General features: G+C 32.0%; 5 protein-coding genes across 6 annotated transcripts; 2 read left to right on the top strand and 3 right to left on the bottom strand.

Moving 5' to 3' along the window:
- The first annotated feature begins 1,032 nt into the window (after positions 1–1,032).
- LOC112286741 (putative E3 ubiquitin-protein ligase LUL2) lies at positions 1,033–4,454 on the top strand. Of its 2 annotated transcripts, none has more exons than XM_024528948.2 (4): positions 1,033–1,449; positions 1,752–2,230; positions 2,548–3,073; positions 3,583–4,454. In XM_024528948.2, the coding sequence occupies exons 1-4, from the start codon at positions 1,048–1,050 to the stop codon at positions 3,835–3,837; spliced, it is 1,662 nt and encodes a 553-aa protein (XP_024384716.1). In that variant the 5' UTR covers positions 1,033–1,047; the 3' UTR covers positions 3,838–4,454. The 2 variants fall into 2 exon arrangements, with proteins under 2 accessions (XP_024384716.1, XP_024384717.1); XM_024528949.3 differs by having other exon boundaries at positions 1,259–1,449; positions 1,763–2,230.
- Positions 4,455–7,605: 3,151 nt separating this feature from the next.
- LOC141045762 (tubulin alpha-1 chain-like) lies at positions 7,606–10,256 on the bottom strand. Its single transcript, XM_073536207.1, has 5 exons — positions 10,029–10,256; positions 9,506–9,740; positions 8,988–9,358; positions 8,428–8,765; positions 7,606–8,160 (listed from the first exon to the last, which is right to left on the bottom strand). Exons 1-5 carry the CDS (start codon positions 10,119–10,121, stop codon positions 7,842–7,844), a joined length of 1,356 nt encoding a protein of 451 aa, XP_073392308.1. The 5' UTR covers positions 10,122–10,256; the 3' UTR covers positions 7,606–7,841.
- An 822-nt stretch (positions 10,257–11,078) lies between these two features.
- Positions 11,079–13,510, bottom strand: LOC112286472 (6-phosphogluconate dehydrogenase, decarboxylating 1). Its single transcript, XM_024528384.3, has 2 exons — positions 13,153–13,510; positions 11,079–12,897 (listed from the first exon to the last, which is right to left on the bottom strand). Exon 2 carries the CDS (start codon positions 12,853–12,855, stop codon positions 11,353–11,355), a length of 1,503 nt encoding a protein of 500 aa, XP_024384152.1. The 5' UTR covers positions 12,856–12,897; positions 13,153–13,510; the 3' UTR covers positions 11,079–11,352.
- A 757-nt stretch (positions 13,511–14,267) lies between these two features.
- LOC112286473 (uracil phosphoribosyltransferase) lies at positions 14,268–18,125 on the bottom strand. Its single transcript, XM_024528385.3, has 12 exons — positions 17,859–18,125; positions 17,180–17,323; positions 16,735–16,813; positions 16,375–16,433; positions 16,173–16,250; positions 15,917–15,998; positions 15,567–15,615; positions 15,355–15,416; positions 15,008–15,075; positions 14,830–14,885; positions 14,647–14,694; positions 14,268–14,511 (listed from the first exon to the last, which is right to left on the bottom strand). The coding sequence occupies exons 1-12, from the start codon at positions 17,970–17,972 to the stop codon at positions 14,457–14,459; spliced, it is 894 nt and encodes a 297-aa protein (XP_024384153.1). The 5' UTR covers positions 17,973–18,125; the 3' UTR covers positions 14,268–14,456.
- Positions 18,126–34,514: 16,389 nt separating this feature from the next.
- Positions 34,515–36,202, top strand: LOC112287032 (uncharacterized). The gene is made up of 4 exons (XM_024529632.3): positions 34,515–34,804; positions 34,957–35,013; positions 35,235–35,334; positions 35,880–36,202. Exons 1-4 carry the CDS (start codon positions 34,664–34,666, stop codon positions 36,011–36,013), a joined length of 432 nt encoding a protein of 143 aa, XP_024385400.1. The 5' UTR covers positions 34,515–34,663; the 3' UTR covers positions 36,014–36,202.
- The last annotated feature ends 24,746 nt before the right edge of the window (positions 36,203–60,948 follow it).

Genomic DNA, 60,948 nt, shown 5'->3' with positions numbered 1-60,948 from the left:
AGTAACTATTTTTAGGATTGTTATTTATTTATTTTAATCCTTACTAAATGAATGATTAAAGAAATCATTAAATTAGCATGTACATAACAAAATATATAACAATAGAGTTGTAACTTGCATTTATTGAGTTGTACCATGTAAAAATACATAAATTATTGAATTGGTATTGAGTATCATTACATTTATATTTGTATATATATATTCTTACATTTATTATTGTAATTTTAATTTCTTCAATAGTTTAGAACAAAGGTGGATGTGGTTGGAAACTATAGAAAGTACTATACTATGTGAACTTACTTTTTCCAATCTTACAAATCACCTTGCAATATCTAAAAAGTCATGGAATAGTGTGACTAGCATTGGATCTCATTATTAAGAAGTTTCATGTTGTGGGTTGGAAGTACTTGCACAAAAGTGTTTTGAATTTGAATTGTTGACAAATAAGCCTATTAAAGGGATATTCCACTTTTATCACCACCATTACATCTAAAATGCCTTTAGAGTTACCAAGTAAACCCTAGGATCATGATGGAACGAGTATCAAATAAAATTAGGTCACAAAATAAACCAATTGTCATGTTAGAACATTTGGACACAAATGAAATACCCACATCCATCTTTTAGCAAACTACTCAACAAATTAATTTTAGTGCCAATCAATTACTTCAATCACAATCTAGGGTTGATTATTTAAACCCAATGTGTGCATTCTTTCTCAAATGGAATACTTTATTTTCTGCCATATTGATTCTTCAAATATAGTTTAAGGTACAATATCTCACATCCATGCGGATGATTGTTAGTATCCGTAGTGCGTTTTCTGTTCATCCAACTCATGCGAAGACAAGACGACGCATACAAGGTCGTGGATGGAATGAGAATACTGTGCGTAGAACGGGGCGCGAGACCGACCGGCGCAACCGGCATCGTTGGATTTCTTTCCAGGCCTATGCTTATCCTAGAATGGACAGAGCAGAGGGTATCTTTCCACCTGGGAAGATTTGTTTTCTCAGTTTTCTTTTTCTTTTACACTTGATTAAGGGGATGGGGTCCACGCCGAACACTGTGGGAGGGAGAGAGCAGGGCGCCTGTCTTGACCTCAATGGCCATGGCGGACCGTCCTGCTTACGCGCTCCACCAGGCATTCTCAGCCCCTTCCTCGATCACTACCGCGCGGATCCGTCGAAGAGTCTCGGCAGCGAGAGTCCGCTGTTATATTATTGCAGGTGTGGGCGGCAATCCGAGGTTCTTTTGTTATTGGGTTTTGTTGGGCTCGTGGCGCGGGGGTTTGTTGCGGTGTTGGAGAGAGAGCGAGAGATAGAGAGAGAGAGAGAGAGAGAGAGCGAGCGAGTGGTACGAGGTGCACATGTGGATGTGCACGCGGAACGCGGCGACGGGAGGAAGAATCGAGCGAGGGTCGTGTGGGAAAAGACGGAGGGAATTGAGGTGAGGTCTCCATAATTGTGGATGGGAGGATTGTTAGGGTTTGCGGACCGGTGAATCGGATGGGAGGTGCAATTGAATGGCGTGGTGGGTGTTTCGGGTTCTGCCCTTGACGTTTGTGGGTTGCGGTGGTTTCCTTGTTTAGGAAGTGGGGAATTTCGGATTAGAGGAGATGCGTGGGGATTGGAGTGGAATTGGAATGGACGTAGATCTTAAATGAGGTAGAGGGCGCTGAGATTGATCAAGGATCGGTTTGAATTGCAAGCTTTAGGCTTGAATTGGGTTTCTATTTTTCTGGGTTTGAGAGTGGCTGCAGTGCGATGGGGAATTTGGCAAGCGGTAGTCGGAGGAATAATCGTATTTCGGCGCAGAGCTCCATGTATGCGCCTCCACCTCCGCCTCGGATGATCCCTGCACCTTCTGGATATCCGGCTGGTCATGTGCCCCCGCCACCACCAGCAGGCCCTGGATATTACGTACCTCATGTATCTCACTATCGGTATCCTCCTCCTCCTCACAGTAACGGCGCGATGCCGGGTCCCCAATATTACACTCCGAATTTTATTCCAACCAATGGGCAGTACATGATGAATCCACATTCGCCACAAATGTATAGGCCGCAGCAAAGTGGAATGCCCCCACCACGGCCTCCAGAGCATCAGAAAGCAAATACAATCCGGAATGATGTAAATTTGAAGAAAGCTACGCTGCGGCTGGAGCAAGATGAAGAAAATCCGGGTTCCTACCTGGTGGCTTTCTCTTTCGATGCTACCGTTGATGGAAGGTCAGCTCTTATACTTATCTTGACCTTAGGATTGCTTATTTTGCCGAGAAATCCCCTCTCATGATCCTACAATTCCTCGACTTCAATTTCTGACGATTATGTGACATTGGAAGTAGTGGAAAATATAGATGAGTTGGATATTGGAAGTATTCAGAGTCGTCATCTTAGTTTAGGGTTCTTCGTTGCTTAATATTTGGTTGGTATCAACTACACGTTATGTGTAAGGATTCTCAGTGGCGTTCTGGTCTTATGGTGTTATCATCTCGTGACGCTTCTGTTGTTTCTTTTTTCTTATTTGGACTCGACTCTTTGTGCAGCATATGTATCTTCTTCCTCGCAAAAGAGGGTGATAACTGCTGCCTAACACCAGTGAAACCCGATGCCTTCATGCCGGTGCGATCAGAATTTGAGAAAGGGCTAGGTCAAAAGTTCAGGCAGTCCCCAGGGACAGGCTGCAAGTTATCTAAGTTTGATGAGAAAGATTTGATGAAAGGTGGAGAAGATAACGTTTTCCCGTTAGTGATCCGGATGGAAACATTGCCCAAATCTCCCCCCGCTGATGAGCCACCGCGAGATTCATTGCCACTTGGAGCTCCGCTACCAAAGTGGGTCCATTCTCAGATCACCCAGGCAATCATTGAGAAGAAGGAAGATGATGCATATCAGGTGCGGGTAGTGAAGCAAATCATTTGGATCGCTGGTGAAAGATATGAGCTACAAGAGATCTATGGAATCGAGAACAGTGGAGGGGGTGGTAATTTTGATGGCACTGATTCTGGAAAAGAATGCGTTGTCTGTATGTCCGAACCTCGGGATACAACTGTCCTGCCTTGTCGACACATGGTGAGACCACTTGTCCTTGTCGTTGAAATTGCTTGATCTAGCCGGTGTATGGGAAAGCGCTGATGCAGTAGGTATGTCATCAGTTAAATACAACAAAATCATCATGCTGCCCTATTTATTTTTTAATTATTTCATACTTGTGCATCTTCTCTTGCTTTTCTCATCTAGTAGCTCTCCTCGCATGCAATTATAGGTGTTATGGTTTTCCGAGTAACGGTTTTCACTGTTTTTTTTTAAAGATAATTTTAACGAAAGTCTAAAGTTTCAATTCAGCTTTATAATATTTTTTCCCCTTATTTTGAAAATTTATTCCTTCGTACTGGGCGATTGGGCCTGTTAAACTCCCCTGTCGTCTAGTTTTCCATCATCTGTAGCATAAGTCGCATGTGCACTATTTCACTCGTGAGGTGAGCAATAATCGTAATGTTACCAATTCCCCAATCCATCTAGCGCTTACCTGCCTCCTATTAACTAACTGGGTATTTATTTTGGGTGGGGATGGATCACAGTGTATGTGCAGTGAATGCGCCAAGGTGTTAAGGTTTCAAACCAATCGCTGCCCCATTTGTCGGACCCCAGTGGAGCGCCTGTTGGAAATCAAAGTGCCCAAAACCGGCGCTGAGCACGGTGGTGCAATGGAATCCAGCAGTTCACAGTCGACTGCGACATCCGCAAGAGAATTAGTCGATGAAGCCCGGAAGGTGGAGCTCAGCAATCCGAATTCCACACTTGTACAGGTCTCGGAGGAAACGAGTAATAGCTGATGAGCACAAGAACAACATAGAGCTTTGCCGAATCATCCGGGTTTTTGCAATAAGGATGGTGTTGAAAACGATCTGATTATGCGAGGGCGGTGGCAACTCATCCTCCATCCTGAAAATCGTGGCAGATTTCACAAGCAGCAGGAGTTAGTTCTGGTGTGATACCCTTTTCCGTGATTGATTCTTGACATCAAGCGTCTCCGTAGAAAAGATAGAGGTCCTGAAGTGAAGCGTGCTTGATAGTCATTTTGTTCCCAGTTACATATCCTGTAGTATATATATCTACTCTGTACCCTCATCAACTTGGTGGTCTGAAGAGACAAAACAAGTAATTGAGGTGCTCATGCACACTTGCTGCAAGACTAGGGGTAAGTGTAACGGTTGAGAGTTTAATTCGTTCTTAGCTGTGCTCTATTTGACCTTCATAGTGTAATTCTACTCTAGTTCTGAATCTGTGATTAGACGAGTCCTTGATCAGAAAACAGTGTTAACGTTTGACAATTACGGCATATGTGGGTTCTATTGGGCTCACACTTTCGCATGGTCCTTTTACTGGTATGCCTTGTACTCTCCTGGAGAAGTCACGTGAATTCATATGACGACTGATTCCTGTTCTGGCATATACTTTGACATATTCTTTCTGTGCAGTTCTGCCTCGATTCAGTATCATTCGACTTTGTTTACAAGCTAGAATTCTTGCTTAGGCATTATTTCAATCACGTGTGATTATGAACTGTCTCTCGATTCTCATCACGATGCATGTGCATATATATATATATATATATTGATTCCACTATTTTTATAGAAAGTTATAGATTATTATTATTTATTTTGAAAAACATAATATTCAAAATTTTACTTTTAAAAATAGATTTAGTAAACAATTGTTCATTTAATTAAACTGTAATGAATTTGTAATAAAATACTTCAAATTTTATTTCTGAAAAAATGAAAAAAAAAACTCTTGGATTTAATGCCTATCTTGTATTTAATAATCACAAAATACTGATACACAGTACATGAATACTATCACAATTGTAATGTATTACCATTTTATATCATCAGTAATTTTGTTATTCTTTTTCTTATTATCAGAAATTTTAAAAAACTACAGGACTTTATTTTGAAAATTATAAAAGAAATCTTTAACAACAAAAAAGTTTTAATTTAATTTCATTTAAGTCGTTCTTGTTGCAATTTGAATCAAATTATCTAAGGTCTACCTTTTATTACTAATACTTTTGAATTAATTCAATAAAGCTCAAATCAAATAAGCATTGTTTGGAATATGAATTTTGATATATTGTTAGAATTGCCTTACGGATTGTAAAATACACTTTTGTAACCATAAACCTTCATGAAAACAATGTTTTAATATTATCCAATAAAATTTGGAATGTTTGTGATTATCATGTATGGTTTATGAAAATTTATTCACGTTTGATAGATCACTCTGAATTTATCCCAAAAAAAAACCAAATTAAAAGTGAAGAAAATTTCAATCACACAATATCTATAGAAATTCAAGATTGTGTCATTATAATTTTTGATATTATTTTAAAAAATAAGAATCATATTCTCTGAAGCTTGTATGGATAAACAAAACAAACAAACATTGAATAATTTCTCATAAATTACAAAAAGCTCAATATTATAAAAATAAACATATTAGTTGAATAAAAATAAATTGACTTTAATAATAATAATAATCCTAATAACAATAATGATTTCTTGACATTGTATATTATTTAAAGATGTGAGAACTTGAAATGTGTAATGTATGTATGTATGTCTATATGTGTATATCTATTCAAAGACAATATAGATGGGAAAATGCTCTAGTTTTGAAGAAAAAAGACCAAGTTATATAATGTGACAATATAATATTGGATTTAGCAATATTCTATCTATTTAATGGTCATTTAAAACTATCAAATAGAAGAACTAGAAATGATCGCACAAGAGATCACAAAATGATTTAATGTAGTTGTTTCGTTGGATTTATGTAGAAGAAATATTTATTAAGCAAAGATGATTGATTTACACAAGAAAAGAATACAAGGTTTTTACTATGAAAATAAAATTGACATAGTTATATAATTTAAAAAAATTACAAATTCCTTCTATATTTACTTATTATATAAGATCTACTTCTCCAATTTATTTTTGTTCATCATCTTTGTTAATATATATAGTTTCTTACTTATCTTGCCCTCTTTTTTAGTAATCTTTGAAAACACTTCTAAATCATTTAAAAAAAGAGTTAATTTAATAAATTCATATATATATATATATATATATATATGTATATATATATACATAAATAAAAAATTTGTTCAGCTATTTGGTAAATTAAAGGAGCTAATTATATTTAAATAATATAATATTTGTAAATTTTAGATTAGGTTCAAAAACAAGCTTAAAAGAAAATGGTCGAAGGATGAAATATTATCTCTAATAAACTAGTGTCTAATGTAATGACATTACTAAAGTTAAAAAGAAAACATTCTACTTGATTTTAATCATTTCAAAATTTATTTATTTATTTTTTTGATTTTTTTATCATATTTTTTATTTTTGTTTTTACATTTTTAGGATGTATATCAAAAAAGAAAGAATCTCAAAAGTAAAAACTATCAATTTATAATGACCAAACCTTCTATTTCATTCTTTGTGTTTACTTTGCCACAAGCAATAGATCTGTTGAATAGACCATTTTTCATGTTCCATTTTCCCTCCGTTATCCATGCATGAGTAGCAACAAAATTAATCACAAATGTTTTTCAAATGATATTCTTGTACCAATTGTTTGGAAGTGACATGCCTTGCAAGGATTATTTCACCCTCACACCAAATGACATGATGTTAAGCTTTGTCCAGTAAAGAGGGATGAGTAATGAGGTATCTATCATATAAAACAACTTGGGTATAAGACAAAGATTGGGTATAAGACAAAGAGATAAAAGAGAAGTTTTCTGATTGGCAAAAATTTCCACTTGTTTGTGTGTATGTATATATATATATATATACTTTTGTGGATCTGATGATCTAATTGGGGGAGCTAGAAACAGAGTGGGAGCAAGTACTGGTGGGCAAAACTCTTATATTCCTGCTCTCAGATAGTGGGTATTACAATGGCAGAATGAGTTGTGTGTATCTGGACCACAGGGTCTGTCTGTCTGTCTGCATGGGAGTCACTCACAAAAGGGCTGAAGCTGTACACAAGTGGGATGGGGTTAAAAAGGGGTGTGGGACTCATGCAAGAGGTGAGTTTATATAATAGTGTTAACAGTGGTGATGCATGAAAAGCTCCAGGATTGGAGGATCTGGATAAGTGGATTGCTGATAACCCCCATTCACAAGTCCAATGCTCATGAGATTTTTACAATATATCTGTTGATTAAGTAGTAGTAGTAGTCGTATTAGAGCGAGAGAGAGAGAGAGAGAGAGAGAGAGAGAGATGTCTCTTGTGAGTATGCTATGAACAGTCTTTTTGTAGTTTGCTGCTGATGCTACTCATCTACCAGTAGAATGCTCAACAACTACAACATATTTCTTTCTCAGTTAACTTGTGCTCCGGTGAGTTTGCAAAACCACTCAGCACTATTCAGTGCCGTTCTCTTCTGCGAAGAGAAAAACACTCAGCAGTTATCGACGACGGTCTTGTGTTCGTTCTGAAAACCAACGCCACTGCTCCGTCTTTCTGAACGTCCGACTCTCTCATGTGGATTGGACTTGGATTTGCAGTAAATTTTTGGCTAGACCCTGAAATCTGAGCAAAATGTTCTTGCATATACATATACATACATTTTATTTTTCTTTCAGATTTGTTCACATGAAGTTTGAGTCTTTTATTCTCCTGTTTTACGTATTTACCCACCTTGTGTACATTTTTCTATGGCTGTTGCTAAGTAGCTACTGGATTTGGATTTGCAGAGTTTGACATCTAGACTCCTGATCTCGGCGGCTGGTCTAAATCTCACACGGCGATGTGCGCAGGCGCCCCCCTAGTACTCCTCTCCTTCGTCTTCACATTCACCTTCACCAGATTCGGCACCCACCTCCTCGTAGTCCTTCTCAAGCGCCGCCAGATCCTCCCGGGCCTCGGAGAACTCACCCTCCTCCATTCCCTCGCCGACATACCAGTGCACAAAGGCTCGCTTGGCGTACATGAGGTCGAATTTGTGGTCCAGCCGAGAGAACACTTCTGCAACGCTCGTGGTGTTGGAGATCATACACACTGCCCGCTGGACTTTCGCCAAGTCGCCGCCGGGCACCACCGTCGGAGGTTGATAGTTGATTCCACATTTGAAACCAGTTGGGCACCTGCACACATAACACTCATCTTCTTACTTCCATTGCAACAATGTTTTAGAGGTTTGATCAAGTCCGCAACTTCAAAAAGAAAAACAGTAACAAACTAGTGACGTTTGTTTAGCAAAGCTTGTTTATAATCAGTTGGTATATGAGTGACAAAAACATGTCTGTTGGATATTCTATTTTGAGCATTTGAATTGGAAATGTAGCAGGGCATACAATGGTTCCTTGATTCACATGGAGATTGAATAACAGGGAGTGCAGTGGAAAGGTTACCAGTCCACGAACTGGATAGTGCGCTTGGTTTTGATGGTGGCGACCGATGCGTTGACGTCCTTGGGGACAACATCGCCCCTGTACATCATACAGCACGCCATGTATTTCCCATGTCGAGGGTCGCATTTCGCCATCATGCTGGAGGGTTCGAAAGCACTGTTGGTGATCTCAGCGACTGATAGCTGCTCGTGGTAAGCCTTCTCCGCAGACACCACCGGCGCATACGAGGACAACATGAAGTGGATTCGTGGATAAGGCACCAGATTAGTCTGAAACTCGGTGATGTCCACATTCAGGGCTCCATCGAAGCGGAGAGACGCCGTCAGGGAGGATACCACCTGCGTAGATATTTTATTGATTACAAATAGTTAGTTATATCGAGGTGATTAGAGTAGTGTTGATTTTTTACATTTCTTTGAGCCGCAACATTGTGTCCGGCAGAGCTTTAAGACTCCCTATTCACGTCACATTTTCTTTTCCCTTGATGTGATCAGCTTGAAAGACTGAGCTCTCTTTTCTGAAATTTATGATTATGACAAGGATTGGAAGTGATCTTCAACCTGGGTGATGAGGCGGTTCAGGTTGGTGTAGGTGGGACGCTCAATATCAAGAGAGCGTCGGCAGAGGTCGTAAGTGGCCTCGTTGTCAAGCATGACGGCCACATCGGTGTGCTCCAGCAACGAGTGGGTAGACAACACGCTGTTGTAAGGCTCCACCACTGCGTTTGAAACTTGGGGGCTCGGGTATATCGTGAAACCAAGCTTCGACTTCTTCCCGTAGTCGACTGAAAGGCGCTCGAGGAGAAGAGAACCAAGACCAGAACCGGTTCCTCCCCCTACCGCATGGAATACCAAGAATCCTTGTAGGCCCGTGCAATTATCGGCAAGCTTGCGTATCCGGTCCAGGCACAAATCCACTATCTCCTTGCCAACTGCATATTCCCGACAGTTCAATTTGCTGGTTAAACTTTTTGGCTTTTTTTTTCCATCTATCTCCACAAGAAACCATGGCTGCAGAGAACAGATGGCACGATGTGCAAAAACGTTGACCCGATAAGGAGTTTGGAACGTGATCTTACTGGTGTAGTGACCTCGAGCGAAGTTATTGGCTGCATCCTCTTTCCCACTGATTAGCTGCTCCGGGTGGAACAGAGAGCGATAAGTGCCCGTTCGCACCTCGTCAATGACCGTGGGTTCAAGGTCAAGGAACACCGCTCGAGGGACATGCTTCCCAGCTCCTGTCTCGCTGAAAAATGTGTTGAACGCATCGTCTCCCGCTGCAAGAGTTTTGTCGCAAGGCATCTGGCCGTCTGGCTGTCCCAACCACAAGAGCACGACTCACAATCATCAAGCAACCATGTGATCCAGATTTCTACCTTCATTCTACTTGTTGCTAAGTATTGGTATGAGGCTTTAAAGACATGAGGAGGTTCATAGGGCTCATGAGTCTGTCATATGGACTACTCTGAATCTAGACATACAGGTAAAAATGAGTTGGGTGTATGAAAAAAGTGCCGGTGAAGTCACACGCGTCTTGTTTTACTCATTCACAGGTTTAGTTCTTTCCATAAATGCATGTACCATGATAGGATTGCTTTGTACCTGAATCCCATGCTCAAGGCAGTAGAGCTCCCAACAGGCGTTGCCCACTTGAATTCCTGCCTGTCCAATGTGAATGCTAATGCATTCTCTCATCCTTCAGTTATGGTTAATTAAATTACGAGACACACGTTGAAGACGAGACAACTTGCCAATTGATAGGGTTGACCAGGGAGTTGAGCTATTGAAAGATGCTCACTGCTTTTATAATTAGTCCAAATAAATTATCGTCAGGGCAGTAAATGAAGGCCGAAACCGAGATAGCTAGTGGTTCAAGATTTTGCACTGTTGAGAATTTGACGCATATTTGAGTTCATTGAAGATGCCTACTGTCAACGATAAAAGGTTCTCTCCACGGAAGTGTTCCGCCAAATCAGATAATGACATTGTGTGACAGGTAACTAACACCAGAGTTTCAGATAATGGAAATTTTATACAGTTTGGGTGGAGAGGGGAACCAAGGCAGTTGAAACCACTGGCAACGGTTAGACCAGGCCAAGCGCGAGTAACAGAAACAGTTACACCAGGAACGCCGTCATACATTCATCAACAAATACCCTCAGTGTGGTTTCTCTTTCCTAAAAACCTTTACCTAAATCAATGAGGATATTTGTTAACACCCTTCTCAGTGTGGTGGCTAAACCGCGACTATTGCTCCAGCTAACAGAAAACTGCATCCAGTAAATAAGGGACCAAAAGGACAGTAACGTGGAGGAGAACCACATTTCGTCACAACTTTTATGCACTAGTTGAAACCAGCGGCCACTTCTAAAACAGATTTAGGTTATTTTCCACGCGCAATTGTTTCCAACAATCGTATGAACTACTCTACAACTGCCCAGTGCAAATGCAAAAACCTCTCCTGGATCCCGGCAAACAAAGAAGGATACTAAAGTATCTCACTGGAAGCTCTCATACACACCAGAGCAAGAATTGTGACGAAACGTTCCAATGAGCTACATAGCAAATCGAGACTTCAACGCAACATCCAAGTATCTATGCACTTGAGGATCTATCATGAATGAAACATCATAAAAATGTTTGGAGCACACCGGAGGCGAATGGTGGTAGTGCAATTGCACTATCTGGTCACATTCTTTTATCATTTTCTCATCACAACTACCACATCCAGCAAGCACCTTATGAATAGCTTGCCAAGACAAGAGGTACAAAATTGTTTTATGGCTAGAAACAATTGCTGGAAGCCACAGCGGATCGACCACCTCTAATTGTACAAACGCGAGTAGCTCATCTAAGTTATGGATCTCATCGAAGGGAGTACGGGATGATTATTGATCATTGAATCATACCTTTAGAGTTCTTTTTTCTACGCTGAAGGATTCACTGAGGCCTTGGAATTCACGACCTTCTTGGCAATCTTGAACCACTCAGTGTGGTAAGATCCGGGCATGTCGATGCGCTCATATGTGTGGGCACCGAAGTAATCCCGTTGAGCTTGGACGAGGTTGGCAGGGAGGCGGCCTCTTCGGTAAGTATCGAAGTAAGCAAGACTGGCTGTCATGCCGGGAGTAGAGACGCCGACCTCTATCGCTAGGGATACCACTCGGCGCCATGCAGATTGCCTCTCCACCATCTCCTTCGTGAATTCAGGGTCGATCAGTAGGGAAGCGAGCTCTGGGTTGCGGTCGTAAGCTTTCTTAATGCGGTCGAGGAATTTGGCCCTAATGATGCAACCTCCCTTCCAGATTCGGGCGAGCTCACCGAGGTTGAGATCCCAGCCTTGCTCAATACTCTTAGCACGGATGAGATTCATGCCCTGCGCGTAGCTGCAGATTTTGGAGGCGTACAGTGCCTTCCTAACGTCATCGACGAGCTGCTTCTTGTCGAGGCTCTTTACAGCGAGGATGTCCTCCACCCCAGCTTCCCTGAAAATACGTGCCGCCTCCAGACGCTCTTCCTTCAACCCAGAGAGGAAACGAGAATCGAGGGAAGCAGCGATGGTGGGAGCCGCAATAGAGAGCTCCGCAGCCTGTTGCACGGTCCACTTCCCGGTCCCCTTCATCCCCGTCTTGTCGAGAATTTTATCGACAAGGAATCCGTCACCCTTGTCGTCCTTGACGGAGAAAATGTCCCGCGTGATCTCAACCAAGAAGCTCTCCAGCTCTCCTTCATTCCACTCCGCGAACGTCTCATGCAACTCTTCGTTGGTCAGTCCTCCTACTGACTTCAAGACATCGTAGGCCTCCGAGATCAATTGCATATCACCGTACTCGATTCCGTTGTGAATCATCTTCACGTAGTTTCCAGCTCCACCTTGACCCACATAAGTCACACATGGGCCGTCATCGACTTGTGCAGCGACTTTTTTGACCACGTCTTCAATGTAGTGGTAAGCCTCTTCTGTACCACCAGGCATCATAGAAGGCCCGTTACGAGCTCCCTCTTCTCCGCCCGAGACTCCCATTCCCAGGTACAACAGCCCCTTCTCGGCTATCTGCTTCGCCCTCCTCTCTGTGTTCTCGTACCACTCGTTGCCTCCGTCGATGATACAATCGCCAGGCTCCATGTACTGAGCAAGAGTCTGGATTGTCTGGTCCACAGGAGCGCCAGCTTTCACCAGAAGAATGATAGAACGGGGCTTCTGAATGGACATCACGAATTCTTTGGGATCCTTGTACCCAGTCAGAGGCAAATCCCCCTCCTCCTTCGCCCGCTCCACAGTCTCGTCAACCTTGGAGGTCGTCCTGTTGTACACGGAAATCGGAAACCCCTTCTCCGCAATATTCAGGGCTAAGTTTTGCCCCATGACGGCCAAACCGGCTAGGCCGATTCTTGACACCCCGACTCCAGCTGCAACTGCTTCCGCCATTGCTGAAATCCTTCTCACAGGCACCCAAAACCTCAACAACCTCTGCCACACAACACCAAAACCTCCATCAAACTCTAAAACCCTCAACACAGCACCTCCTCTCTTCACTACCCAAACGTCGTCAGAAACTCTTCTAATCCACCAACAGCATTCCGACACCCACCCACAACGAAAACGAAACAACCTAACAAGAAAAAACACAGACTAAAAACAATACGGTCTCCAAATCAAGAGAAATCGATCCTCAAACCGAAAAAAACAAAGCACACAACATCTAGGAGAGGACATGACACTCACCCACACCCTGGAGCCTAGACTCCAAGCGAGCAAGGAGTGGAAGGTGGGTTGTGCAGGAAAGGAGGAGCGTGAGTACGCAAGACTGGGTTGCTGCAACAAGCCGACCCTAGAGTTATAGAGCACGAGGGGAGTGTGAGGAAGGAGGCACAGACGTCTTGATGCCAAATGGGCAGGGCACTGTGATAGGTTGCGGGAGGGAGAGAATCAACAAGGCTGGCTTCGAAGTTAACGAAACGGGACGAGATGGGATGGGTTGGGCGGCGTGCGAGGGAGGGTATCGCCGCTTCACAACTCCCACTGTGGGTTGAACCCCGCCCATCGGACGGCACCCTTTAGAATGGGAGGAGAAAAGGGCCCTTGTTGGCCTTCTCCTCCATCTGTTTTGTTGGTAAAGGTGCCCTTTTCTTCCATTTTAGGTTTTAGTTTTGCAATTTTCGAGGAATTGGGGTATCGTTCTGGTATCCTTTACTGTTTGTGCAAAGCGGCGTCGTCACCGCGTCCTTGTCCGGCAAATCAGTGCCAGCATTTCGGATCGACGTCCTGACGACATCATCGAGAGGGGGCAGTGAATGGCTGCGATTTCATTTGTGGAGGGGGGATGCTGCTCGATCTCTCACAGAATCAGGCTTCGGGGCGTCGCTTTTTCTGCTGGCGGATGGTTCTTTTTCGTGGCTTTTCGTAATATCTCACATTATGCAGGTTAGATATTATTCTTTTTAGGGGAAAGTCAGGGTGGAGCGGGGATTTATGGCCACTTGGAATAGAGGCCAGAGAACTCTACTACGACAGCACTTTTCTACCCCAACACGGCACTGAATTACAAAGCAAGCGTTGCAGAAACGTGCACATCAGAGGAGTGAGGATTATCAATGCTACAGAACTGGTGCCAGTTTTCTTTCTATAGATGTAATGTAACTAATGTGTTGTAATAGGTATGTCGTGAACAACCTAAATTAGGGATTAATGCAATTTACCGTGGACACAACCAATCTAGAGAAGCGACAGAGGCAAGAATCAGGGATAATTTCCAGTTTGATGTTGAGCAAGAGGATTCGAACATAATTCGATCACCAAAAATAAATAAAAGGATGCCAGGATTGCATGAGATCTCGAACTGATGCAAGGAGTAGCACCCAGTAAAGAGGGATTCTTGATTTTTTCGTTTCAGGAAAATAAAAATTAAAAAGAACGATAGCAAAAACGCTAAAAGTGGTGCCCAGATCACAAAAACTTTCTGGAACATTTGTGCCTGTTTAATATGTTTGGAGTGTTCTAACAAGACTGCACTATAGCTGAACATATTTTTAAAGCGTACCAAAGCTACGGTCACCAGCATCGCCAAGTCCTGGAACAATATATCTGCACCCAAACACCACGAGAAAAACATTAACTTCGTATTTGTGAATGACGATTCAAAGAACCCACTTAAGTGTCCTAGAAATGTATTGATACAAAATTCGATATTTTTTGCAAAAAAATGGCGATCGGCGTTACCCTTTTTCATTGAGACCTTCATCAATAATCCCCACGTACACCTTTAACCTACACAGTAATGTGTTCAATCATGGATGAAAAGATAATAATAACAATAACAAAAAGCTTAGTATGCTGGTAGCTCGAGTATGTACAAATTGTCTTCAAATGAACCAAGATGAGGAGTAAGGCCAAATATCATACCCTGGGAATTTCTCACTAAGTATTTTTAATGCTGGAGGGGCAGCAACAGCCGCTATCTGCACATAATGCCAGACATGGAAGTCAGAGAACATGACGCAGAATTACTAGTAAATTCCATCGAATCATAGACACCAGCCAAGAGCAGCAGCACTTGAACACTAGATCATCCTTGACTCACCACACGAATTAATTCAACATCAACACCACGACTTGTGAGTTCTTCGAGAGCCGCAACTATTGTTCCACCTGCATGTCATACACTGCTATAAGAAATCCGTTCATTTCACAAAGCAATAATGGGTAGCAGCCACAGATCCAATCCAGCGGCTAACTTGTACATCAGAGCCCGTTCGAAGTAGAATTCGGAGAAATGCGACTGCTATAAAGTTTTTAGCGAACGCATATGGTAGATAATGCAACTAGGTACTAATTAGCTAATTAGTTGAAATATACAAATTGGTACACATCGATTGTTGTCTGTAATTATGAAAACTATAATGACGGTTCAGCTTGAATGAGTTTTACCTGTAGCAAGCATTGGATCAGCCACAAGCACCCTCGCACCTTCCTCAAACTTTTCTGGGAGCCTGCACAAACAAGGACTAATGTCTTAATAACACATCCTAATATCATTAACTCGAACGTGAAATAAGCATGACGCTTAAAAACACTGATGAAAAAGAAAGGAAAAAAGAAAAAAGAAAAGTTCCTAAGCTTCGTCAGAACATCCACCATACTTGTTCAAGTACATTTCTGGTTGAAGAGTCTCCTCGTTCCGTACAAATCCTGTATCAACAATCATCTTTATCGGTGAAACGATTTTCAAATACCCTTCGAAAACAATGCCTGTCGCTGGCTTGAAAAAAGCTTTGTTCGCTTTACATTTTAACCGATGATATTTACTCACATTATCAAGTACATTGTGGAATGATATTGTTGCAGAGAAAAATTTAAAAAGAAAAAATCTCGCACGATATTAATCAACCCTGGTTTAACTGTGACGTAGGTTAACATGACGCGCCTAAATCCTTCAACTTCATTCTTAGGTATTGCTCTTACTCTCTCCATATATAGTAATGTGGCTTACCGAGGTGGAGGGTTTGACTGGCGGGTAAGACACATCCCGCTTGCTCAACAAGTACGAGACCAGCTCGAAGAATAGGGACAACCTGTTAAGATCCGTTGTCCTCACATGAGCCTCTAACATATGAACAATTTGTGAAAAAGTGAGAACAAAGCAGTCTATAGATTACCTAAAGTCCCACAAAATACAGGTGAATGCTAACATTGTCAGTGGCTGCATACTATCACCGCGCTCATGCTTAAATAAAGAGGAAACAGACCTTCACAGGTTCTCTAGGATCGATGAACTCCACGTCAGCAACCCCGCAAGGTGTGTTGACTTCTCCGCTTACTGTAAGCTGTCCAATATCATTAATGCGAGTTGTAAGAGAACAACTTCAACATCTCCAACACGGTACAGTAGCCTTTCAGCGAGCCACAAACTGTGAACAGCAGAGATCGAAGTCAATGGGCAGTAATTACCAGCCAATCGCGAGATGCTTCATAGATTAAAAGTCGCCCCAGCTCTGCCATGGCGCTTCCTGCAAATTAGGAGCAATTCCGACAATGTCAAGCCAACAGGTCAAAGCCCTGATGTTAGCGCATCAAAAGATTCAGAGCCTACTAGTTATTAATCATCCACTCTGAAAAAAATTACTACGTATTACAAACATTCAGAAGTGCAGAAGGTGAGATTCTACTGAAAACCTTTTTGGTTCTTCACTCTATCGGTGTCACAAACGCATGACATTTCATACTGCCATGAACTCAAGGATAACTGAAAGTACGTTGTGAACCATACTGCCATAAACACACTAGCTCCTTATTGATAGCAGTACTTACTGAATATTGGAGGCGGAGAGAAGTCATTGCGGAGGACTGAAACCCAATGTTTGATGAGCGGGTGAGGTGGCACAAATACCTGTCGCCATTAGTAATAGCTATGTTTAGTTGGTGAAAAGAAAAGAAAAGTAAACTAAGAAAATACATAATTAGATGGGTTATTTACGTTGCCTGGATGCTGGTGATCAATAAATACATTCAGAGTACCGCCGGGAACAATTATAAATGGACAATCCGCTTTGAACACTATTAAATCTCGATGTTGTTCGTTTAGTTCCGAGAATCTTTGGAAGAAGATGAAGGAATGTCAGTCAATTTCTTTTTACCTTTAAGGATTAAGACAACAAAATTCCAAAGACGATTGAAGAAATGTTTACGGAAAAGGTCCAAAACTAAAACCCTAAAACCCCCACGATTTGACTGTAAGAAATAACAGCATTAATACCAGCATTTGACTTTTGGGCGCTTTCCTTCCTTCCGTGGTCGCTGCGCACCGCCAGACATGTTGCTTCTTGGGAGCTACCCTTTGCTGAACTCCAGATTGATGATATCCTCGTTCATTGCATAGGTTAAGCTGCCCAGCTCCTAACTGCTCAAGGGAATCGCAACAGCATTAAAAGGAATGGTTGAATCTGACTAACAGTGTCTTTAGCAAAATCGCATTTTAGGAGGGGAATGGACCACCTGCCCTCGCAATTCAATGAGATAACCACAACCTCAGGGCGGGATTTGAGATGGATAAAAATGACCATCTAAATCGGTGTCACCAAATGCGAGGGCTTCTGCTACATTAGAGACACGCACAGAAGTTTGCATCAAGAAACCAACCACAAAATTGGTTCTTATCCTAGAAAGAAACTAGCAACATTTGCTGGAAAAGCACAACCCAATCCCGAACGAGGGGCACGCAGATGATCACACCAAGAAATGCTCTTCGGCGCAAGCACAACCTCGCAATGAATCAAACAGTTACCCACTCATTCCCTCGGTAATCAAGTAAAACTACTGCCCAGGTACCCAGAAACGCTCGCTACGGAATCCAAACACAAAAAAATCACCGTAAAAGCAAATCATTCAAAGAGCCAAGTGAATCTACAGCGGCATTGCGGCAGAAATTTACTGACCTGCAAGGGGAGAATGGCAGTCGAAGCGCGCGACGACAAGCATGACGATGGTGAGGTAGCACGCGAGAATGCACAAGGCAGCGTAGCTGCTTGCATTGCCAACCCCCCCTGCATCGATCAAACCTCAACTCTAACCTCCGAAAAAACTCAAAATTCTATCGTTCTCACCCAGTTCAAAGCCACAGCCACATCCGAGGCGCAACCACGGAGCAGAAATCTATTGAATCGACCTCCGGTAAGACCGCAATCGGGCAAGATGCGGATTCAAGAGGTCGAAATGGGAGCTTCTCATTGCTTTTGCCCTCCCCTTTGCCCAAAGCTCATCGTCTCCGCTCATACCCTGCTCTGTTTGGTCCAGTACCTGGGACTATATGTATACCCGGGTACCTTTCATATTGTGTGAAGTACATATACCCTGTCGTTGCATCCTTGAGGATGCGTGTACCCGGCTGCTGGTACCGATACCCGACCACTGAAGCATCCAACCTCGTTTCTGCTTGTTCGTTCTCTTCAATACCAGAAACTTTGCAAGCTTGGCTTTAGTAGAAAAATAATTTCCACCCTGCTACGTCATTTATACTAAAAAAATCGAAATTAGTACATGCATGTAAAAAAATAGTTTTTTTTTATGATTTTTTCTCATAATTTTTATAATTTTAATTTTCAACTTCAAGAATCATGGAATTAGGTGCAACTGGTTGAAGGATGTTTGTTAAGGTAGTATTTTTGTACACGCATTTAACACCACAGTTTATTGCATGAATCTATATTGAACTCAGAATTTGAGTTCAATATCAGTGTCGATGGCAACATGTCCATTTCAAATCCTGCGGATCTAGAGCGGCTTCTCAAGGGTCGAAGTAGTTTGGGGAAGAAGAATGGGCTCGAGGACTTCAAGCCCCTGGCAGGAAAGCAGCGCACCGTGAGCGAACGCATGGAATCTATGCGAGAGGAAGGGCCGGAGACAAGTAGGTTTAGCTCTTCAACAGGCACTCACAAGGCTCAACCCTTGAAGAAGCGAAGACGCCTCGTGGTCATAGCTGTGGATGGATATGACCCCACAACCTACAAGCCCAGCAGCAGATTGGAGAGTCTGATTCAAGGCATTGTGAAGTCGATTCGGTCAGACTAGAACATTCGAGTTCAACCCGGGTTGATCATCTCCTCTGCTCTGACGAAGTCGGAGACTGTTGCTATGCTGAACTCTGCGGGGCTGTCTCACATGGAGTTCGACGCTATTATTTGCAGCAGTGGAAGTGAGGTGTACTATTCTGCCTCAATTCAAGACGATAACATCACAACGGACAACAGCGACTTGCATGCAGACGAGGACTACAAAAGCCACATTGACTAACAATGGGGCTACAAAGGCCTCCGCAAGACCATGGCGCGAGAAGATTTCAGATGCCATCAGGTTGCACATGCATCAGTTGAGCGTTTTGTTTTTGATTTTGTTTTTTCCTCTTTGTTTTATAGATTTCTGATGACCAAGTTCCAACCTGCACAGGTACTTCTTTGCTCGCTGGAATGTGGATGTCGTCAACATGTTTGTGGTCGTGGGCGAAACCGGTGACACCGATTATGAAGGATTGTTGTCAGGGACCCACAAGACCATCATCATAAAAGATGTTGTAGAGGAAAGCTCCGAGGGGAAGCTCGGTGCAACTGGCAACTACGGCCGAGAAGATGTTGCTCCAATTGAGAGCTCCAATATAGTCGTACCCGAACCCAACTCCGTTTGTGATATACTTTTAGATGCACTCAAATATTGACAGTAAAAGTCCCTCTGGGTCTTAATTCCTGTGAGTCCCCATTCTGATCCTTTTCCTCCCTCTCCCTCTCTCTCTATCTCTCTCCTTTTCCTCTCCTTTTCCTCATGAAATTAGAGACTGGTCTCAGGTTGAGTGCCATGGTCTGCCAACCTTGAAGGTCAAAATATCTCTATACTCCTATTGAGAGTTGCCCATAGTTCTCTGCTGTCCGAGGGAGGCTTGTGAGTGGTAGCAGCGCAATGTGAAGAAAACTGCATGCAAAATGAGAGCTTGTAGAAATGGTATGGCTGGTGACAATACCACAATTGCACTGAAAATGCAATTCTGTATTTCATTATTTTTCTTATTTCTTCTTTTTTTAATATGAGGTCTCTACTCTATTCATTATCCGTGCCTCTCGTAGGCTCGGGCTCCTACCTTGCTGGTGGGAAATATGAATTGAAACTCAAGGACCCTTTGTAAACTAACAACATTTCTGAAATGTTAAATTTTTAGTTTTCCATGCCGTGTTATAGAATATGAGGCCTCTTACCTTTGATCTTCGACTGAGTACTTTGGTTGCATTTACACTCTAATTTATGTAAAGACAAATAATGATGAGAAATGTGCAAATGTATAATTAATCTATCATGAAACTAATGAAAAGGGGTTTTCATGTTTCATGTTCCAGTTGATGAATTTTTCTTTGGTATGTTGCGTACATCAATTTGTCCACTTATTGGAGACAGAAATTCAACAGAAACTCACATGATAATAAATACCAACTGTAATTAATTAAGAGCGGATAATAAAATTTTACATTCCATTTAAGAAATGTTACAAATTATACAAGTATGAAATACTTCATTGCCTATCAATGTACACTATTTCAGGATACGCAAGAACTTACTATGTGAACCGTATACATTATGTAAAATTTTGATGGAAAATATTCGTATTGTCTGTTTTGAATATACTTGAAGATAACACTGTCTACAATAAAAAATGAAAACAGCTAAGTATCACTTCTGTACATACTGTACAACACCTCATAGATTATGAAAAAATCTAGAAAAAATGTGTGGATGTATTGGTGTAATAATGTTTATAGACATATATTCTCATTTGTGTATTATTCTTAAAACATCTCATTTTTTAATTCCTTATATATAACGTTATATTCTACACAATGTGCTCATCATTTTTAAAATATGATAAGTTTAAGTTTCTTTTTCTATTACATCAAATTGCTTCCATTGACTCCTAATGTTTAATATTTGTAGATGATAATACTAACCACAACAAGTAGATATAAGTGGTTGATTTCATATTTAGAATTTAGAATTGAGTTATGTTCATTTATTTAGGAAGTAACTTTTGTGTTGTGAATACAAGTTATCTTGTTACAAAGAAAGATAGTATAATTAATGTCTTAGAAGTAAGTTTTGCATACCTATTTGCATTTAGGTAAAAAAGAATCAGGTGAGCTTGCAATATAATTTATAATCTATTCAAGAATATTATTTGTTACACATGTTGTGTGAATTGCATGATTAATTGATATATAAATTGGTTATTTTTCAATTTTGTATCAATATGTATAAAGCATAATTTATTTATTTATAAGTTTTTTACAACTTCATTCTCTAAATTCTATTAAGTCAAAGAAACTTGTTTGGTGCTTGCTTACTTATTTGAATTTATGATTGGTTTGTATATGAAATTTTCTAAGTCACCACAAATTTTTACATGTCCCATCTTTACTTTGTTGAAGATAATTATTTTAATTTAGTAATATATCTACATTTTGTCACCAATTTTATATAATCAAAAAACTTCATAAATCATTTTTATTTTAAATATTAATTATTATAATAATCAAATAATTAATTTGATTTATTAATAAGATGTTATTATATTAGAATTTGTAGGAACATAAGTAAATGCTATGTATACATCTCTTATGATTGGATATAAAAATCGATAGCATAGGTATACAAAGGCATGAATGTGTTGTAGTACAATATCATGAACTTGTTACAAATCTTTGTGTTTGGATCTATTAGAAGTTACTTCGCCTTCTGAAAGTAAGTAAATTGAGTTGTTATTGTATTATAATATGTCTATGTAAAAGTAATGGATAGTATAAGTATACAAGGGTGTAGGTGTGTTGCACCACTTCATAATGACATTAATGTAGGTCTTTATATCCAAATCACTATTTAACAATCCGAGTAGAATAAAAACACTTCTTTAGATCAAAATCTATTGTCTATCCTCTATAATAATATTAGATATATATTTGATATTTTGGACATTGTCTTAAACCAACTTCTATGCTTCAAAAATTTATCAATCTTGTGCATGTTAGAGGTAATATTCTACATTCTTCTAACTCCATCTAATTGATTGATAAGCAAAAGTTTAAAGTTTTTAAATACAAATTTAAGATACAATTGCATTTGCAATGCTACAACCTTCTTGTTTTGCTTCATCAATATATTCCGATTCTTATAATAGAGTAAATATTTTTTTGCCTCCAAAATTATCATCTTTTTTAAAAAAACTTTGGCAATTTAAAAAAAACATTGCATGACATAATTCTTAGTATACTTGATGCATTAGATATTTGTTGGCTTAAAATTTACTAAGCATATACATTAAATATTACACATCTGATACACATATTTATTTCTACATCTTGATACACAAACTTGATTACTACTAAATATTATAAAATAACCTACATTCTATAATCTATATGTTAATCTAATTTTTATATTAAAAAAAGCCATCAAAGTTCCCTATCAATGTAATGTCATAGCTTTTTTGTAATTAGAAGATAATACAACATTTTATAATCTCTCTTTGAACATTGTTCTCACTAGCATAAAACCTTAACAACCATTTGGTAAAAAGCCATAGACAACAAATAATTTAATCCTTTTAGGTTTCTTGTTTTTATTTTAATTAGTTTCGAAAATACAAAAAAATACTCTAATCAATATAAGCAAATCTTATGTGATACTTATAAATAAAATTGTATTTAAATCTAATTAGAAAGAAATATTAATATAAAAATTTATTATATTTGTAAAAATGCCAATTAGTGACTAAAATAAGTTAACAAAATATTATCTACAATAATAATATTAAAAATATAGACACAATTGTTACAAAGAATTATAAGAAAAGTCTTTTTTTTAATTCATAAAAATAAAATTAATTACTAAAATCACTTGATTTTTTTTAAATATTCTTTTTTCTACTTACAAAATTTTAAAATCTAAAAAATTAATAATTTAGTCTAAAAGCTATATACACTTCTAAAAAAAAAAATTGCTATACTTCTATTAAAGCAACATAGATACAAATTTTAAAAATTCTAAATGAAAAAAATAGAAGAAAACAATCATAGATAAATGTAGAAGTTAAATCAATCTTCAAAACTAATATCAAAAAAACCATAACAATAATAAAAAGATTAATGCTAAAAAATTAATAATAATTAATGAAATAAGAATAAACTGAAACAAATTAGAAATAAGCAAAGACAAAGTAAAACTTAATAAAGAAAAAAATTGAACATATTTTTAATATGAGATAATTTAAAAAAATAGAGATTAACTTAAATTTTTTTTGAAGACAATAAATAATAAACATAATACTAAGAATAAAATAAATATACAAAAATTAAAAATAAATATAATAAAAATAAAAATAAATTTAAAGTTATATAAATAAGAATCTTATTTTAAAATAAATCAGCATAAATAATTAAAAGTATCACTTATAAAAATATGTTTTTATTAATTTAAAGGTTATAAAGTCTTAAGTTCAAGGAAACATCAAAGTTAATATTAATATCAAATTTAAAGTAAATGTCCAAATTAACATCCTAATTTACATTACTTATAAAACCAAACATTAACTATGAATGAAAGACAAATATTTTGCATCTCTGCATTGAAAAGAATAAAAAAAAGTTTTTGTGCACCATTAGAATTACATTCTATTTGAATAAATGATAGATCCTACAAGAATCTAACCAAAAAAATCCAATTATTCTTAAAGGCTCTTACAATCTAAATTCTAAATTTATATTTTAAACCAAAAATCTAGAACCATGAATTATAAATCTTAATTTCCAAATTATAAACCTAAATCTTAAATTTTTTTTTTGTAAACTTTAAATCTTAGAGTCTAAAATCTTAAACATAAAGTTTGAGTTTTTGATAAAATTTGAGTTTGTTATTTTTTGTTATTTTGATAAGAAATAGCATTGTAGCAACCATATAATTTATAAAAAGTAAAAATACTTAAAGCTCTATTATGATATGATATAATTTAAGAACATCAAGAAATAAAAAATAGAATTATTAATAAAAGAACTAATCTAATTTCTATTAACGTATATTTTTTTCTTAGAATTATAAAAAAAATACTTGCACTTTTGATCAATATAAAATTTTATCTTTGAAGAAAGTAAACCAAATGGAACATAACATAATAAACATATTTTGAAGAAAGTATATCAAATAGTATAACTTTAAGATTACACATAAAATCAAATATTTATGTCATTCATGAAACATAACTAAAATCAATGAATTTGATTTTGAGGTGTGTATATATATATATATATATATATATACGTTCTAATTTAGACATGCATCATTTTTTATAATACCCATTTTTTTTAGTGTGACTTCTGAAGCAACAAGAATATTGTTGAATTTATATATCCTGAGCACCTCTTTTCTTGGCTTTAATAAATATTTACTTCATCTCTATTGTTGATTTTTTAAATAGATTATATATATATATATATATATATATACATACATAGTAAGAGAGAGAGACAAAGTTAAATAATAATCATTTTTCATTTCAATCTCCTTGTATAAAAAATTCGTATAATTTATTTTTATATGACTTTTATTTTTTTTAATCTCATTATCATTGAGTAATTTTACTTTTTAAAATATTCATAAAATTCATACTTTTTACAAGGTTTTCATTTCTATCAAATTAGTTTTTTACGTATTTAATTAAAAGTAAAAACTAGATTTATAACATCAAAAATATCTTAGAATAATAATTTACTTATTTTCATAATGTAAGACAAATTATCCATATAATTTCCAATTTTTAAAAAATCCTGATGTTAATTGATAAAAAAGAAGCATATGTTGAATTATTAAAAATTAAAATTTCAATTATCTAACAATAATTTTTATTTAATTTAAGATATTTTTATATTTATTTGTATATTTTCATTTCAAAGTTCTAAACTACAATTCTATGATTTATATTGTCACAACGTAATTTCAACGTATATATTTTGTAACATATATTATCTCAATATAATTTCAAATTAAAAAAAATGAATAATCTTAAAAATTCAAGCTCTTTATTTTCAACATAGAGTTTGAACAATTATTTTATATTTGATTTGATAAATTTTTTAAATAAAAAATTTAGAAACCTTTTTATAGAACTATTTCTCAAAATTTTGAATTTACAGTAAAACTCAATTCCCATTTAATACTTTTCTTTTCTCAACTTTCAAGATTTCATATTTAAATCTCAATACCACATCTTAAAGGACCTCTTATGGTACTTAGAAGTGATTTGTGAGCATAAAAATGATATAAGAGTGTCAAATCTGGTTTGAGACATTTATATAGTTTATTGGATTTAGAAAAAGTCCTAGAACTAAAGTTAAGAGTGTTTTGAGAGTGAAAACACTTGTTTATTTACAAAGAGGGCATTTTGAGATTGTAAGGCAATAACACCTTCTTGCTAATTTTGTGAGCTTTAGGACTATTTTTCTTGATTATTTTTTGATACATCTCTCTCTTAGATATAGCTTCAAGTGAGAGTGAAGGTTTTAGAACAATTGAAAAATTTAGAGGTAAAAATTTCTACCATTGGAAGGTAAAAATAGAACTTTTGTTGATTTTTTTGGATCTTTGGGATATAGTAGATGAAAGTAAAGACCTTCCAAGCATGGACGCTGATATGAAGGTGAAGAAAGACTACAAACATCATAAAAAGAAGGCTTTTGGATTAATTGTATGTAATGTTGATGAAGCCAATTTTTTCCATATTATCTTTTATAAAGGTCCAACAAAAGCATGAAAGACTCTTTGCAACATCTATGAAAACAAGAACTTATCCAATATCATCTACAAAAGGAGGTAGTTCTTTACTTGCAAGATAGAAGAAAGTAAAGACTTCATTGAACACATAAATAAGGTGAAGGCACTTGCAAACTAACTTGCAATTGTAGACAAGCCCTTAAAAAATGTAGATGTTGTCATGATTCTACTCATGAGCTTACCAAAATCATACAACTACCTCATTGGAGCTTTGGAATCCATTAAGATAAAAGAACTCACAATAGACTACATGACAACAAGACTTAGTCATGTAGTGATCAAGAAGAAAGAAAAAAAACCTCAAAGTGAAGATTTAGCACTTTACTCATAACAAGGTACAAGCAACTATTCAAACCAATAAGGTAATGTCAATACTTACTTCATTTGTGGCAAAGTAGGGCATTTTGCTCAAAATTGATATAAAGATAGAAAGTTGAAAAAGAAGAATACAAATAATATGCAAGATGAGTTTAGAGGATAAGATTATGCATTCACAACAAAAAATGGCACCTCCATGGCTGCCATATCAAGTTGGATTGTGAACTCAGGTTGTTCCAAGTATATGACATCTTATAAGTTTTTATTTAATATTTATGAAGCTATTCTAATATCAAATGTGATTTTGGCAAATAGTGGCACATGTGAAGCCATTAAAATTGGTTCTATTATGGTGAAGGTGGTTGTGAATGGACAAACCAATAGGATCAAATTTAAAAACATCTTCTATATATCTAAAATGAAGTAAAATCTAATTTCAATGAGTAAACTTGTTATGGAAGGTTTTATGGTTCAATTCAACATGAATGGCTATTTTGTGAGAACATTGTATGGAAACATGGTTACTAAGGACTCTAGAGAGGGGAATTTGTACTGTTTCAAGTGTAAGAAGGTGAATAGAGTGGAGGTAGTTGTATTTGCTGAATTTACATCAAACTAAGATAAATAGAATATATAGCATCATCGCCTTGGCCATTTGAATGTGAAGATTATGGCAAAGCTTAAATCTATGGCAAGTGACTTAGAACTTGGCAAAAAAATCAAAATACAATATAACTTGCATGTGAATGATGCATTCAAGGTAAACAACAAAAGGCTTCATTTTCAAGTGGTGTAGCAACATGTACTACAAAGTTATTGGAGATTATCCATTTTGATGTATGTAGACCTATGAAGATAATAAGTATTCGAATAATAAGGTATTTTTTCACTTTCATTGATGATTTTTTAAGAAAATTTTGGATCTAAATTCTTAAAGCCAAGAGTGAGTTCTTTTGGAAGTTTAAAGAGTTTAAACCACTTATTGAGAAACAAAATGAGTGCAAGTTTAAGGAATTGCACATGTGAAGTGAGTACATGTCTAAATAATTTAATATCTATTTGAAGAATGAGAAAAATTTCTAGACAAACCACTCTATACACTCCACAACAAAATAGTATTACTGAAAGGGCAAATTAAACCATTGTGGAGATAGCAAGGAACATGCTTCATGCTCAAAATCTTAGTTATGAATTTTGGCAAAAGTTGTGGTGAATGCAATATATACAAGAAATAGGTATCTAACAAATACTCTTGCATCAAATATACCATAAGAAGCTTGGAGTGGGAGACAATCTTATATTTCATATATAAGGACATTTGGATGCATTGTATATGTAAAGACATCAAATTGTATGAGGTCCAAACTTGATGCAAAAAGTACAAAGTGTGTTCTTCTTAGAATATTGTGAAGATACTAAGGCATATAAGCTAATATGTTTGGATACCAAAAAGATCATTAAAAATCATGATATTGAGTTTTTGAAGCATAAAAGTACTTGTGAGCACTTAGACATATGTTCAAGTAGAAGTAATGGTATGTTTGTCGAGATATCTTTAAATTTAGCAAAGAAATAAGAAGATGAAGAAAATAAAAATGGTGAAGGTGTGAATGAAGATGAAGAGACAAAGAAGTTGAAGAAGAAGGCCTTATAAATTCCTTGGATCAACAAAAAAGATATTGAAGATTATGATGATGATGATGATGATGATGATGATAAGGAGTACCAACCTTTAACTGATAAAAGATAAGCTTTAAGGAGAAAGAAGCTTGGAAGAAAGTATAGAGTACAATATGATAAATCTTCTTCAAATGGAAGGAGATATCCTTTAAAAAAAAGAAGACCACATGGCAAATGATAGAAGAAGCACATCTTTCCTCAAGTAAGTGAAGAACATGCAAAAATTGCTCTTTTTAATGATCTATGGTCTTTGTGTGATACTATAAAGTCTTAAGATGTGATCAAGTGAAAAAAATACTATGGAAGAATAGTATCAATTTCTTATGGATAATAATATATAGAAATTAATACTTCTTCCAGTAAATTGATCTAGTGTTGGTTGTAGGTGGATATTTATGACTAAAAGAGATGTAATAGATATGGTGATGATGCAAAAAGTAAGATTAGTTGTCAAAAGATATTCACAAGTTTTTGGTGTTGACTTTAATGAGACTTATGCATCCATTGCCAAATTCACCACCATTAGGATCATTGTGGCAATTGAGGCACTGATAGACTTAAAAATACATCAAATGGACGTGAAGATGGCTTTTTTGAATGAAGAATTATAAGAAGACATCTATATAGATGAACCGTAAGGATTTGTATAATAAGGCAAAGAACACTTTGTGTGCAAGTTGAAAAAATCCTTGTATGGATTGAAAAAATTACTAAGAACATGGTACCAACATATTGTCACATTTTTTGTCAATAAAAGGTTTGTAAGGAGTGAGACTGATCATTCACTATATATAATACAATCTAAAATTTTTTACTACTTGTAATCCTCTATATTGATGATTTGATCATCTTGGTTAATAATTTAAAAAAGATGGATTGAATGAAGGCCATATTAGAAAAATAGTATGAGATGAGTGATTTGGAAGAACTCTACTATTGATTAAGAATAGAGTTTATAAGAGATTGTAGTAACAAGACTATTACAATGAGCCAAAGCAAGTATATTGAAGAAGTATTGAAATAATTCAACATAAAAAAGTGTAAGCCCATTGGAACACCTTTGGAGGCCAATTTGAAGTTGATGAAGTTCACCAATGAAGAATATGCACAAGTTGAAGTTGAGATGTAAAATATTCTATACAAAGCAGTAGTAGGCTCACTTATGTATGCAATGGTAGCCACAAGAGTGGATCTTGCATTTACTATGAGTGTAGTAAGTTAATACATGTCTAGGATAGGATCTTTATATTGGGCACTGATAAAGAAGATATTGAGGTACTTAAAAGATATAAAAACTTTAAATTAGACATTGATCATAAAAACATTGATTTAGAAGGTTATTGTGATGCAGATTGGACTAGAGATATAAATGATAGAAGATCTACAAGAAGGTATGTATTTTTTATTGGAATAGGAGCTATTTCATGGAATTATAAGAAATAACCTACCATTGCAAGATCAACCATGGAAGCTAAGTACATTGTAGCAAGTCATTATGCAATGGAAGCATGTTAGACAAGGCAATTCTTAAAAGACATTGGATTAGTGGAATTGAAAATAACTCTAATAATATGTGACAATCAAAGATATCTTGCATTTGCCAAGAATCCAAAGCACCATTCAAGAACCAAGCACATTGATATTCAATATCATTTGATACAAGAAAAAATTAGAGATGGTATAATAGGCATGAAGTATTATGCTACAAAAGACATACTTGATAATGTGCTTACAAAAATATTAATAAAGGATAGACACCAGTAATTGATAGAGGCATTAAGCTTGAAAGCCTTTTGATAATTAATAAAATAAGAGCGTTGAAGATTAATAAGATCATTGCAAAAAGAATTGAATCTCACATCTTTGATTATACATTCACTTTGAATGCATATGAATGAATATGGTACATAATTTGATTAAATCCATTTGATTATAGATGAGAGATGAATACCATTAGTAGTATCTTTTTTTTTAACAATAATTTTTATTCGATTCTACATGCCACTCTTAGCAGCTTGATTTTATTTATTTATTTATATTCATTATTATTATTATTTTTTAATTTAATTTTTTTTATAGAAAAGAATAAAAATATGATATTTGTGAATATTTTCATATCTTAAACAAGTATTGGTCTATTTTGGAAATGTATTATTTATGTCTCATTGAATGTATTGCTATATAATTGACATTATTTATGCTTTTATGTTTCTTTTTTTCTTCTTTCTATTTCTTGTATTATCTAGTATAATATTATATTATTCACTTTTAGTTTTATCCATAACTAATGCTACTTTATCCAAAGATTATATAATATATTATTTACTTAATTTCCAACATAAAAATATAAAAAAATATATTATATTATTTCTATCAAAGTAATCAACTTCTAAGAACTTAAATAGAATTGGAGCTATTAATCCTATTACATAAATTTTCTTCTTTTATATCTTTGTCTTTCATCACATAAAATTTTGGCATTTAAAGTGATTTATATGGTAAAAAAAAAAACAATTGTATAAAGTATATAGTATATAATTGCCTTCACAATATTTTACCATATATTCAGCCATACAATTTTTATAGTATACAATCACCTTTATAAGTTTTTGGATTAAAATTAAGAATAAAAATTAAGATTTATTTTAGGTCAATAAATATTATATAAAAAAATAAAAATAAAAATAAAATGTTAATATTATTGATATTAATTTTGATATATATATATATATATATATATATATATGTCAAATTTATCATAAATCTTAAATTAATTCTTATTTTAAAAATAAAATATTTCAAAGGTTGACCTTCTAAAATTGTAGTTGCTCCAAATCCTAGCTATTGCTTATTTATGTCTCAACTAATCAGTTCTTTATTATTAACTATTAAAATTTTAATTTTTAGAAGCTTTTCGATGTTGATTGAGATAGAATGCATTTTAGTTATTACTTATTAAAACTATCTTCAATACTCATATATTGTAAGTAGATTAGATTTTTTGTATTTGTAATGTATCTTTTAATATATGTATAAAAATATCTTTCTAAGCACATAAAAATTTATTATCATTATCTATATTATTAATATTTTGTGCAATACCTTATCTTTTGGACTTTATATTTAATTTCTTTTTGCATTAAGTAATGTTAAAAATTAATATGCTTAGTACATGTATAATATATGAATTTCTTTAAAAATACATTATTTATTTTCGTAATAGATATTTATTTTCTTAAATAATAAAAGAAATAGAATTAAATAATAAAATATATGTTAAATAATATTTTATTAAATTAATGATAAAAAATCTTTATAAATACATCTGAAATATATAAATACACCATGTGGTTACAGTATTTTATTCATAAGTCTATTATTCTTAAAATCTATAGTAGAAGGGTTTCACAATTTGAGTAATTGACTTATAAGAATTGTAGTCTATAGAAAGCATTTGTATTGTTTGTTTATTAACTTTTATACATTAAAGTAAGACTAAAAAACATCTTTAGTCTTCTTAATGTCTATTTGATACCTCAATCTTGATTCAAGAGTTTTTGGTTTGTTTATATTAGAATATAGCTATCTTAGTACCTATCTATATTTTAAGCATAATATTTTTTGGTTTTTATTTTATTTTTTAGTTATATACAAATATGTTGTCTTCTATCAAACTTGTGTAGATTTAAGTTCTCAATTTTTTTTATACAACTAATAAATAAAAGATCAAAACTTACTCTTTCATAGATAAAAAATACACTCTTATTTTTTTTCAAAAATCTCAAAGTAATATATAACTCTAAACTATCCTTTTTAGATTTTATATTATTTCTATATCTCTAATTTTAAATTCGATTTAATAAATTATATCATAATTCTTATATTTATAGGATATTGGATAGATTAAAGAATAATATAATGTAAGAATAATTTTTTTTAATACATCATTTTATTTTATTATTTGAATTAATACAAATGAAAACCAATTTAAAACATTAAAATAAAGTAGAAATTATTTTAAAAAATTTAATATGTTAAAAGAAATACCTATATTAAAAAAAATTATAGCTTAATTTATATTATCAAAAAATCAAGATTTATTCTTTTTAAAAATTTAATAATATTAAAAATAAATTTTAGGAATTTAATAAAAATTTGAGAATTGTCATTAAACTCAAAATTTGAAATTATCCTACTTATATACATCAAGTCAAAAATATTAGAATATTATCTTATAGATTTTTTTATTTTTTATTCATTTTTATTGAATCTCTTACTTTTTATTAGTTTTGTTTTTTGTAAGTGATGTTATATAATTGTTAAAGACATAACCAATACTTGTAATTACTTGAATAAGAGGAGTTAGATAGAAGTAAATAATAGTAGATAAATTATATAATATATTGTGGAATGGCTTTTTAGAAGCCTCATAGATGCAAATTTGATTTTGTATATGTCTGTAGATAATTAATAGGTTAAAAACTAGGCCAACAAGTTGGCCACATGTTGCACATGTTGGCCACTTGTGATACAAGTTGACAATTTGGTGCACATTTATAAATCTATTTTGTAAGTTAGATAAGTGTCTTGTAAGTTGAACACTTGTCAGATATTTTATAGAATATTACTATATAATTCCTAATTAGATAGTATATATAAAGTAAAGAGTGATTTTTTTTTTTTTTTTTTTTTTTTTTTTTTTTAAACCTTGTTGATGCATTTTTTATTCTTAATTTTATTGTAAGAGTCTATAATCTTCTTGTCTTTGGCAATAGCCATTCTAGTTTTATTATTATACTATCTTTGAGAGAATATCTACTCATTTTGAGTAAGAAAAGAATATATTGGCATTTTGGTTATTTGTGATTTATGTCCTTAATAATAACTTGTCATATCTTATTTATATAGCTTATTTTAAAAAATATTTTATAATATATTTAATTATATTAAAATAAATAATTCCATATTTTAATATAAATATAATTTTTAATTTTTTTGACTTCAACTTGGATATATTTAAGACACATTTTAAAATAATTTTCTTCTTTCTATCATTTTTAATTTAATTTTTTTTACAACAATAAACTATATTCTAATAACATTAATAATGTAGTATCTATCTATCTATCTATATATATATATATATATATATATATATAAATAGAATTAACTTATAAATATCAAATAATTATTTAATTAGTATCATATATTTTATGATTTCTAATTATAAAATTTATTTAAATTTATAACTATATATATTTTAGATTTTTTTTTTTTATTATCTTTTACTTCAATCTTTTGAAAATTGAAGCAACTTCAATCAATAGAGTATACTTATCTATAAAACCAAATTATATTAAAATATTGATTAAAATTTATTTATTTACTTATTTTGACATGAAATTGAACCAAATAATTGTTTTTTAGGATTCTTTTGTTTTATTCTTAGTTACTTGATGTTTTAATCTAATTGCCTTATTGAGTATTGTAAAATCTTTAATAAAAATAGATTTAAAGCCATATATTGGCCATTGTGTAAATACAACAAAATTATCTATATTATCTTTATCTAACTTTTTTCTTCCAATGACTTATAAAAATATAAATTATGTTGGAAGAATCTTCACTTGATTCATTTGAATTGAACCTTTACAATTCAATGTTTATGTTTTCTATCCAATAAATAAAAACTTTAATTATTTGAAAGTGATGTTAAATAGAATTTTGTGCTTGTAGATACCACAAAAATTCTTCTATGGTTTGTCAATCTTAAAAAAAAAATGTGAACAATGTTAGTGACTTTTAATTTGGCAACAGTAATACCAAAATCATTTTTATCAAATCAACAATATTCACGTGTACTTCAAATTACTTTCTTTTGATGGAAAAACGAAAAAAGCCATCTAAATTCTTCCAAAGATCCAATATAATCAACAAAATTTCTATACCAATCTTACAATCTGAAAAACTGTTCTTAGAAGAACCTTTAAAACTTCTTCCATATTCAATTCAAGGTCAAATTTTACCCAAAATTCACTAGTATTATTCTTGTGTGAATCCTTTCCAACAACTCATGTGTATTTCAGGTGAATGCATTCAAAATGATGCAAAGTTCATGTGAATACGATGCAAATTGTCCAAACTAACTCTATCGTCACCCCTCCCCCACACGCAAATACATATCTCTGCATGCACATAAGTTCAAAATGACTGTGATCAAAGTTTTGAACCATTTAACACAATAAATCGTGCAGAGTTGGGGGATATGAGATGGAGCTGGAGTTAATACACATGAGACACTGGACTGCCGCCCAAAGTTGGAGGAGGCAGGATGGGCACACAAGCCTAGGAATACTAAAGCAAGTTGCAGAACATATTCAGAGTGGCGGGCTTGGAAACATTGAGGAAGAACTCGGTGGAGTTTCCTCGGAGTCTTCCATGAAGCAGAAGTAAATATTCACCTACAGCATTGGTACGAAGGAATGCAGACGTCGACACAATTCAGGAAGGACAATGGCTCACGTTACGTCTCATCGCATTGCATCGCATCTCATCTCAGTCGGGTTCTCAGTGATGTGTTTCATATGTGCTGCCTTGTCTGCACCGACTATGCCAAGAAGTTCTGCAGATACTCAATCGCATGGCTACGCGGGTTCTCAGTGATGTGTTTCATGTGTGCTGCCTTGTCTGCACCGACTATGCCAAGAAGTTCTGCAGATACTCAATCGCATGGCTACGCGGACTCTCACGTCAAGTTTTTGATATACATGCATAATTGTTTGCCCCTATGATTCACAGCATGCGCCATCCAACGCCCGCTTCTACGTGAGCTTCGAGCGCAAAACGAGTCAGTGGTTCACTGGCTACTCTTTGATCTGTCAGTAGAGAAGTTATGAAGAGCCCCGAGGCATTGCAGCCTAGTCAAGCATCATTGCCCCCGAGCGTTGGTTGCTGCTGTTCTCCAAGGCCCTCCAGTTGTTCGCACAACTCCTCAGTCGCGGACATGGAGGATTCCAAGGAATATCTTCAAAATGTAATGTGCCTGCCTCAACTCTCTCCGGTGTGCAGTTTACCATAGAGGGCTGCGTTTGTGCAAACAGTAGGGGTTTTGATTGGAATCCTTTTCATGCTCACCAAACTCTAACCTTTCTCTTCGTCTGTGATGCGCCGTCGTGTCGACTGCAGACTTTTCGCAACGCTCCGCCTCCACCCACCCCTCCCGATGAACTTCCGGGTGTGAAGGTATGTCGTCAGTCCTGCTCATCGGATGCAGTCATAGTTCCAAGTCCAGGACATGCAGTGATCAGGGATCAGGGTCCATCTAGCAGTGGTCGAATGGCTGCCCCTTGTGCCTCTGGTTGGAGGATCGTGAGGATGCTGCCTCCTCACAGCTCTCACACGTGATCTATGCCTTGATCTGGTACTGTTTTTTAATTTTGGTCCTTGGATCCGTGCTTCTGCAGATTGAGTGGAACTTTCGGCTTCAGAAGACCATCGATATGGTCACCCTCCAAACAGACCTGGACATGGTATCAGATAAATGGCCAGACCAATTCTTGCAAGGTGGGTGCCTTCAAACTTCGTTGTCTAACAGGAAACAATTCAAGGTCTCGAAAATTAGTTGTGGCATCTGGCAAGTAACATGCAATCCAACTCGAGATTAGTCTTCACGGTCATGAAAATGACAATCGCATCAAGGCAGTTTGATGTTCGACATGTCAACAGCCCAGCGAGCAAGCATTGTTCACCATGTCTCAGATTGAATTTGCTCGAGTACACATGTAAAAATAAGAAAGAACATACCTCGACGTCTTTCTATCCCAAGATGATTCATTCATAACATCCAGGTCCAGCTTAATGTTGATGCTTGGGAAATGACGTGCACGTAAGAGAAAAAGGCTCAGAAGTCAAACAACTTGGTTTACGAATACCTGATCATGATTTGCATGGGATGGTAACTATCACTTTCGGCAGATTACAACCTCATTCAAAAAGCTTACCATGGAACGAAGAAGAAAATGTTACGTGTGTTTGGAAAACCATCACAAAACATTCATGTAGCATTGGAGCTTTCGATGATTTATATAATGTTGTCTTTCAATGTGCAGAGCCTAAGGTGGTTAAAGATCGTGATGACAACAACGTCATAGTTATTACAGGATACCCTCCTCATCACAACTATGATGTACAGGGCGTTTTGGTTGTAGTCCGCAAGCATGATCCAGCAGCAGTTGTGATTTGAGTGCTGGTTTGGCATTTATTAATGCCGTGGTAAGACATGACGGTATATATAAGAAGATATTCAATCAGTGCTACTTAAAACATTGTGGGATCGAATAAAACTATGGCATGTGTATATACCACATTTTAGTGTGTGCTTGATGTAATTGTGTCTTGTAGTATGAATCAAAGTTTCTGGATTAAGAGCAAATAGACCCGTAAAGATGTATTTTTTATTTTTATTTATTCTTATACTAGTATTGTTTTCTACTTGTTAATAATTAAGACCCTTAACTATCCCAAGTGGCAATTTAGTGTGAAAAGGTGGCAATTATTAAGGTTTTTGTACAAAACAATAAACATTTTGATAGATGATTCATGGTGATTCATGAAAGAACATGAATAATTTCTAAATTTTTCATATCTTAGTTAGTGTGGAACTTGTGTTCAACTTTATTCCTACTTTTCATTATTATAAAAGAATACAAGATCTATAAAGCAATTTTTATTTTAGGAGATGTTTTTTTTTTAAAACAAGTCTTTAATATGCACCCCAATCCAAGATTAGTCTTCATGGTCATGAAAATGACATCCATATCAAAGCAGTTTGATGTTGGATATGTCAACAGCCTAGCGAGTTACTTTTATTTACATAAAATTAAGTTGATATTGTTGATATTTTGTATTATAATATTATTTCTTTTAATAAAAAAATTATGAACAACAAAGATAGAAGCCATGATTAATTATATAACTATAACAAGGATATTTTATTCCATAGCTATAGTAAAGGCATTATTATAGTAAAGGTATAATTGATAATTGATTATGATGATTTAGTTCAAGATGAAAAAAAATGTTTTCAGAATTTGCTTGCATTCTATTTAAATATTGAAATGTCTCACTTAAATTTAATATGTAGAAGGATTAGCTTATATAAGTTTAAAATATTCTAATTAGAATTGATAATCTCATAAAAAATGTTTCTTTTATCCAATATATTGATGAGACAAATTGATGCATAACACATGGATTAATTACAAGACATGGATGCAAATAATGTTATTTAAAAACCCAAACTTAATCAATTAAAGGATATAACATATATATTTACATATGTATATATATGTTAAAAAGTCAAACTATTTTCAAAAGTTCAGATGATTGGATTACAAAAAAAAAAACCTATAAGTCATAAAATATAATGTTCAATTGTGCTAAGAGGAGTTGACATGACTTTGTCTTTTTAAGATAACAAATATAGTTTTACGAAAGAAAAACTTGATATGTTTTATTAAATTCTAAATATTGCACATAGAATATTGTTGGAAATTAGAAGAACTTCTAAAATATTTAGGCAATTTAATCCAACTTAAATAAATTTTAATTATATAGAAGTAAAATTAAAAAGACCTTGCCAAATACAATCAATAATCTTAAAAAAATTATAATTACTAGAAGTAGTGGCGTATAGGTCATGTAATTATTAATAAATCTTATAACATTAATTTGTAGATAGAAGTTATTAAAACCATTAGAAACAAGATATTTTTTGACATTAAAAGTAATATTAATTTTTATATGTAATTTATTCTTTTTGAAGAATCTTGAAATGTGCATTTGTAAAAATTTATAAATCTTGCTAAACATAATTAGTAACCTTGAAATATAATTAGTAACCTTGAGATTAGAGAATTATAAGTATTTGATATTAAAAGATTATAAGTCAATAAAAAGACTTTTAATTTTAATAAATAGAATAAAATTAATAAAAATATATAATTTGATATTAAATTCTAAATATTTCTATTAAGATTCTAAAGTTCTTATGATTTCTATTAAGATTAGAATCTTAATATAATTTGATATTAAATTCTGAAGTTAGATATGTTACTTGCAAATTTTTCTTGGTATTATTTCAAAGTTGATGTATTTATTAATATAATTATTAAAATTTTAAAAATAGTAGATAAGCAACATAAGTAAAAATATTAATTTTGAAACATAGAAAATAAATGTTCAAAAAACTCTTTGAAATTTTTATAGAAATAAAAATTAATATTTAATGATAGATCAAAGAAATAAAACAAAGTAAGTAACTATAATAGTAAAATATTTCTTTTCTTTTATGATATTTAACTATATTCCTAAAACTAATTATAAAAGTAAAACTTTATAAGTTAAAAATATTACTTTTTTGAAGATATAAGCTTATGTGCATCAATGCAAAATGGATTGTGAAGCCTCAATATTTTGTTTATGCTTCTTTCATAATATGTTTTTGTTTTTTTTATTCTATCTTTTCTATTCTTTTAACAATCTTGTAGTATCTAAGTATCTTTTTTTTAAGTTATAAGATAAACGAGATTTTTTTATACAAATTAATAGTATTTCTTTAAGCTTAGATTAAATCTATAATTATTATTAGATTTTATATTTGGCTATAAAAACATATTTGAATTTTTTTACGATTCAAAACATCATTATAAAACAACAAAAAAATAAACAAATGCTTGTTTTTATAAAATTCTAAAGGATGCTTATTAAGTAAATTTTAAAGAAAAAAATAAAGAAAAAAAAAGAATTATAGTACTACCATAACCATCAATCCAAACAAAAAAAATAGATTTTTTTCAAATAAATAATGTAATATAAAAAAATACTAAAAAAATCCTTAATATTATATATATATATATATATATATATATATATATATATATATATATATATATATTTGTATGTGTATATAGAATTGTGTATATTTATTAAATATTTATAAATCCATATAAATTATCTCAATATTACAAAACAAGTATTGTAATCTATAGTTATTTAAGCAAAGCTTTTTGAAACCAAAAAAAATTCTAAGTGAACTATCTTTACTTACATGATACCATAATAAGTAGTTGCTTCTAAAATATTTGAAAAGAAAGTTTAACTCTATGTTATTATTTATTATTATTTATTATTACTATTTATTATTATTTATTATTACTATTTATTATTATTTATTTAGTTTAATCTACTCAAATAAAATAGATGCCAATGATATAATTTGTTTTAAAATTAAATCTAATAAGGCTATCTAATATTTTATAACTTAATACTTGATTTATTTTTAAATTATTATGACATTAAGATATTTTAATTATTTATTCTTACATCTACTGATAAGTTTTTAATTAGTGTTAGTAGATATTTATCTTTTTACTCAACTAAATTTTGCATCTATTGACTTTTATGATTAATCAGATATATATATATATATACTCTATTTTTGGAAATCCTACTTATCTTATATTCAAATAAATGTATTAGATAATATCAAATAAAAATTATTGTAGAAGAATAATTCAAGCCTATTTTTATATTACCATAAGATATATATTATAAAGTAATAAATTTTAGATTAGGTAATATATTATATATTAATATAAAGAATTAATATTTTAAAATATTATTAAATAAATTTATAAAATTATTTAAATATAATTTTTGAATATATTGAAAATTTTAAATTATTAAAAAAAATACTAGAAAAATTATTAATATGGAAAAAAAAATCATATTGAGAACTAAAATAAAAATAATAAATGTGTTGAAGAAAAAATAGTTGAATATATAATCTCTAAAAATGTCTTTGTTAAAAATCCATAAAAAACCATCTCTATTACAAAGATATTTTTTCATATAAAAATGCAAGTAATAAAGATTTTTTTAGAAGAAAAAATATATTATAAATTTTTTATTGAAATTGATATAGTGATAGCTAAACTATTGAAAAATATTTTTAGGAATGCATATAAAAAAATTTTAAAAATTAAAAATTAAGTGGTAAAGTTGTCTAAAGAATTAAAAATGCTTGAATCTTAAATCCACCAAATTAGAAGAAATCACTTGTGATACATGACAATATATTTATTTGAGTATATAGTTACAATGTCAAACATCATCTTTAATATTTAATTTGTGTGTTTTATCATCTTTTTTTTAACATGATTAAAAAAAAAATTGTGTATAAAAAAACACTACCGTATATTTATATATTTGTATCTTATAAACTCTTAGATACAAAAAAATCTATGAATAAATATTGTATATATGTATATATATAAATTGAAATTAGAAACTAAAATTTTATTAGAAATAACTAGTTATTAATACATTAAAACATTAATTTTGTTACATTTGAAATTTTTTTTATATAAAACGGTTTTTTAATATATTCTTAAATAATAATAATTATCTAAATATTTTTCTATCAATTATAATTGGTTTCAATATGTAATATACATGTTGTTTATGAAAACATATATGATGCAATAAATATTTTATCTATTTTGTATACAATCTCTTATAAAATATTTTTTCTATCAAGAGCTTGATGGAGATAAAGAAAAACATCTTTAAAGTCCAAATTAGAAAGAATGAAATGGTTGTATCAAATTCTAAAGAATAGCTACATAAGAATTATTTTACAAATGTCATAGCTCTGCAAATATTGGTAGCTAAGTATTATAATGATAAAAGTAACAAAAAATTGACTGAAGTATATGGAAAAAAAATGCATAAATAGATCAACTAATCAACATTGGAATGTAAATACCATTGAATGAACTAATACTTTTAGAAAAGAAATATTTTTTGTATCCATAATATATATAAATAAAAATAAAAGTATGATAAAATTTATATAATTTTAAAAAAATTATAGAATAAATTCTTATTCTTTGTTAGTATTAAATTGTTATCTAAATATTGTAGCATTTTCAAAATTTTCATTATGAATCATTTCCAACATAAAGTTTTTAGAATTTCAGAAGCTACTTCTTACTAATTATATAGTGAATGTTGCTGGAATATCTAACATTTGTAAGTCCACATTGATAAAGGCTTTTAGAGATGATAATTTAAAAAAACTAATGAAAAAAATAAATGGAATTATCTAATGCTATTGAAAATGTAGATGAAAAAAAATATAATAACACAATCTTATGGAACCTAAGAAATGACCATTTTTTAGAGTTGAGTAAAACTTTGAAATAATTGGATAATAAGTTTTAAACTTAGAACCTTAAAGAATGAAAAACATCATAAGATATTATGCTTCAAAAAATAAATATTTTTTTAATCTTTGGTGATGTTTTAAATTGTAATGACATTGAAAAATTGGTAGATGTTACAATGTTTAATATAAAAAAATTAAGTTAATATCCTCTAATTAAAAGTGGAATAAATTAAATAATTTATAAATAAAGTTAAAAAATAAAATGAATTCTACTTTATAAAAGTAAAATTATGAATATATTCTTTAAGCACATTTTTAAAAATGGATGGTTTTATATGCCAGATTTATTTGAATATTTTGTAGAAGTGATCAAAGCTTGTATTGGACATCCATTGAATTTAGAAATTTTATGTTCTTAAAGGGACAAACAACACTTTCTATATAAGAGCAAGCTTTGAAAAGGTTGAAAAGAGCTAAAATATATTTTAATTCTAAGTTTATTTAGTCAAGAAAAACCTAATTTTGATGACCTTGATAAAGAAGAAAATACATTTTTTTAATATATAATATTTCTTCTATAAAGATGCATGGTTTGAGAATGTTCATAAAGACAAAATTATTCAATTTTATAAACATGAGTTTAAGAATTGCAAAGAAGTGATTATTCCAAGAGAATTCATTAAAAAAGTAAATAAGTTTGGAATTTTAAATATGCATGACTTTTTATAAGATATAAGATAATGAATTCCTAAAGATAAATCAAATAAAATTCAAATATAAAATAAAAGTTTTAGATCATTTGCTAACCATGAATGAAAGGTATAATTTTAAATCTATTAAACTATTCATTATAAGGTATATATATATATATATATATATATATATATATATATATATATATATATATATATCAATATAAATAGATAGAATTCAATTGATATTATTTTCTATTGATACATCAAGTATGAAGTATTTAAGGTCTTTAAGTTCAAAATACTAAATAAGTTTGTAAATATTAGAACCACATATTTGTAAAATTCTAGATTTTATCTTGATGCAACACTTTTAGTAGCAATCAATTAAAACAATGTACTCTAAGCTAATTCATAACTACTATGATAAAAAAATAAAAATAAAAATAAAATATTAAAAAAAATTATAATTATATTAAAATTTTAAGACCATAATAGATTAATAAATAACTATAAAGTTTTATGAATTTCTTTTAGTATACCACAATATAGATAAAAAAGACTATCATCATATACTTTATACCTTGCAATTAGCAAATCAAATATTTATTTTGTTGACATTAATTTGATACCTTCATTAGAAAAATCCATAAATTTAGTGACCTTGTAGAAAATGCATTAAGGTCTTAAGATATAATATTTTACTACAAGTATGAAATTTAAAGCTTACAAATAGCAATTACCAATAACAAGCATTGACAATTATCATTGCAGTTTGATTTGTTGATTCTGCTAAATCTACGTTCAGTTCAACTCCGGAAATCCTTTCGCTCGATGAAGGTACTCTGGTCTCTCTTTCTCTCACTCAACTTCGTTCTCTCATGCTCTCTAGCTCTGTTTTCTCTGGCTCTGTTTCTTCTCACTCTATTTGCTACAGTGCAAAGTTGGGGTGGTGTTGAAGGCTAAGTTCAAGCTTTTTTTTCTTCACGCTTTTGATTCTCTTTCGTTGGTGGCAGTACTAGTACTCGACTTCCTGATTGTATCTCTCTTAGTTTTTTTCTGGATCAGATTTTTGGAGCTTCATTGTCGTATTATGTACTATCTTGCTTAAGAACATATCGGACATCTGGTTGTGGAAGATAAAATAATATTTTGCAAGTATCCGGGTAGGCAAGTGGGTTTCAACCATCTAAATACAACTATTTTGGATTTCAATGTAAAAGCTTAATTCCAATACAAAGTACTTAGAAATACTATTTTTAATAACTTTAAGATATTATAAGCACAAAGTCTTTTGTTATTTGTTAGTTTTTATTTTTTATTTTATTTTATTTTATTTTTAATCCTAATCCTAGACATCAAGCTTCGGCAAGCTGTAATTTTCAATCTGATCGTCCGATTGTTGTAAACTTCTACCACTACTATCTTTACAAGCCTTATAAATGCTCAAGAAGTTTCAATCTAAATTAACTTACAAGTTGCAAGAAAATACAGTAAATCCACACTAATGTATATTGATCGCCGCTTAGAAGTCCTTGACTTATTACGCCAAAAGTCATCTTATTCCAGCTAGTAGATCTCTAGATATTACAGAAACGCTAAACAACTCCAATCTGCTAACTCCCGATACCTCTTTATACTAATGGTCAAATATCCTCCATCTGTTTCGTCAGATTAACACAAACTCTTGCATGCACTCAACATACTCAACCCTCTAGACACCCCTAAATTTCAACTATAGAAATTTCTCCAATTTCACAAAACAGTTAAGAGTACCAACCTTAAATTTATTGCAAAAAAAAAAAAAAAAAAAAAAAAAAAAAACTCAAATCACCAATACAAACACTGACTTTCAACAATGATTGCCAAAATCTTCCTAAATCCTATGAAATACAATTCTACACCTTTCAAAGGAGCTTGAAGCTAGCTCTCCGATCCCAAAATCTTGATCTCCGAATGTCCCTTTTTTTTATCTTCTCCCTCCCTTTTAACTCAGTGTAGTCCCATTTTCTCCCGCCTTAGACTCCGAATTGAAACAACCGACGACGCCTCCCCGGAATTCCTATCTCTAAGAGGATCTTTCCATAGAAAGGACGTTTTTCCTAAAACAACATAGAAAACAGAACAACTTGAAATGGAACCAAAGCCTCCGTCTTCGGGAACTCATTAGATTGTCCAACCAAGCCAGGTCTCATATTAGCTAAGAGGCCCATACTAGGACTTGGATTGGATGTCCCCGTAATTGGATCAATTTGGCCCTTCACATCAGACTCACTCAAATATTGAATTGGTCATTTTTTCTTTTTTTGACTCTTAGTAAGAACGGCTCGGACTCATTCCACTTGATTTATCGGAGAATCTTGAGGACCTTGATTTATCTCCTCAATTTTTTCTTGGCATTGGATCTACTGATCCCGTTTATTGAAATTGGATGGAGCATTACATTGTTGATAAGTATGCCTCGATTGCTTACAATTCCTACACATTGGTGCATAATCATCACTGACTTTAGGATTGGAACATTTATTGGCATAATCACCAACCTATCTGCAACAAAAATGACAAAGTGATCTTCCTACACCTCCATCATGCATATTGGGTGTCTCCACCGATATATACCTACTAGGCTTGTTCCATGTAGGATTGAAAAATGATCCTGATTGTCCTATTGGTATAGAAGGTACTTGATTCGATGATGCCGATTGGGTGACATTAACTGACCCTGAATATTGGCATTGGAATTGGTCACTGTTTCTAACATCCAAGATGACTAAATATTAATAATATATTTTTTATTTATATTTTCACCATATAGTCATGTTACAACACGACATCTACACCCTCTAAATTTGTACATCCTCTAGTATGCACCAAATAACCTAGTTGTTGTTTGATTCATAATACGTTCTTGAGGTCTTTATTCAAATCCTCTTCAACATTTTTGCTATCCATGTCAAATTCATCTTCCTGTTGAGAAATATCTATATCTTCACCAAGGTCTTCTATATTTATTTCTGTGTATCTTTGTTTAAATATTTTTACTTGCTTCCTTGCAATTGGTATATTTAATCTTATTCCATCTAACTCTCGTAATGAGTAAATTGCATTATCATGAACAATTGTTACGACATACGGTCCAAACCATTGCTTAGAAAACTTCATTAAAGTACTATGTTGATTTTCCAAGCTACTATCATAGACCAAAATCCAATCACCTTCTTCAATTGCTTTAGGCCTCAATCGATGTTGCTTATCAAATCATGCCTTATTTTGTAACCTTGATCTTTTTAACCTTTCTAATGTTATTTGCACATCTTTCAATCTTTACTCTAATTATTGAATTCTAATAGTTAGAAGTTATCCTCTTGTCAATCCATCTTCCCATGGTAGCACACTCCAAGTAGGTACTTTTTTTTCAATTGGCATAATTGGTTTTTGACCTGTCATAAGTTCAATAGGCATATATCCCGTTATTGAGCTATGAGTTGTTCGATCAGTTCATAATACAAATGAAAAAAGTCATGGCCATTTTCTAACCTTTCCATTACAAGCTTTAACTAATGCTTTCATAATCGATGGGTGACCACGTTCACTTTTTACATTTCCTTCAGGATTATAAGCAGTAGTCAATTATAGTTTAATTCCACATCTTTCAAAGAATTCGTGAGCTTCTTATGCATTTAATTCTCCATGATCTGTACTGATTTTTTCTATACATCTGTAGCGGCAAATAACATCTTCAAGCAAAAATCTACAAATTCCTTCCGTAGTTTTTGTCCTCAATGTTCTTCCTTCTACTTGATTTGATAAATCTTCACGAGCTATGACCAAATATCTCATTTGTCATAACTCGATTGGCATAATAACCAAATCAACAACCCATTTAAAATGAATAGCTAGAGAATATATAGGATGAAGACCATCTCGATGTCGTATATTAGAATACGCTTGATAAATTTTACATGATTCTACAAATAAGAGTACATCTCAATACATATTTTTCTATCAATATCGTTCCTTAAGTTTAGCAAAAGTAGGCCAAATTCTTCTATGTCTTGCCCATAACCTATCATGAAATCCCTTTAATAATTTTTGTTTCTCTTCCTTATTGTCTATCACTCTTTGTGGCATTTCAATTCCTTTCTTTGGTCTCTTCCATAAGAATCCTTCTTGAAGCAAAAATCCATATGATTTTTTTCTTATTTATTTAAATTTTTCTCAAGGTATTCAAATAATGACCAATATCCAATAATTCTTCTTCATAATTTTTTTCAAGAAATAGCTTGTCTTCTTTGTTAAGATTTGATACAGAATAGAATTTTGACCCAACATCATCAATGTCTTCAACCATTTCGTCTTCTCTTTCATATCTTGCTCGAGATAGCATATCTGCTATTAAAATGTCCTTTTCAACAACATGCTTAAATTCCAGATTTAATGATTTAATATAAGCAATCCATCTTAACATTGCAATGTCCGACGTTGAACAATTAATAATCATTCCAAGCAATGGCAAGCAATCCATTTCAATTACTACTGCTGCATCAATCAAATAATCTCTTTCAGCTTTCATAGCGAAAATAACTCCTCAAAGTTCTCTTTTGATTTGTGAATATGCATGTTGATGAATACTTAAAAATTTAGATCCAAATTGAATTGCAAATCTATTTCCACTTGAATCATCTTGATCCACACTCCATCCAATAGCAATAGGACTGGTATCCACAGTAAAAATTACTTGTCTATTACAGTCATAATTAATTTTTCTTAAAATTAGAGGTATCACTAATAACACCTTTAGCTTCTGCATTGCTTCAGTATGCTTTCTTTTCCATTTAAATTAATAACCCTTATGTAATAATTCATACAATGGATCCGCTATATGAGCACAATGAGGAATCCATATACGATAAAATATACAAGCCCCTAAAAACCTACGTACTTTCATTAAAGAGTCACATGAATCTTTCATTCTTCCAATTGCATCAACTTTGCTTGGATCTGGCTTTCTCTCATAAAACCGACACAAATGTCCAACAATAAGAACTTCTTCCATTCCAAACATAGATTTTGCTCCTGAAAGTGTAAGATGAACCTCTTTAAGTCGAGTTAAAATCTTTTCATAATCTTGTATATGATCAATAATATATTTGCGACACCCCCTCTCATCTAAAGTTTCATCTTTTTCTCCTTCTTTACATCCTTTGATAGGAACATCATCTAAAAAGGACATAGTTTTTTTAGGAATGAAGTCTCTTAGTACCTTGTTCATCTCATTCATCATATGTGCAACTGAGTTAGTAGTATGTTGTGGGAGAGTACACATTTTAAGTAATCCAAGTGGCATTTTCATTGTTTTTAGATCTCTACTTTCATGCACAAGTTGAAATTGTTCATAATCCAAATATAAATCACTCATTGAATAAATTGGCCTTCCCACAAACGCTTCTGTAAACTCATCTATTAAAGGTCCTATACTTGTATTTCTTATAATTACTGCATTCATTGGCTGCATGTCTTGAATAAAATGTAACAATCCATTTTTCTTAAGTACCGTAAACCAACGACTAGAATATGGAGCAAAAGAAGGCTTCAAAACTTTCATTTGCATCTTTTCTTTCAATAATTCCACTAATTTAGATAAATGTGTTCTCGGCACGGAAATTTGGCTTAAGTTTCAAGGCACATGAGGTACTATAAAGATAACCATAGGAGCAACAACATTAGGATCTACACATCCTATTTCATGAGACTCAAAGGCAAATGATTTACCTCGTTTAACAAGCATTTTTTTAAAATATTCAATTTTTGTTGGAAATAAGGAACCATCACATTTAATCTTCAATTCTTCAAAAGTCTCCTTTGTAAACTGATGTCCAATCTTCTTTGGATCTCTTAAACTCTCTTCTTTTGATGCTTCTTCTATTTATTCCTTAAAATCTTCTAGTAAAGATTTAGCAACAGGTTTTATCTTTTTATCTATTGTTTTATATTTTATCTCTACAATAACTTTTGATACTTGAAAAGATTGAAGTATAGAATAAACCTCCCTCAAATGAATTTCCACAATCTTATCATTATCTCCTTATCCAATAGATGCAATTAATTCTAAAGAATCTTCCAATCCATTTTCTTCATAAGCACCTAAAATCTTTTCATCTTCTAACATCCCTAACTTGCATAATTCCTTTTCAATATTATATAATCTTTTTCTTTTTTTTCTTTTAAAATCATCAATGTTCTTATATATAATATTTCCATTCTCAAAAATACCAATAAAACTCGCATTAAAGGCACCTTCATCTCGTGAGAGTACCTCCTCTTTTATACCTCCATAATCCTGCTTTATAGTGATACTTCTCCAAAATCCTTAAATCCTTCAACAATCCTTGGCAATGGTTTCTCCCTCAACCTATCTCGATTCTATTCATGATTAGGGGGTTCTATCAAAAATTCTACAACTTTTCTTCCATCTTCACTACGTACTCTTGCATAAGCAGAACCATCATCAAGTACTTTTGTTTCAATCCGTGTTGCCATAATATAAGGTTGTCCTAAAATCAATGGATAAGACGTTGTATCTTGAACAAAGAAATATTGTTCTGTTACAACATCTCCACTCCGAATTTTGACATCTGCACAAGCTCCATATAATTTACCTCGTGTGTTATTAGTTGCTCGTATTGACCATCCATGTTCCATATCAATTGGCCATTTTCACTTCTTATAAAGATCCTTAGACATAAGATTTATTTCAGAACCATGGTCAACTAAAGCAACAATTGGTTCTTCTATATCTCCTACTTTTACCAATACTTTAGTAGTTGCCCTTGCACAATATTTTTGAGTATAATAGCTTGAAGCTTCCATTTCCTTATCACTATAATCTTTGAAACGTACTCGTTGATTATATCCATTCTTTTCATTTGTTGATTGCTTATAACCATTATCAACCTCTTCTTCATCTTTATATAATCCTGCATCAATAGCATGACTCATTCTAGCTTCACCCATTAATTGCCTCTTTTTCTTAATGCTGTCAATGATAACATCATGAAATTCCTTCTTTTTAATTTCCAAAATCTCTTTTAATGTGAATTCTACCTTAGTATTTAATATACGTTCTTCCAGCACCCCTTTTAAATTTATTTCTGCTTCAATATAAGAAAGTAGCTTATAAGCAATTGATTTACCTTTATCTTTTGATTCCTTTGTTTTTTCTTCCAATGATGCTAAAGTATCCTTTATAGGCAATTCTTGTGAAACCACCTCACGAGCCTTGTTTCCTTGAGTCTGCCTCTTAGAAGAATTTCCTTCTCTTGTATCATCAAAATTTCTTCATCTCTTTTCTTCCATCAAAGCTTTATGTTGGCTCGTAGCAATATATGCATGAACTGAAAGAGACTCAAAAGGATCTTCTCAACCTATTACAAAATTCACTAACTTTAGTCCTCAATAATGCTTCTTGAGGCATTTTTCTTTTTGCATTGTAGAAATAAAAAAAGCCCAAAATTCACTAGCTTCTATACTTCTACCAAAGTCATCATCGACTCTAGCATCATAACTTGCACTCTCTCGTGATGTTACTCTATGTTCTATTAAACAATCTTGAATCAATGCTCTCATACCTCCCTTGCCAAAATTGGTTTGAAGGAGATCCTTTGTATCCTTTAATGCAATCTTTCCATCTTTCCAGTAAATAATTCCTTGCTATATTGTATTATTAAATTCATTACAATCCTTCCTAGTATGTGAAGCATCATGACACCAAATACATCTTTGTACATATCCTTGTTTTGAAACATTCTTCAATTTATTTGTAGAAGTATTTTCTTCGAGTCTTGTCAATTTGATTTGAAGATCTTACATTCCACGTATAATTTCTTCAATCCCCATGTCTCTTTTCTTTGATAAAAATGTTGAAGGTTGAACAATACGCATTGTCGATCATGTTGTATATATTGGAATTTTAGGTGCTTATACTGCTTTTGGAATATTACTCCTATCCTTCCTCCTTTCTCTTTTTGCAAGCAAATCCATTGCATTTTCAACATTTTTCCACTTTGTTGTCAATCCTTCATCTTTCTCTTTGTCTTCAAGAAGCAACTCCAATTTTTCTTATAATTCTCCATCAGCAGCTTGAAGAAATAACTCAACCTTGTTCGGCTCTAATGTCAATTTTTCTACCTTCAATAATTGAAAATACTACCTCTCAAATTTCCTTAGTAGCTTTGTTGCTTGCAAATTCTTATTAGGCCGCTCAATCCATTCTAGAAATAATTTCTCAGTAACACAATCAGTGTCTTCTAAGAAATATTCGTCTTTTAATGCATGTGAAAAAATCTCCCATGAATTTCCATAATGCTCCATAATTGAGGTAATATGTTCTCTTATCTCCGATATCATGGCTAGTCCAAATAATTCAAGTATCTTCTTCTCAAAAACCCGATTTAATTCCATTTCCTAAACATAACATCTTAAATACTTTGAAATGTCCTTTCCATCAAATTGGTCAATTTTATTGACCATTGCTTGCAAAGCTTTGGTTGCTAAAGCTTCTTTGCGATTATTACTTTGTTGTTGCTGCATAGATAATGATAAGGCTTTAAACATACTAACAATGGATGGATCCATGTACATACCTTGTCCTTTAAAAGAAACTCCATCAGAAGCTCCACTTGAAGTTCCTTCCAAAGATCCTTTAAAATTTTTATTCTCGTTCTCCATAAAATAAAATAAACGAAATCAAATACCTTCCACCTCAAGCTTTCACGTCGGGTTCACCACTTATGTCGTATTATGTGCTATCTTGCTTGAGAATGCACCAAGCATCTAGCTGTGGAAGATAAAATAATGTTTTGTAAGTACCCGGGTAAGTAAGTGGATTTCAACCATCTAAATACAAATATTTTGGATTTCAATGTAAAAGCTTAATTCCAATACAAAGTACTTAGAAATACTATTTTTAATAACTTTAAGATATTATAAGCACAAAGTCTTTTGTTATTTGTTAGTTTTTATTTTTTATTTTATTTTATTTTATTTTTAATCCTAATCCTAGACATCAAGCTTCGGCAAGCTGTAATTTTCAATCTGACCGTCCGATTGTTGTAAACTTCTACCACTACTATCTTTACAAGCCTTATAAATGCTCAAGAAGTTTCAATCTAAATTAACTTACAAGTTACAAGAAAATACAGTAAATCCACACTAATGTATATTGATCGCCGCTTAGAAGTCCTCGACTTATTACGCCAAAAGTCATCTTATTCCAGCTGGTAGATCTCCAGATATTACAGAAACGCTAAACAACTCCAATCTGCTAACTTCCGATACCTCTTTATACTAATGGTCAAATATCCTCTATCTGTTTCGTCAGATTAACACAAACTCTTGTATGCACTCAACATACTCAACCCTCTAGACACCCCTAAATTTCAACTATAGAAATTTCTCCAATTTCACAAAATAGTCAAGAGTACCAACCTTAAATTTATTGCAAAAAAAAAAAAAAAAAAAAAAAAAAACTCAAATCACCAATACAAACACTGACTTTCAGCAATGATTGCCAAAATCTTCCTAAATCCTATGAAATACAATTCTACACCTTTCGAAGGAGCTTGAAGCTAGCTCTCCGACCTCAAAATCTTGATCTCCGAATGCCCCTTTTTTTATCTTCTCCCTCCCTTTTAACTCCGTGTAGTGCCATTTTCTCCCGCCTTGGACTCCGAATTGAAACAATCGACGACGCCTCCCCGGAATTCCTATCTCTAAGAGGATCTTTCCATAGAAAGGACGTTTTTCCTAAAACAACATAGAAAACAGAACAACTTGAAATGGAACCAAAGCCTCCATCTTTGGGAACTCATTGGGTTGCCCAACCAAGTCAGGTCTCATATTAGCTAAGAGGCCCATACTAGGACCTAGATTGGATGTCCCCGTAATTGGATCAATTTGGCCCTTCACATCACACTCATCTAAATATTGAATTGGTCATTTTTTCTTTTTTTGACTCTTAGTAAGAACGGCTCGGACTCATTCCACTCGATTTATCGGAGAATCTTGAGGACCTTGATTTATCTCCTCAATTTTTTCTTGGCATTGGATCTACTGATCCCGTTTATTGAAATTGGATGGAGCATTACATTGTTGATAAGTATGCCTCGACTGCTTGCAATTCCTACACATTGGTACATAATCATCACTGGCTTTAGAATTGGAATATTTATTGGCATAATCACCAACCTATCTGCGACGAAAATGACAAAGTGATCTTCCTACACCTCCATCATGCATATTGGGTGTCTCCACCGATATATACCTACTAGGCTTGTTCCATGTAGGATTGAAAAATGATCCTGATTGTCTTATTGGTATAGAAGGTACTTGATTCGATGATGCCGGTGAGGTGACATTAACTGACCCTGAATATTGGCATTGGAATTGGTCACTGTTTCTAACATCAAAGATGACTAAATATTAATAATATATTTTTTATTTATATTTTCACCATATAGTCATGTTACAACAGGACACAGTTGTCATGGTGTATTGCGGTAGGGCAACATTGTGGTTCGTATTGTAATGGAGCTACAACTTTGTCGAATTCTTTGATTCTTTGTTGTTTTGTAAGGATTGTGATGGTACCTATGTATAATTGTCGTTTTACTTATTCTACAAATTCTTTTTAGAATAAACTTGTATAGAGAGATTCAAACGCAGGAAAAGACTAAGTACATGAGTTCTACTTGTTAGGATCACACAATTAACCATATTCTAAATCACTGAAAATATCAAAGAATACTACAATACTTTCCACTTCCTAATAGTACTTTGCAATCACTCATAACAATAAAGCACAACTCTCACAGTGTCTTAAAAGATTGCTCCAAATACATAAATTTCATCCAACACAAGAAATAACAGACTTCTATTCCAAACAATCTGTCTTCACATAATTTCCGTAATCATAGACTTCTTCTGTCGAAACACACATAACTCTCAATAAGGAATAATCATAATCTTCCATCCATTAACAATCTCCCACAGAATCTGATAACAAACTCTCAATATCTTCTCACAATAATCCAACCTCACAGTATTCCAATTACATAATCAATAACTTATAAATCAATCTCTGATTTATTCCACAGATTCACTTCACAGTATTTAGAAACTATCCATTATTCTTGAACAACAAAGAAACAAAGAAGTAGCACCAAGCTTACCCCGGCTCATGACTATCATAGTCTAGCCCTCAGACTAACTTCAATAACTCCTATATACTTACTCCATATTCCCAGATTCTAATCATAATCCTCTAATTAACCACTTTTAATAACTAAGTTAACCATCCATCTTCATGAATTGACTATTCTATGGACTATTAGTCTATTTTATCAATATCTTATAAAAACGAATTAATATCTATTCTACATTATGGTTCTTGTTTTTTACCATATCCTTAAGATTGTTTAGAAGCTAGTGATTGTGATGGACTTGAGGATACAGGATACTGATCTACTGTTCATGTATATATTTATGAAGTTATCATATCCTTGTCTATGTCGTGTCAATGGTAACACTGTCTGAAAGCATAGATTTATCACTACATGCAAGGTTTCGAAAAACATATGAGGTGAGAATGGCTTGTGTACATTAGTGTATACAGAAGTAATGACCTTTGAAAGTTCTGCAAGGATACCTGTGATGACATTTAAGTGTTCAGGTCTAAGTTTGATGAAAGCATCCTTATCTAGAAGGACAAGAATTATTACATTTGAGCCTTTTTATTAATACAGTAGGGATCCCTCCACCATGGCACAAGAGTGGCTAGAATCTATTCCTTAAAGAAAGCGTACTAATGGTGTGAAGGAGGCAATTGGAGAATATGTCTTGGGTCATGGCTACTCTAGAAACCTCTACAGTGTTTATCTAATCTTTCGAACTAGGGAAGAAAATGTAACTCACTAATTTTTTTTTTGTTTCACTTACAAAAATCTTCAGGCATGAATCTTGAAGGTTTCTTGCCTCATTAAGAAACACTGGAGCTAAAGTTCTGTTGTTCTATTGGACTGCAACTGGCACAATTGAAAAATGTATCATTAAAATCGGCAAATGGGCACTGCAAGGAGAAACTAGTTACCAAATATGAAATAGAGTGAAGGTTAGGGTGCTCACTAGCTTCAAAGGCACTATTCTCCCAATAGGACCACTACAGTTGCTCAAAGCTCGTCTTTTATATTCTTCATACTTTAGTGAGAAAACTCCAAGCTCATGAGATTGGATAGGATGAACTGTTTGTGTTAGATGAAGTTAGGTTAAGTTGGATGAATACTTGATATTATATATATATATATATATATATATATATATATATATATATATATATATATATATATATATATTTTAAAGATTGTAACAACATTTGAATGAAGTATGTAAATGAAATTAAAGTTGTTTGTATGATTTAGTAAATATATTTGGACCAAATTATTTATAACATGGAATTCTTTTTAGTTATGAAATTTTTAGAAATAGAATTTAAAGATATTTAAATCAAAAAATACTATTTTATTTAAGTTAATATTAGAATATATTAATTTATTAGTAATAAGATCGAAAGAAGTATAAGAAATTATTGGATTAAATTTCTAAATTTTTCAATCATTATTAAAAAAAACTTGTTTTGAATTGGATCTGAAGACAAATGTGGTAGTGGTAAATTGCTTAATAGATTTGTGTGACGCTGCATTGATGCAAAGGACAAAAAAGAGATATTTAGAGGAGCTTTTTTGGAATCAAAGTGGTTAGTTTATTTGAAGTATTAATATAAGCATTAGTAGAATGTATATTGATGAATTTTAACTAATTTCAAGTAAAACTAATGATAGTTTGATTGTGTGATTTAGGTTCAAGTTGAAATACTTGTTAGTATTTCATCATGGCTTATCTTTTAGAATCATTTATGAGGTTTTTATCAATGGCTTATACTACATTAATCATATAAGATACAAATGAATATATGTGAAAAGAATGTCAAATTTGCATTAGAAGAATACAAGTTTTATTGGAATAGGAAGTCCACTTGAACAAAAAGCAATATACAAATTTGTGCAAGAAAATTGCTTGTGTAGTGAAGGTCTTTTAGGAGCTAAAAACTTGCAACAATGATAGTATACAATATGAACTTTTATTACATGAACTATTAATTGTAGTGAAAAAAGCTAAATTACTAATAAAAATTTGTGGAGAAGAAAATTGGTGTCAAGCAACTATATTCCAATTGAAGAAAAATATTGATATCATAGAATATACAAGTAAAAGAAGTTTTGGAAAAGATTACAAAGTATAGTGGAGACTTTTGTATATAGTAAAAAAAACTCTTGTTGAATTTTTAAAAATGTTTTATTATAGAAGGGAGCATTTTAGTAGACCTAAGCCATTCCAATTCGATTAAGTATTATTTTGCAATAGAAGACAATAATAGTGGCAATGGTCAATCTTATACTACAAAAAATATAAAAAAAAAATTATATTTGGAAATAGAATTGATATAAATAAGTTAGAAGAAATTATTAAAAAAAAAAAACAAAAATAATATATATATTTTTTATTGATATTATGTATCAAATTGCAAGAAAAATATATTACTTTCAATAGGATAGTATTCAAGCTTGACATCATTTCCAAAAGAATTAAGAAAATTTACATCTTTGAATATATTGAATATGAATAGATCTTTAAGGTTAACATCATTATTAAAAAAATTGAAAAACTTCACATCTTTTATTATATTGAGTATGAATAGGTCTTGAAGATTGACATAATTGCCAAAAGAATTGAGAACTTTACATTATTAATTAAATTGGATGTTAGTGGGTATTTAAGTTTGACATTATTGCCAAACGAATTGAACAATATCACATCTTTGATTAAGTTGGCTATGAAAAGATATTCAAGGTTGATATCATTGCCAAAAGAATTAGGCAATCTCACATTTTTAATTATATTGAATATAAGAAAGTATTTAAGATTGGCATCATTGCCAAGAGAATTAAACAATTTCATATCTTTGACTATATTGAATATCAAAGAGTTCTAAATTGATACTATTATTAAAAAAAATCAATAACCTCACATCTTTGATTAAACTATATATAAAAGGTTGTTCAAGCTAACATCTTTGCTAAAAGCATCAAGAAATCTCACATCTTTGACTACATTGAATATGAAAGTGTAGTCATACTTGATATCATTGCTAAAAGAATTAACCAACCTCACATCTTTGACTACATTGAGTATGGAAGGATATTCAAGTTAAACATCATTTCCAAAAGAATTAGACAACCTCTCATCTTTGATTCAATTGAAGATGGATGGATCTTCAAATTTGATATCATTGCTAAAAGAATTAAGTAACCTCTCATCTTTGACTTGAATGAAGATAGATGGATGTTCAAGTTTCATATTATTTCTAAAAGAATTAAGCAACTTCACATCCTTGAATCAATTGAGAATAGATTGATATTCATACTTAACACCAATGCTAAAAGAATTAAGCAACTTCTCATCTTTGATTCAATTGAAAATAGATGGGTACTCAAGTTTGACATCATTACCAAAAGAATTGAGCAATCTCACATCTTTGACTATATTGAGTATCAAAGAGTATTTAAGATTGATATCATTGCCAAAAGAATAGGACAACCTCACAACTTTGACTCTATTGAGTAAAGATGGATGTTTAAGCTTAACATCATTGCCAAAAGAATTAGGCAACTTCACATCTTTGACTACATTGATTATAAAAAAATATTTAAAGTTGATATCATTGCCATAAGAATTGAACTTTGCATCTTTGATCGCATTATACATGAGATTGTATAAAAGTTTGATATTATTACCAAAAGAATTAAATAATTTTATTTCTTTTACCAAATTATATATGAGAGGATGTTTAAGCTTAACATCCTTACCAAAAGAAATAAGCAATCTCATATCTTTGAAAAAATTATTAATTAGAGGATGTTTAAGTTTAATATTATTTCCAATAGAATTAGGCAACTATATATCTTTAATCAAATTACATATGCAAAGGTATTCAAGGTTGACATAATTACTAAAAGAATTTAGCAATCTCATATCTTTGACCATATTTTATATGGAAGGATGTTCAAGCTTGACATCATTGTCAAAAGAAATAAGTGACCTCATAGCTTTGACTAAATAATATATACAAAAGTATTGAAGCTTGATATTAATATCTAAAGAATTGGACAACCTCACATCTTTGACTACATTAGATGTGAAAGAATTTTTGAACCTGACATCATTGCCAAAAGAATTGAGCAACCTCTTATCTTTGATCAAATTGCATATGAAAAGATATTTAAGCTTGATAAAATTACCAAAAGAATTCAACAACATTATTTTTTTAACCAAATTGCATATGAAAGGATGTTCATGCTTGATATCATTGCCAAAAGAATTAGGCAACCTCACATCTTTAACTAAATTATGCATGAGAGGATATTCAAGCTTAACATCACTGCTAAAAGAATTGGCTAATTTCACATTTTTGTATCTTTTATTTTAAGTAGTTGTAGCATAAAAGTAATATTAGCTCATTCACTGGTTTGTATTGTGGTTTAGATTGTTTCTAATGTTGTATTGTTAAAGCATCAAAAAAAAATTAAGAACCTTTGTAACAAATTTAAGATAAATTTTGTAGATATCTTCTTTTATATTGGATATATAATTTTTTTGATGTAATATTTATTATTATTATTATTATTATTATTATTATTATTTACAGCATAATATATAATCATTGTGGTCAAAGTCAAATATTTTGAAATTAGGCAAAGAATTGAAGGTTTCAAATGGGGTGCCCATTCTTCTAGAAAAAAAACATGGACTAAAAAATAACTTAGAAGAGAAAACAAAATTGAAGTAGATGACATTTTTTAACTTGAGAAATTGCTATGAGATGTTAAAAGGTACATACTACATGGCATATTAATGGCATTATATTAGTAACATGAAAATTATGCAAAGCTTATGATTAAGATGTTTATTTACTATTAAGTAACTTAGCAACTTCAAAAATATTGAAAATTAAATATAGAGTAGAGCATAGAAGAAAGCATGGAAAATACTTTGATATAGAAAATTATTTAATCCTCTTATATAGAATAACAACTATATTTTAAGTTAAAAATAAGAAAATCTTTGAATTAAAAGAAAATTTCGTACAAAATTTTTTTGAACAAGGAATTCAAAATGATTTGGATAAAATAGGAGAAGAAGAAGGCGAAGAAGAAGACGAATTGAAACTATTAAATATAGAAGTAGATTTAAATTTTTTATTTATAAAAAATACCATTATAAAAAATATATTCAAATTAAAAAAAGCTTAGAAGTTTATTGAAGACTTTAGAGATAAAGTATAGGACTATGAATTAAAAAATAAGAAAAAAAACGTGGGTAAGATTAGTTAGATAATTTGTTTTTTGAAGGAGTCAATATGAAGGAATTTTTTTTGATAAACAACTTATACAAAATAATAAATGTTAGTTTATTTAAATTTTTATTTTAATATATTTTATTTTATTTTATTTGGAAGTATTATATATACTATCATATATAATACAAGGTGGAAATAGATTTCTAATTTAATTTAAAGCTAAGGTTTTGAATACTTACCAATGTTTATATATAAAAGTTAAAAGAGTACTAAAAAGAATTTTTTTGGCTATAAAAGTTGAAAAAGATTATTTGATTAGTGTAGTGCTTGTAATTAAACTAAATTGCTTCTTATTACTTAGAATGTTTATTAATTGTACAAAATTTGATATTATAACACTAAGATAGATTGTCTTTATCAAGTTATTGAATCCAGAACTTAGACATGTTGTTAGAAAAGACAATCTAGTCATAGACATGCTATCTTGAAGAAGATATGATAGAGAAGACAAGATATTTGAAAATATTGATGATGTTGGAACAAAATTGTATTCAATTTTAAATCTTAGTAAAGACAACAAGTTGTTTTTTGAAGAGCTTTATAAAGTTCAATTTTTAGATATTAATTACTACTTGAATACCTTGAACAAGCAAACAAATTGGTCTGCAAAAAAAATTAGAAAAATTTAGAAAAAAATATATAGATGTTTTTTTCAAAAAAGATTTTTATAGAAGAGATCAAAAAAAATAATTAAGATGCCATAACAAGCAATAGGCAATAACAAAGAGAAAAATCAATTATTAAAAGAATTTTAAATTTAAGAAATATTATTAATATATTTTTTTAAATAAAGACACTAAATCACTTTAATTTTAAAATTTATAAAAATATCATAAGTATAAATAAAAGAATATATTTAGAATTTATTTTAATATCAATAAAATTGAGACAATATTTGGCTTTGCACACAATAAAGTAATGCTTTAATGATCTAAAATCTCTTCAAGAAATTTATTTTTAAAAATTTATAAATTTAAAGAAGATTCATATTAGATTTTAAAGCATGATAAAGTTAAAAATTTCATCACTTATTGGATGTGAGAATTTAGAAGAAATGCCTTTGGATTGCCTAATTTAAAAATTCCAAAGTTGTTCATACTAAAAAAATTTAGAAAGATGAAAAGTAAAAGTGATGTCTTTGATGCATTGAAATCTTTGATAATCTTAGACCTAAGTGGTTTTTTGCCATTAGAAGTAATTTACTATAGTATTACCATCATATAAATCTTAAGATATTATATTTAGATAAATGTATAAATTTTTAAAAAATAATGCTAAATTTGATGATATTAAAAATTGATGATATTATTTAATAAATGTGAGATTTTTAAAGACATGCTTTTGAGATTTTTTAATGTTTCATATTTAGAAAGAATAATTTTAGTAATTTTTAAGAAAAAATTTAATATGGCATCACCAATCTTATAAATTCTAAAAAAAATATCTTTTAATAAATGTATGAATTTAAGAAGATTTATATAAATTTTGATGGCATGAAAAATTTGAATATGTTATTACCTTATGTACATGAAAATATAAAAAATATGCCTTTGAAATTGTCTAATTAATTTGGTCTAGATTTCTTAAGACTTAAGAAGTATAAGAAGATAAAAATTGAAGGTGATACCTTTAATGCATTGATTTCTTTAACAACCTTAAATTTAAGTGATTATTTGCAAATAAAAGCAATACACAATCTTTTATCAATCTTAAAAAACTTTTAAAATTATATTTTGATGAATGTGTGAATTTAAAAAAGATTCATGTTAGATTTGGTATAAAAAAAATTCAAGACATTATTACATTATGGATGGAAGAATTCAAAAGCCATGCCTTTGAACTGCCTAACCTATTAGTTTAGAATTGTTGATACTAAAATATTGTAAGAAGATGAAAATTAAGAGTGATGACTTTTGTGCATTAAAAAATTTAACAACCTTAAACATAAATGGTTATTTGGAATTGGAATCAAGACCAAATTTAATTAGACAATCTAGACCAAATTAATTAGACAATTTCAAAGGCATATGACAAATTTGAAGACATTATCACTTTATAGATGTGAAAAATTAGAAGTCATGCATTTGAGATTTCTTGTTCTATTAATTTTAGAATTTTTAAGACTAAAAAAATGCAAGATGATCAAAATTAAGAGTAGTTTTTTTGATGCATTAACATCATTGAAATACTTAGATATAAGTCGTTGTTTGCAATTAAAAGCAATTTACAATGGCATTGTTAATCTTAGAAATCATTAAGAAATACATTTTGATAAATATATGAATTTAAAAAAGATTTATATTGGATTTGATGGCATGACAAAGAACGAATTTATTAACTAATAGATATATGAAATAAAAGATGTTTTTTTTAGAATAGATTCATTGTTCATTTTTAAAAAATTATATTTAAAAAATTATAACTAAAAAATCATAAATTAATAATGATACCTTTGATGCATTGATATTTTTTTTAGTTATAATTTTGGATAGTTGTTTGCAATTAGAAGAAATTTATAGTGGTTTTATCCATCTCACAAATTCTTAAAAAATATTATTAAAATACGTATGATTTTGAAGATTTATTTCAAGTTTTATGGCATAAAAAAAATTAAAGATATTTTTATTTGAAAAATTTGAGAGTCTAAAAGATATTACACTAGAATTAGATATGATATTAACTTTTATAAAATTATATATTAAATTTAATTAAACAAATAAAAAATAAAG

Source organism: Physcomitrium patens, chromosome 9 (assembly GCF_059467195.1).
Source record: "Physcomitrium patens ecotype Gransden chromosome 9, ASM5946719v1, whole genome shotgun sequence".
Taxonomy (NCBI): Eukaryota; Viridiplantae; Streptophyta; class Bryopsida; order Funariales; family Funariaceae; genus Physcomitrium; species Physcomitrium patens.
The sequence above is the reverse complement of the archived record's forward strand: the minus strand, read 5'-3'. Positions and strand labels throughout refer to the sequence as shown.

Excerpts from the sequence above, each read along its gene's own strand:
- LOC112286741 (XM_024528948.2), top strand. The coding sequence starts at position 1,048 with ATGGGGTCCACGCCGAACACTGTGGGAGGGAGAGAGCAGGGCGCCTGT. Across the intron at positions 1,450-1,751 it reads AAAAGACGGAGGGAATTGAG|AGTGGCTGCAGTGCGATGGG; the intron begins GTGAGGTCTCCA and ends TCTGGGTTTGAG. Across the intron at positions 2,231-2,547 it reads GATGCTACCGTTGATGGAAG|CATATGTATCTTCTTCCTCG; the intron begins GTCAGCTCTTAT and ends CTCTTTGTGCAG.
- LOC112287032 (XM_024529632.3), top strand. The coding sequence starts at position 34,664 with ATGAAGAGCCCCGAGGCATTGCAGCCTAGTCAAGCATCATTGCCCCCG. Across the intron at positions 35,014-35,234 it reads ATGAACTTCCGGGTGTGAAG|ATTGAGTGGAACTTTCGGCT; the intron begins GTATGTCGTCAG and ends GTGCTTCTGCAG. Across the intron at positions 35,335-35,879 it reads GCCAGACCAATTCTTGCAAG|AGCCTAAGGTGGTTAAAGAT; the intron begins GTGGGTGCCTTC and ends TTCAATGTGCAG.
- LOC112286473 (XM_024528385.3), bottom strand. The coding sequence starts at position 17,972 with ATGCAGGGGGGGTTGGCAATGCAAGCAGCTACGCTGCCTTGTGCATTC. Across the intron at positions 17,324-17,858 it reads CTGCCATTCTCCCCTTGCAG|TTAGGAGCTGGGCAGCTTAA; the intron begins GTCAGTAAATTT and ends TCCCTTGAGCAG. Across the intron at positions 15,076-15,354 it reads TGATCCAATGCTTGCTACAG|GTGGAACAATAGTTGCGGCT; the intron begins GTAAAACTCATT and ends TATGACATGCAG.
- LOC141045762 (XM_073536207.1), bottom strand. The coding sequence starts at position 10,121 with ATGAGAGAATGCATTAGCATTCACATTGGACAGGCAGGAATTCAAGTG. Across the intron at positions 9,359-9,505 it reads CGCTCGAGGTCACTACACCA|TTGGCAAGGAGATAGTGGAT; the intron begins GTAAGATCACGT and ends GGGAATATGCAG. Across the intron at positions 8,161-8,427 it reads ACTATCCAGTTCGTGGACTG|GTGCCCAACTGGTTTCAAAT; the intron begins GTAACCTTTCCA and ends TTATGTGTGCAG.
- LOC112286472 (XM_024528384.3), bottom strand. The coding sequence starts at position 12,855 with ATGGCGGAAGCAGTTGCAGCTGGAGTCGGGGTGTCAAGAATCGGCCTA.